The following is a 72,089-nucleotide window of genomic DNA, read 5'->3' on the forward strand; positions in this document are numbered from 1 at the left end:
CTATAAAAAATTTGATTAAAAATCTTTGAATTGTTGACTAAGGTTTATTAATCACAAAAGGTATTAAGGTTATTGTCTAAAAAAAAAAAAAAAAATAGGAGCTTGAAAAAGAAATAATAATATTCAGCATAAAAAGAAAAGAAAATTATGAAAATTGTTGAATTCTTTGTTAAAGAAAAGGCTACCTATTGAGATTTGGTCGAAAGCTCCCATTAGACTTTGAAGAGGAGCTAATTGAGTAAAAAAAAAAAAAAAGGTGGAGATAAGTTGAATTGGGGAATTGCTGTCTACTCTTTAGAGTGAAAGCCATCTTACTTAGAAAAATTGCTCAAAAATAATTTTATCTTGATGCTTTTCGATCCATATGGTTTAGACAATAATTATTTGAATTTGATTGAAAATTGATGGGATTGGATTTCACACATACACAAGAACTTGCTAGATTAATTTCCAAATTTTTATACAAAATTTGCAAATTAGAGTTCATGTTGTGATTACTTTCTGAGATTTGAATTATTTGAAAATTTTGAAAAGTTTTGAATAATGTGTTGACTGGAAGAATTAAATGATCAGTGATTTGTTGTTTAAAAAAAAAAAATTGAAAATTTTGAAAAACTCAAAAAGATTTTTGATTTTTAGTTTTTAGATTTTAGATTTTTTTTTTATGTGTTTATTTTAATTGGTTAGACTTTTTTTAAAAATATATATATATATTTGTAAAAGAAAAGAAATTTTTTCTCAAAAAGTCACTAAAGATTTCAATACTGCAAGTCTTGAACCAGTTCCAACAGTGGTTAACTGGTTCAAGAAGTCCATTGGTTCAACCAAAATGGATTAACAGTCTTGAACCGGTTCCACTTTGGTTGAACCGGTTCAAGGCTGCTGGGTTAGGCATTTTAAGGCTGCTTCATGGCACGCTACTGGGTACTCCCCCCACCCCCCCCCCCCCCCCTCCCCCCTTCTCTCTTTCCTCCTGTGCAAATTTTGCCTCTTCTCCCTTACAACTCACATCTCTCTCATACATATATATATATATATATATAGATAGATATACACATCATCTATATATATTTCACATCTTGTTCATCATTCCATGATATATAATTGTTCATTACATGCAAATCATTGAGGATTGAAGAACAAATTACTTGAAGTTGTGAAGATTGAAACTTGAAATTTGGGTTTGAATATGATTGGAGTGTGGGATTTGAAAACTAAGAGGATTGGTTAACTTGTTGAATTGTTGAAGAGAAATTGAAGCTTCTGAAGTGTAATTGGGATTGTAATACGCATACTTGTTGATTTTGTTGGTGGATTGAATATTGAAATCGAGCTAATTCTATAACACTTTTGGGGTTGCATACCAAGTTTTTGATAGAATTCCTTAAAAAGTTTGCAAGCTTTAAAACAAAAATTTTTGTGAATCAAGTGGCACCAAAAATATCCAAAGAAGCTAAAGGCAAAGGGGTTATACACCCAAAGCCTCCCAAAAGACCTAGAACAGGCATTGCCATTTGAGAACACTAAGGCGGTTCTAATGCTCTAAGAGACACTTCTTCAACTCCTATGGTGACTGACTCTCCTTCACGAGAGGTACCATCTGGGTATCCCTCTGTATCAGCCATGGGAAGGGTAAATTTGAAGAAGTCCACTTCTGCAATGAACTTGCATGGAAGGCTTATGTTGAAGTTTACAAGGGTGGTCCGATTAAAACTGAAAGGAATGTGAATTTGCAAAAGCTTCATGGCACTGCAGGACAGAAGCTTGTAACTTACATTGAGAAAAACAAATGGCTATTCTTTACCAAGCTCGATAAGAGCTATTTTTCTCTGAATATGGTACACTACTTTTATGCCAATATTCGAACAACCTATGATACGTACTTCATTGTATCACTTTTGGTACTGATTATATGGTTAATGAAGAAGCCATCCAAGCCATTCTGGATATTCCAGATAGGGATAAGATGATGGGACAGGTATTACCTTTGGAAGTCTCGAGTCCAGAATTGCCCCTAATTGCAACAAAAATATGTGTTTCTAATTCTCCAATGAATGATGATAGCATTCTAGCTCATTTTCTGACAGATGAGGCGGCATTTTTTAATTTGTTCGCCATGGCTAATTAGGGATATTTTGGGAAGAAAGACGAGATCACTCTCGAGTGAGCACAGGTTCTATATTTTCATGCTATAAATGAGCACATCCAGCTTACACCATCTATTGTGCAGTTGATGATGGCTCATTACAAAAGGAACTCACATCGCAATTCGTCACCCTTTCTAATGATTATTCTGAATTTCTACAGGCAAAAGAATATTATAATTCCTCCTAAGCATATCATCAGCGTATTGTGACTGAGTTAGACGCACGTGCTCTAAATAAGTCCAAATCAGCTAGGGAGAATGCTAGAAAGGCTCAGAGAGGCGCTGATGAGACTACCTCATAGGCTCCGGAGATTACACAGCTATTTCCTCCAAAGCGAAATTTTTCTAGAGTTGATGCCAATATGATGTACGTACTCTCTTTTTCTTCAGTATCAGACTATTATGGTTGATAAGATGATGGATAGGATACAAGATCTTAAGGTTCAAATGGGATAGCTTAGAGGATAGCATCCAGGAGGTTCTTCAGATGATGTTTACCAGCCTACACCTTCAGATCCATCTTTGAGGGCTGAGATGATGAGTATATATATGATGATGGTGATGAGGATGAAGATGATGATGAGGAGAGTGGTGGAGATAATTGATGACTTTCTGATATTATTTTTGGAGAGATTATGATGTTGATATTTTGTTTCTATTTCTCATGCATCATGACATCATACTTTTGCTTAACATTGTCATTATTTTTGGATATTATATTTTGACTGGTGACATGTTTAACTATTATACTATTTCTCTTTATTTCTCTTTAATTGACTTTCTATCTTTGCCAATTTGTTCCAAAAAGGGGGAGAACAATGTTATATTCAGGGAGAGAAAATTGAAAAAGAAAACTGGATATTTACTTAAGGGGGAGTTTTATGATATATTTTTTTATTAAACTTCACTAGTAGTTTTCCTTGATATTGTGCAGGAAATTAGGTACAATCTTTATCCAAGAAGTGAAGATAATAGAGAAGAAATTCCAAAAATTCCGTGCTGTCCTTTAAACAAAATTAAAATTTACTTTTCTACTTGGGTAAATTGCTTAATTGTTTTTAGGATTTTGTCATGAAATTTCCAAAAGGGAAGATTGTGAGATATAAATTCTGTAATTGGCAAATTTCGGTGTCAAAACAAATCCGATTGAGTTTTAATAGGACCATACATATTATTATCATTCATAAGTTCACCATTAACAATAGACTATGAACTTCATTTACATATATAATTGACATATAAAGTCATTGCTAAAGAATGAGTTAGTTCAAGCTTGTTTAAGCTTTGAAAGGACTCAACACTTGTGCTAGAATACTAGGACCATGCACATCAATCACATGATTCATATTGGTTAATAGAAATTAAAGGTTAAGGCATATGAAACCTTTCTTACCATGACTTGGTAACAGGACTTTAGGACCCTTATATGCGCCTCATGAAAAATTGAGTTTTTGGCTAAGTGTAAAAAATGGATTTTTGAAACAAACATTTCTTTGAGATAATTTTTCCCGATAATTGCTTCTTACACTTCAAATAACCTAATGTGATTTTATGAGAATTTATTATCCATTATACATTGGCATACGTGGAGAATTAATTTTTACTAAAACTGTCAAGAACCCAAATTTGTACTAAAACTGAGTTTCTACATTTTGATTTAGTTGGATTTCAATTTCCTTATATTTTTACAAATGGGGGGTACTTCCTTATTTACATTATAAACTTAAAGTAAATGGATATATAAAATAGTAAAATCTAAAGGTCAGGCGACTGGTGATAATGCCCAGTATGTGGCAGGCGACCGATAGGAAAATAGAGAGTTCGGATTCTAAGAGTCACCATTTCGGCCGACCGAAGAAGGCTATTAGCCGACCTACAAGGCATTTTCAGCCGATCGATACTGAGACATAATTTGAAATAATGGCTAGTTTAACCATTTAACCTCATAGAACTTTATCATAATGCCCCTAAACGGCTATATTCTTCAATGGGGCTATAAATACACAATGTTTGGACATTATGGGTATGCAAGAAAGCCATAGAGAGACCTCCCTTTCGGGATGGAACTTGACTATCATTTTTGATAGAAATCTCTTCTAGGAATCCCTATTAGAGCATCCATTTCATATGATTCATGTAATTCATCTTGCAAACTTAGAGTTGAGCTTTCATTTGATTATTTCATTTGTAACTCTAAGTATGAGAGCTTTGATTTGTATATTTGTCTATTTGAAATATATTCATTATAAGCTTCATCATATATCTATTCTTGAGAAAAGAAGACCAAGAGGTTCTCTTGGCAAGGGCAAGCTTGCTTAAGCTATTGTAAAGGGTTAGTTTGACCCACCGTATTAGTGTGATCCAAAAAAAGACTAAGATGATGTTGGTCTCTTAACAAGGAGAAGTATGGTTTTGCTTCTTGTGAAGGTTTGCTCTCTACCTGTAAGGAGGAGCTATAGTGGAATCCTTGAGAGGTTTTCTCAATGCAGGGACGTAGGCCGAGGTTGTCCCGAACCATGTACATCGTGTTTCGCTTGGTTTGCATTTTCTTTACTCTTTAATCTCTACTATCTTTACATTTGATTGCATCTTTATTTGCTCATTATTTATATATCAAATGTTTAGTTTATTTTGAGTATAATGAGTTTATATAAATCAATTAACTAGTATGTGAAGTTTAATTAATTATATGAGGAGGATTGGATGAATGCTTGGATTAAGTTGAATAAGTGATTGATTTTAGCTTAGACTATATGTTCTATATTTGATTCATATGTAGCTAAAATGATGTTGCATACCAAGTGTTTGACAAAATACATATTCAACACATCCTTCACATTTAGAATTTATATGCACACCAAGTGTTTGGTAAATTTGATATAAATTCTATGATAATGTGTTTCTTGACATTTGCACCTTGAATATTATTCACATCAATATTGTGCAAATGATAATTCTAAATGGTTAGTTGAATTGAATGCATTAAAGCTTAAAGGAATTCATTCATTTCAATCAATTATGATCCCACTTAGTTTCATGACTAATTAACATGCTTCAATTTATAAAATGAATTGGTCTTTTGCTAAAAGCGATCTACTCAAGTGTAGTAAGCTTATTATTTTACATTTCGAATATCAAATGATATCTACACTATAACTCATTAGAAGAACATTCATAACAATGAATCATATTTTACTCTAGGCAGAGTTAATATCTAATTATTGTCCATAGGTGTTATGGCTTGTACTCTTTTGATTGTGCTTATTGAAAGGAGTTATTATAAGACTAATGAATTGTTTTATTAGCAAGATAAAGAGATAAGTATAAGAAACTTAAAGAAACAAAATTGAAAATGTTTCATAGTTTGCCAATGACCCTATTCACCCCCCTCTAGGGTCATTATTTGGGTAACAACATCTATTTCCAAAAAGAAACTGTTTAAGTCATATCGTTATAATACTTAATCTCACACTCCCACAATTACTTCCTAAAAGAAACAATCTGGCCCTTGACCCGATAATCTATCTTAACAGAATTGCACTAAGAGAAATGGTTAATTAGGCCAGTCCCTTCTGTCAATTCAGTTTAAACAACCATGGCATTCTTGTCTTCAGGTCGTACTCCAAATATGAATCTCATACGAGAATCTCCACAAAATAAACACCTCAATTACTATAATCAAGTGTGCTAAGTTGTTTGATAAGGTTAATTCTTCTACAACCAAGTGGAAAGGTTTCAATATATCTTTGGCTGATAGAGTGAAGTTTTGTAAGGCTGTTATCACTCCTCTAATATATTACTGGACTTTAGTTTGCACATTGCCTACTGCTACAATTAATATCATAGAGAAAAGAATGTGATATTTTGTTTAGGGTTATGATGGCAACAAAATTAAGATGCATGGATTGAATTGGAAGAAATTGGCAGTTCCAAAGGAGGAAGGAGGTATAGGAATTAGAAGAATTTGAGATGTGGACAGAACATCTAAATGTGTGCTAGCCTAGGATTTATTGTTATCTAAAGACAGATTATGGGTAGCTTGGTATCAGAATACTTTTTTGAGGAATACATCACATTGGCAGGTGATCCTTAGAGATATATATTCTTCTATTTGGAAGAGTATTGTTGCTGTGAGAGATATCATTAAACTTAATTGTAAATTCAGAATTGTGGATGGCTGAAAGATTAAGTTCTTTCTCGATCCTTGGTGTGATGGGAAGCTGGTCTCAAAGGTTTTTAATCATAGGGTTTTATCTCATCTTAGTAGAAACAGGTAGAGATATATAGGACATTTTATTGAAGCAGGTTATTAGGATATGAGTAAATTTAATAATATTACGAATGGGCTTCTCCATTTTATTATGCAGTTCCAAATTATGGGTGGTGAGGATAAAATAATGTGGCAGTCCAAGGAGTTTACATTTAAGGATGCCTGGAATGCTTGTAGAAGATGAAAAAATGAAGTTTTTTGGGTTGGTTTGTGTCGGAATGGGGGAAGGTCATGACAGTCTTCTCCTTCAGTTTTAGGGTTGCAGAATGGTATTCTTACAATTGAGTATTTACAACAAAAAAAAAGGTGTGAGTCTAGCATCAATATGTGGGTTGTGCTGCAAGAAGAATAAAGATGTGGATCACCTGTTTTGCTGCTGTGAATTTATATGGCAGGTTTGGCTAGAGTTAGTTGCTATTTGTCATTAGAAGTTGCAGAGATATCAAACATTACAAGGATTGGCTGAAGATTTTTGTAATACCCTTAATTTTAAAAGGATAGTCTCGGTATTTATTTTATTATTTTATTTGCATTTTTAGATTATTTAATTGATTTAATTGATTATTTGTTTATGTGTTTAAATTATTTAATTGATTAAATGATTATTTGATTAAGTGTTTAAATGTGTTTTGTGAGCTTATTTGATTTGAAATGATTAACTGAATTATTTGTTACTTCATGATGTGTAATTTAATTGGTAGGATTTAAATATTTATTTTCTGTCTTATATTTAAAGGAGTTGAACTTGGATAGTAGTAATGGGCCAACCAATTGGGTCCCATGGATTACTTGGATAGGAGGAGTAATGGGTACGGATAATTACCCATGGATAGTATACATATATATATGGGTATATATGTACATATATATGGTTATTTTATTTATTAATTATTATTTGTAGTTAATGTTAATAAATAAATAAAGGCAATATATGTGATACATATATAGTTATAATATTACATAGTGTGTATATATATATATATATATATATACATTAGTTTATATTAGCAGACTTATATATATATATATATATATATATATATATATATATATATATATATCACGTTAGTTTATATTAGCAGACTTATATATATATATATATATATATATATATATTATATTTTTCTTTTTTCATTTAATTAAATTAAGGTAATTATAATTGTAAAAGGATTTGGATTATTAGGCTTTATATAAGTCCATTGTGGAGGCAGCAGTTCTAGAGAGAGAAAAAGAGAAGCAGAGGAAGAAAAACAAGGAAGGAGTTAAGGTTTTGAACCAAAAACCTTAGAGGCAAGTTCTAATTCTGTATCTTCTCCTTTGGCTTGTGATTTATACATGTTTAGTTAATTCCAGGGTCTTTAAATTGGATTAATAAACCAGTTATGCATATTTAAAATTTGACATTACAGTGTCTGTATATATGTATTGGCTTGTAAAATTTTTACTTGTTTTCAATTACTTGATGCGTGATATGTGTTTTAACTTGTTAAATGAATGTTTAAACACATTAAAATCATTATGGGATCACTTTGGGACGTAGTTCGTCAGAGAAGAAGAAGATGAACAGCTACGGAGGTTCTCGGTCGATCGAAGTGGTTCAGAGGAGTAGGACAAGTTGGTGTTTTGGCTGACTGAATTGGGTATTTTGGTCAACCGAAATAGCTATATCGGCTGACCGGTTTGGTACTTCGGTCGACCGAAATAGCTGTACTGTTTTTAGGATTTTTGCATACTGTATATGCTTGCATGTGTTGAATCTGTTTTAAATATCTTAAATCTGTTTAAATAGATTCATGGAGGATTGGAATGTATAATTTAAATTACTATGCTAATGATTTGAACAACATGAATTCTTTATAAATTTGCATGCTGGTAAATGATGGTTTAAGTTGTTTAAAATATAATCTAGCAATTTATGTGGATGCTATATGATCTTAATCATGAGTTTGCAGTATAATATAATCATGTATATTATAAGATTTTATCATTTTTATATTATGGAATTAATTGATGGATTGTTTAATTATTTCATCAACTATTAGATTTTTTGTGGATCGAATGCACCAGTATGGGATGGTGGCATTCTAGGGACAGATTAACTTATCAGTTAAGTCCTACCTATTTTTATATAAGGGAATGGATTAACTAAATTGTTAAGTTCTCCTTATATTTGATTCAGGTCAGCTAAACAAGTTGAATAACTTATAGAGGATTACTTATAAAGGATTAATTATAGTTGGATAGGATGGATTTTTTATATATAATTATATGCCATGATATGAACTTGAGTCTCAGGATCAGTGGTTAGGGCGCGTATATTGCCAGGGATGTGTAACTAGATATAGTGTAGTTGTGTATCCTAGTACATCTAGGTATTCATGCCCACTATATTTACGTTTTGTTTGTTGCCTTCTATTCAGGTTGAGACAACTCTATAGTCTGATGAGGTTCCTTTAGTGTGTATATATTTATATGGAGTATATAGTTATTGTTGGATTAACTAGGATGTATATGTGTATTAGGTCTCTATTTGGAATGTAGTAGATTAGAACTTGTTCGTGATCATGACCTACTGTTATTTTTTCAGGTGTTCGACAGTTCCAGTCTTAGAGGTTGATCGTGCTGAGCAGAGACAACCTATCATCACTCTTCTGATTTGAAGCAGGAGTCTTCTTTACGTTATAGTATTTGGATATTATTTAGTTCAGATGGATTTTGGATTAAGGGTCCACATGATGGATTCTCAAGTTGTAATATTTAGTTAATTACTGGTATCAGAGGATTTATTTATTGGAGGTTTATTATTTAGTTTTCTTTCAGCTTATTCTTAATTCATTTTTGTGACGGCCCAAGTTTTTCAACCCGGTTCGTTAGTGATGAACCGAAGGTTGACCCGATAATGGATCCAGATGCGAAAGCAAAAGACAAGACAATGGTCTCTCAAGGCACAACACACCTTTAAGACACTAAGATGACCTTCCATGAGGTCACGGAACTCAAAGAGAACGAAAGTGGAAACAAAAGTCAAAAAGGGTCAAATTTGTGAACCAAGGGGCAAAATGGTCAACTCATGATTAAAATGAGAAACTTGACTCTAAACAAGTCAAAGAAGGTGAATACAACCTAATCTAGTCATTTCACAACATTCCAAGAGGTTCTAAGAACATTGGACAAGAATCCCACAAAATACCCCTTCCTGGTTTAAGCAAGAACTGACACCCTCTCACTAAAGCATGAATAACTCTCATCACAGTTGGATTTTTAATGCATGGTTGGTGTCATTGGAAATCTGACTTCAAGCTCATGAATTTAGGCTCAACAATCACCCCCATTTTGGTTAGAAACGAAGAAGTTATGGTCATTTGAAGTCGGAAGAACAGTGCTGAAACTAGACTGAAGCTACTCTCGGGATCTACCTATTTCGGTCAACCAAAATGACCCATCGGATGACTGAAATGGACAAAATTTCAGCTGAAAACAAGTCTTCAAGGCTTAGTTGGTTTGATACACCAAAAGAAACCATCGGTCGACCAAAATGACCCTAAATGTTGACTTTGGCTACTGGAAAGTGAAGTTTCAAGGTTCAAACAAAACCCAAAAGGCTTCGGTCGACCAAAATGCAATTTCAGTTGACCGAAATGACTCAAGAAAGTGCAAAAATTTCATGTTATGCACTCAAGGCTGAAAGTCTAATTGGAATCCCCCATGGCATGATCAATTTGCATTATCTGCTAATGTGTGATGATGTGAACATGCACGCAAGTGTAATATGACATTTTAGACATGTTACAATGGCCCATGGCCTTATTACTACCCATTCACAAAATTTGACATACCAAACATCCAAAATTGATAAAGGTACATTTTCAAACAAAATGTGGTGTCAAATGAGTACAAGTGTAAAAATAGGCATGCTTGGCCCTTGGCCTCATGTCATACATGTTGGATACAATGAAAAGGGTGTACTTATGTACACTTTACATACACAGAATCAAGGAATACAAGTTTTCTCATGAGAAGCTACAAATCATCCAAGGCAATGAAATCTTCAAGTCTTGAGTCATGTACCTGAAATATACCCCAGTAACGTAGGGGTGAGCAACATAAAGCTACTCGTAGGAGATGAGCATGCATCGACCTAGCATTTTACAATTTTATCACCTTAAGGTGAAACATGTTAAAGGGGCTCATACCACCTAACATCTATGTCACAATGAGACTCAGGGAGCATCCTAAGCTACTCATGCAATTCAATTGAACAACGGTATATAAGTATACATGCTCAAGTATACTAAACAATGTCAAAACATGTCACACGACATACAAGCATACATTTCCAAGTATACTAAACTATATTGAGATAATTTATGCAATGTCTAAGCATCTCTACATAAGTATGCATTTAACATAAAAAAAAAAAAAAAAAAAAAAAAAAAAAAAAAAAAAACTCATAAACCAAGTACACAACACAAGTACACTAAATTAATAGGATTTTGCATATGACAAATATACATAGCACAAATATACCAAATGAAGTTTAACTCATGAAACAAGTGTACACGTTCAAGTATACTAAACCGGATTTAAATATCCGAAGCAAGCATCAATTCTCAAGCTACAAGTAATCCATGATTAACAACTTGAAATTAAATGTAAAAGCAAATAGTGGAAAGATTAGGACATGTGGTCGCTAGACCAAGCAAGTATTTTCGGGTAATTACGACCCACAAGGTACTACCTACTGCGCACTTATGACTTAGAAGACTCTTGTCTTCGTACTAGAACCAAACCCTAGCCATCACATAAAGTATGTCCTCACAAGCTTTCCAAAACCAATAAGTTCAAAACTTATACAAAATCAAATGCAAGTTACCACATTCCATGCACAAGTAAGATTGAATTCACACAACTCATGTCCTAGAATTCAAGTCTAAATAGCATATGACAAGTCACGTCCTCAATATGCAATTTATACACAAAGTAAGAATATTTTACAACAATTGAGCCACATTACCATCCTACGCCACAAGTACTAAATAGGTCACAATTTAGTATCAAGCTTTCAAGGTAAACAATTGTAATATTCTAACATGCTATATACACAAGATATATTTAACAAGTTATTCAAGACAATGATATCACATGTCATGCTAAGTCAAATTACCATCTTTAGAGATCACAAGTACTAATTCTACAACAAGTTAGTAGCATGCTCACAAGGTAATTAATTAAACTACATTTCATGAAATTATCACCTTAACATAAAAGTCCCTAGATTTCAATTCAATTCCAATTAGGCTCAAATTAACATATGTTAAAGCTCATGACATAGTCCTTACATATTTCACACCCAAAATCAATTTAAGTGACTACAACACTTAAAATTAAATTAATTAAGCTAATTAATTAATTTTTCCCTAGATTTCCAAACATATCCAAATGTCCTTAATTTAATATATGTTAAAGAACACATCAAGGCCTACTTTAATATCACATTACAAGTTGATTTCATGCTTGATACAATTATGTGAATTAATCTTTCACCAAAGATAAATATTAAATAAGTTTTGCAATTCTTACGCAAATGCTCCAAATTTAATATATGTTAACTATTATACCAAGGCCTAGTTTACTAGCATGCCATAATTTAATTCAAAACAACATACATCCATGTGAATTAAATCTTATACAAAGAAATAATTAGATTAAATCTCTAAAACTTTAACAAGGCACGCTAACAAGTTGTATATGCTCATAAAACATTCAATACAACATTAATATAAACCTAAGACATCTCCTACCTCAATTTGAGATGAAAACTCAAATCCCCACCAAAAGAAAAGTGCTCTTGATCCGACGATACTCCTAGGTTTTGTCGGGGACAACGCCGTGAACAAGAATCCCTAAGAAGCCCCATGAAAATCATAACTTGACCTCAAAACCAAACTCAAAATTTGGCTAAAAACGGGTTCTAATAAGGGCAAAAGATGCGCATCATCAAGACGAATAACAAATACTAAGGCACGACTATATTTTGACAAAGAAATGAAGCTCAAATGAGGAGAGAGAAGATAGTAGCCTCCCTTGGGCTGCCATGGAAGCTTCAGGTCTTGCATAGGGAGTGGGGAAGATGAAAATCAACATATCTCATCCCCCTTATATAGAAAATCTCAAAAAGTGCCCCGAAAGAGCCTCGCCGGGTCCAAAAAAGTGAAATTTAATCAGACGCGCTCAAATAGCAAAACTCTGTGAACAAAAAAGATTTAAAATAAGAAAATATGAATAACGGAAGAAACGGCGTCAAAAACTGAGTCCCGAGCAGAAAGTTATGCCCCAAACAAGTTTGGCGCAAACTGGGGCTAGAAACCCTGAAACTGGAAAACATCGACCAGAAGGGACTTCTAAGAGTTTGCGACTCGACAAAAAGTGAAAATGAATCCCGTATGAGGATCCAGGCTCAAAACAAGATAATTTGCAATAACTTTCATTAATTGCACAATGGCCCCCATAAAAAGGGTTAACTGCAAAACTGCCCCATAATGAAAATATCTTCCAAAAGATATTTTCTTAGATACCCCTGAAATAAAATATCTTCAAAAGATATTTATGAAAAATACCCCAAGAAAAGAAATTAATTTCAAAGAATTATGCATCCATGCCCCTATGGACACCGGGAGCAACCAGAGTACTTTCCTGCGAAAGTAAAGATATGTATTTCGTGGAAACCACTCACGATAAAGATACGTGAAGTCAAAAACCAACTCCGAGCACAAGAAGTGAGGTTTTGCCAACAAAGTGACAAACGGGAAAAAGACGAAATAGGGAAAAGGACGAATTAGGAATAAGGACAAAAAGTGAATAGTATCGAAAAACGAAAATTGTAGAAATGACTCGGTCCTTAAAGGAAGTTGTCAATCCAAAAGAAAGAGTCTCAGAAACCATTTCCGAGCACTCGAGATGACACTAAGTGATGAGAAAATGAACTTAGAAAAGGAATTTCAACGAAAAAAATTCATCCGTAAAATTCTAAGGAAAAAGGGAAGGAAGGAAATGACCGGGTCATTACAATTTTGTATTCCATGCTTGTTTATATATTAATTGTTTGATATCCCTTGTATTCTATACTTGAACTTGATCACCCGTGGCTCTAGAATTCGAGGGGTATCACAATTTTGTCCAAAGGTTTAAAGTGAGTAATATAAGAAATAAATTACGCAAGTTGGTTTTTACAACTAATTTGTACTTCATTTGGAAGGATAGGAATGACAAGTTACATATTGACAAGTTTTCTAGTCCAGAGGAGTTAGCTAAATGTATTGTTTGGGAGGTTTTTGATATTCTAGGCATATGTTTGCAAGATGTAATCTTAATGTTCTCCTAGTTTAGGTTTTTTACTTTAAGGTCTTCTTTTTTTTTCCCTAAGGGGATAATTAAAATAGGGGTATGCCCCTATGATGTTTTTGTACCATATTGTTTATATTAATGAAAAAATTCTTCCATTTAGGAAAAAAAATTACTATCATCAAGTCCACAAATCTCAACAAATACCTCAATTATATGTATCACGTCAAAACCTCAATAAGAATCTCTGTCACAAATCTCTCGACAAGATTAGAATAATACACCTCCATTCGACAACAATCACAAATCGAATCTCTCAAAACCATGATTGGCAACACCAAGTTGAAACAAAACTCCTCAAAATACCTCCCTTCTCGTATCAATCCTTATCATCATTCCATGGAACAACTATTGAGATCACGATTCCTCAAAACCATGCCTAGTCATAACTAAAATGAAAAGACTCCACAAATAAGCCATATATAAATGCGATCCTTTGAAACATCTCCTAAGAGTCAACCACATCCAAGACTCCAAAACTCAAAACAAGTCTCTAAAAGACATCCTTAAAGGAGCATCAAGCTCACTCAATGAATCAAACGAATCCTCAATGGTGTGGACACAAGTCCCTGTAAAATGACTTCACATCATAACCTACGCACACCATGCGCAAAAAACCCATAAACAACCATGACAAAAAACTCCGCAAGGGAAAACACGAAATGAAACCCACCAGTCCGTACAAGGACTATACTACCAACTTTATCTCTGAAACAAAAGACACATAGATCAAAGACTTCACCCCCTATGTGGAAGTAAGTCGACCAAAATCAATCAAATCATCCCCAAGGACTTAAAACAACTATGGTGATCCCCACAAATCAACTAACCCATAACCATGCATAATGCAATGAATAAATGAGACTCACTCCCTGTGAAGTCCCTAACATGAGCCAAGACAAGAGAAAAAGCCTTGCTCTCCCAAGAATGCCAACAACCCATATGATAAATGAACACATTCCCCCCCCCCCCCCCCCTTATGGGAGTGTACAAACCATGACAAAATAAAGTGTGACAACTCCTTCACAAGGAATTCCACAATGCAACCAACTACAAAAACTAGCTTGCACACCATACACAAATAAAAAGAACACAACACCCAACTCGTGCTCTCCCAAAATGAACCAAAAGGAAACCTCACCTCGACACCACATATCATGCGAAAAATAAAATACTCGTAACACTAAACATATCAATCAATGCATATAAGAAGGGAATGCAACTACCATAAGAAAAAATAAATCTACCTACTTATAGAGGTAATAAAAAAAATATATGGATATACTTCCATATTCATATACTTCATGCATCATGATATCATAATTATAACTACTAACATAGCAGTAAATGAAAATTGTAGGAATGAACATAACAAATGAACCCTAAGGACATCATGTCTTAAAGCTTCTAAGTGAAAGGAAGTCAATCCTAACCACAATCCAAACTCTAAAAACCATGAGATCATTAACTGTAAGTCCTTACCACAATGGCAGGATCTAAACAATCCATATCTAAACCTCAAAGTGACACTACAAGGTGATACTAAAGAATACAGTGCTCTCACTACCTGACTCACCAATCAATCAACTCAATCCCATAGCATCGTTATGCAAGAAAGACTCAAAAGAAATGGCAACCCTAGCCACACAATCAAACAATCAAATCCGTAATGACCCGGTCATTTTCCTTCCTTTCCTTTTTCTCAAATTTTCACGGATATTTTTTTTTCGTTGATCTTTTCCTTTCTGAGTTTAGTTTCTCATCACTTAGTGTTGTCTCGGGTGCTCTGGAATGATTTCTGAGACTCTTTTCTTTGGATTGACAACTTCCTTTGAGGACCGCGTCATTTCCACATTTTCATTTTTTCGATATTATTCACTTTCGTCCTTTTTCCTATTTTGTCTTTTCCCTGTTTGTCACTTTGTTGGCATAACCTCACTTTTTGTGTTTGGAGTTGGTTTTTGACTTCACATATCTTCATTCTAAGTAGTTTCCATGAAATACGTATCTTTATTTTTGCAGTAAAGTACTTTGGTTACTCCCGGTATCCATAGGGGCATGAATGTATAGTTTTTTAGAATCTTTTTCTTTTCTTGAGGTGTTTTTCGTAAATATCTTTTGAAGATATTTTATTTTAGGGGTTTCTAAGAAAATATTTTTGGAAGATATTTTTATTCTGGGTCATTAGTGTAATTTTCACTTTTTGGAGGGGCCATTGTGCAATTAAGAAAAGTTATTTAAAAAATGCCTCGTTTTGAGCCTGGATCCTTACACGGGATTCATTTTCACCTTTTGTCAAGTTGTGTACTCTTAGAATTTCCTTCTGGTCGTTTTCCCCCAGTTGCAGGGTTTCTGGCCCCAATTGCCGCCGAACTTGTTCGGGGCGTATCTCTCTGCTCGGGAATCGGTTTTCAACGCTATTTCTTCTATTGTTCATATTTTCTCATTTTGGTTCTTTTTCGTTCACGGAGTTTTGCTGTTTGAGCGTGTCTGCGCGAATTTCACTTTTCCGGACCTAGCGAGGCCATTTTGGGGCACTTTTAGGGTTTTACTATAAATAGAATGCTTTAAAGTGAAAAATTACTTTTTCACCTTCTTCCTCCCTTTGTTGGCTGGATTCCATGGCAGCCAAGGGGCTACCACCTTATCTCTCTTCTTTCGAGCTTCTTCCCCTTGTTAAAAAGTTGAAGTGTCTTTGTGTTTAATGCTTATCTTGATGACGCGTATCTTTCCCCCTTATTAGAATCCATTTTTAGCCATTTTATGAGTTCGGGTTTGAGGTTAAGTTAGGATTTTGGTATATCCTCTTTGGAGTTTATTGTTCACCATGTTGTCCTTGACAAAACCCTGAAGTTTCGTCGAATTCAGAGCGGTTTCATTTTGGTGGCATTTGAGATTCTCATCTCAAATTGAGGTGATAAGCGCCGAATATTACATATTCAAGCGCCTTATTTGCATTAGTTAAGTCCATTAGTTGATAATAATGTATAGTTTAACTTTATTTGGTTATTTTCGTCTACTTTCAGGTTGGTTCCTCCAAATATGGTTAAAGGAACAGTTTTGACAATCTCTTGAAGAAGCAAAGCACACCATTGCTGGGGACCATCATTTTTGGTCAAGCCTCTTGATTCATTAAACGTGTGAGTTTTATGGCATAGCGCTCAGGATGACAACTGCGTCAGCGGACCGGCTCAAAGTGGCTCAAGAAAGGAATGAAGGTTCTACAGCTAAGCTCCGCGGGCGCGCGCAGCAGCCCCGCGGGCACCCGCCAAAACCTCCAGTAAGATGCCTTCATCCGTGGGGCCCCGTAGTGTCTCGCGGGCCCCGCTGCCAAGCTCTGCGGGCACCCGCCGCAGCCCCACGGGAGCCCGCCAAACACCCCAGTGACCATCAGCGGATTGCAAGCACCCGCGGGCGCCCGTCGATCTACAAATAGTAGATCACCTACTCCTATTTTTGTGCTGAAGCTTGTCCCCTTGACCCTTTTGTGTGGTCCTGTTTTCTCCTAGGGTAGTTGGAACTTAAAAATGGAGGGAAAAGGGAGGATTTTGTGGCTAGATAAGGGCCTTGAGGGGTTAGTTGGATGATATCTCACATTTGGCTAAGTTTTAGAGAGAGAAATATTGAAGGTGAGGGATTTGGTAAGTCTTGAAGCTTTAGGTGCGAAAATGGAGGGTAAAGCCTTTTCTTCTCCTTCATTCCTTGCATCCATGGGTAACTAACTCCCTATCTAGGGAGGTGATGAAGCCCTCTTTAGTAAGCATGTTCTAGTTTTGATTTTGTTTTGGGGGAAATAATGTATATTTATGACTTTTTCACAATCTAGAGCATTCATTTTGATGTAATGAATTTTAATCTATATAAATGATTATGTTGAAGTTTTTGTCTTGTCTTAGATTCTAATTTCTCATGATCATATAGCTTGTTTTCCATAGTGACAATGTAATTGAGGTTGTGGAATGGTTTTAATGGCATGATGTTTAGGAAGTTTGATAATCTATATCTTAGGGCCTTCCTTTGATAGATTGTTCTTGATTTCTAATTTCATGTGCTTCTATTATGTGATTAAGGGCTTGATAATCTTTTGCTTAATGAACATGTCTAAGGTTGCATTTTAGTTTAGGTAGCCAAAACATGCAATGCTTTGATAGGTTATTCTTGCCTATTGATTTCATAAAATTCTTGAAGGTAATGTAGCAATTTTGTGTTGTTGCATTCCAAGGTCATATGTATATATTATTCTCCCAAGTGAATCATTCTCTAGCATGTTTATAGGATAGGTAGTGGATTCACTTCCCTAGTCCCCTTTACATTATCTTTATCTCTTTAATTCCTTGCCAACTATTGTTTTATGCAAATTTAAATTCCTAATTCTAGTGACAAACCAACAAAACTCTATACCCCCTTTCATCATTCTAAAAGAGATTTTAGATACCTTGGTTGCCATAAACTACCAATCCAGTGGTTCGACTTACCCAACTAATAGCCCTATTTTATAATGATTTGTGCGATTGCAAATGGTTGATTTATTATAGATCGAATACCAAACCAATCAATTTTTGGCGCCATTGTTGGGGATTGCAAACGGTTTTGCAACCGAGGTTAACTTTTGTTTGATTGTTAATATGTGTTTTGTGAATATTTCCTTGTGTGGTTTTGACTATTGTTATGCTTTAAGTTCTTGTGAGATTCTAGGGACTTAAGGCTCGCTGAGGGAACGCTAGCAAATTTGTAAGTCTAGAGGACTCCCAGTAAGTCTTTCGAGCTTCCAGTTTCAAAAATTGTTAATATCTTGCATGTGTTTAAAATTAGTGATAGTTAAGTTGTGAAGCCCTTGTCGAGGCTATTTATTGTTTCTTTTTTATTGCAAAGCATCGGTCCTTGTCGTGGCCATTTATTTTCTGTCTTGATAATTGAGGAGAAATGGAACATCGTATGTGGAGGTTATGGATGAATTGTTGTGTTGATTGTGTTATGTGTTGTTGATGTTTGGCCGCAGATCACTTTCTCTACCGACAATTGACTCGCCAATTGACATAAATTCACTTGAAAGGACTCTTAGAAGAAACCTTAGGGAATCTGCAAGCATAAGAGAAATTGAACTTGAATTTAATACAATGGCCGGTAATGAAGAAAATTTAGGGAATGAGGGAATTAATAATGATAGGGCCAAAATTCCAAACGTGGTTCCCATGACCCTTCGGTATCACTTCATCCCTACCACTTATGCTTCTCCTTCTTACATAGTGATGCCTAACATTGAAGCCACTCAATATGAAATCAAAGTTAGCACAATTCAAATGCTTCCATCCTTCCATGGCTTTGATAACGAGGATCCCTATAAACATCTTGATGAATTCCTTGAAATTTGCTCTACCATTAAAATGAGGGGTTTCCCTGATAATGCACTCCACCTGCGTCTATTTCCATTCTCCTTGAAAAATAGGGCAAAGTATTGGTTGAACTCCCTTGTTGCAAACTTCATCATTTGATGGGCCCAATTGCAACAAGAATTTCTTAAGAAATACTATCCAGTGAGTAAAACCAATCAAATGAGGTGTTCTAGTCTTAGTTTTTTTCAAATTGATGGAGAACAACTCCATGAAACTTGGGAAAGATTACAAGATCTCCTTAGGAAATGTCCGCACCATCTAAATCCAAAATGGCAATTAGTGCAAGCCTTCTATGATGGTTTAACCGAACCACATAGACTCATGGTTGACTCCTCATGTGAAGGGATGTTTATGTCTAAGAATGCGGATGAGGGTTGGACCTTACTTGAGAATTTGAGTGAAAATTCACTACAACATACTTCTCGTAGGGCTCCGACCTCAACCAATGCAAAGAACACCAACCCTTGTCAACCAAAGACAAGTAGGGAAGAATCTTCTCAAGTGGATGCCATAACTCACAAATTCTATCAATTGATGGCACCACATCTTTCTCCCTTTTTGTCTCAAAATTCAGCAAGTGCGGTGTGTGCATCATGCACTAGTCTGTTCCATCTCTCAATGATATGACTCACCGGGAGCAACCAGAGTACTTTCTTACAAAAGTAAAGATACGTATTTCGTGGAAACCACTTAGGATGAAGGTACGTGAAGTCGAAAACCAACTCCGAGCACGAAAAGTGAGGTTGTGCCAAAAAGTGACAAACGGGAAAAGACAAAATAGGGAAAATGACAAAATAGGGAAAATGACGAAAAATGAATAGTGTCAAAAAACAAAAAATGTGGGAATGACTCGGTCCTCAAAGGAAGTTGTCAATCCAAGGAAAAAAGTCTCGGAAATCATTCCAGAGCACTTAAGACGATACTAAGTGATGAAAAACTGAACTCAGAAAGGAAAAGAATGACGGGAAAAAAATATCCGTGAAAATCTGAGAAAAGGGAAAGGAAGGAAAATGACCGGGTCATTACACAACCCCCCATTCTTGGTCCAATATTCTTCATTTAAGAGGCATTGAGATTGCGTTTGGATGCAGCAATTATAAAAAAGTGAAAATCATTTTCACTCTCAAAATAAGGTATGCACATAATGCAGACTAAATAATGTCACGTATAAACATAACTCAATTCAACATATCATTTATGTTATTATTTGAGATTAAAGTATTTTAAAAACACTTTAACATGTTAATTTAAAGATTTAAACAAAAATTAAAGTCACTTGGATTGACTTTAGACAACAAACAAAACACTTAATGTTTCCAAAAATAATGAAAAGAGCCACATCTATTTTTTATTTTTATTTTTCCAAATATTAAAAAAACATACACTTAGGTATAAATTATTTGACATATCTTTCAAAAAATATTGGCAAAGTTTAATATTAATTGCCACACTCACCACTTTTACCATTAAAAAAAAAAATTTGACAAAATTTAATATTAATTGCCACGCTCATCACCTTCACCAAAAAAAAAAGTATTCACATAGTACTGAAAAACTAATAGTGATATATAAATCTCAACATATTATTTATATATTTTTTAAGTTAAATTTTATCATAAAAAATAGAATATCCAAAAAAAATAGTCACATGTTAATTTAAAGAGGATTTTGAAGGAGATTATGAAGTTTTTTGCTGTTAACAACTTTTACTTTTTAAGTGATGATGTTACCCTCTTATGGTGATATTACTTTTTTAGACTCTACTTATAAATGATGGTCAAATGGTGACATTTCACTTTTTTGTAATTGTCGAATGCGGTCTCATAGGAGCTCACTGCAGGGACTGTATGGGAATTCACTTCAGAGGATTCGCGCCCCCTGATTTTTTTCCTTTCCTTACTTATATATATATTCCTATAATATGTATATATTTTTTGGAAATGTATAAGATCAGCCCTTGAAATTTCTCATTCCCTTGTATACTTATATGTTTCCTTAAATTTTTTTTCTTATATTGTTTCATTATTATATTGTATATATGAAATTTATTAATTTACCATGTCCCAAAAATATCAATCTCTTTATATCCATTTGTGTCTCTCCCTTTATATATACTCCACAAAACCTAATATATATATATATATGCATTATTATATAAATATTTATTTAGTGTACAGCTTCCCAAAAAAAAAAAAAAATTCTATTTTCAAAAGATTAGTAACTTCTCACATATGGCGCCAACTATTGAACCGAAAGTTTTTCTTGCAAGAAAAGAGAAGAGGTGACCAAGATTGGTGCCCGGACGGAATACACTATGACCATCAAGTTAGTACCTAAATAATTACATATAAAAAAAATATTTTGTACTTAAAATAATTTTATTCCTTCAATTCTCGTGTGATTTTAACAATTTCATACCACATCCGCATGGTTATAATTTTTGAGTTTCCAATGTCGAAGCAGTTTATTTTAAATTCATTCACGACAAGGAAACCGAAGTTCCCTTTTGTTGTTTTAGAAGGATAACAAGAATTGTCCTTGTAATGTTGAAACCTAAAATGGAAAATTTTCATTTTAGGAAAAAATTGGTTGTGCCATGTTTGTCTCCCCTTAGAGAATAAACCATTACCCCATATTCAACTACAAAGAATGCCATATTTATGGAGCATAACAAAAAAAAGTTACAATCCCGAATTTGTCAACGAAGAAATAATTGTTACAGTATGACAAACTATACAATAAAGCAGATAAAACCATAAGGATGCCGAAAAAATGAAGAAAATATCAAATATATGGTAAGTGGGTGCCACAAAATTTAATATTTTTGTACATATTATTTAAGAAACATTGTTGACCATAAGAGTTTGGTTTTGCTGTCACATGCATGCTTGGGAAAATAGATGTCACTTATATTTATTTTTACATTTTCCTTTTTCCTTATTAATGTTGAAACTTGAAACATTTAGTAGGAACTATATTGGGGCTCTTTCTACTTTCTCTCTCCTCTCTCCTCTCTCCTCTCTCTATCCAGAAGGGCAAAAAAAACCCTAAAAGAGCCGTTTACCTACAAGTAAGTTTTCTCTCTCTGTATCTGTCTGTCTCTCTCTTGCTCCTCTCTTTAAAATCTCAAATTTTCATTTCTTTCTTTAGAAACTTGAATTTTTATCCATTTTACTGATATTCGCATGTCATTTATATTCTGATGTGTGATTGTCTTAAGGTTTAATTATCAGGATGAATCTGTTCTTTTTTTTTTTTCTATTTTATATGAGATCGAGGTTCAAAACCATAAAGTTTTGACCTTTTCGTTTGAAATGCATTTTCTTAAAATTGCAGCATTCGGCGATCGTGGGTACTGATTTTTTGTTTGTTCGTCTTGGTGGTGGTTTGGTTCTTCTTATCCTTGTGTTCTGTTGGGGCCTTTCTTTGATCTCTTTGGTTTTAATTGCCATTGCCAATAATGGGTCTATTGAAATTGGAACATTCATTTGATGCTGTTCTTTGTGCTTATTGCTCTGATTCATTCTTCAATTTCATGGCTGTTTGGATCTTCCCATCCCGTGTCTGATTTTACATTTTGAAGCTTGTGCTATGTCTATGGGTTTGGGTTTCCTGTTTTCAGTGTTTTTGTTGGTTATGATCCATGGTCCGTGTTGGTCTCATTTCCATTGTTATCAGGACTACAATGTCTCTAATGTTTAAATTAAAACATGGTAAAGGTTTAATATTTATGCTGTTGTTTGCCTCGATCTGTAGTTTTGATGGATGATGACGGATTGAATATGCGGAATTGGGGTTATTATGAACCCTCCTTCAAAGGGCATCTTGGTCTGCAGCTCATGTCATCTGTGGCAGATCGAGGCACAAAACCTTTCCTATCCGGGCGTGATCATGCAGTTATGCTAGGCGCCAATGGACCTTTTCACTCTCGGGATTGTGGGGTTTCAGAAGCACCTGTACACATGGACTATGTGAGGGACAGTTGGATAAACCAGAGAGATAAATTTCTTAATATGCTACCGGCAAACCCTAATTATGCGGTTCTTCCCGAACCTTCTGTAACTCATCCCATGCAGATTTTACAACCTCCCGAATCATCAAAGGATGTGAGGGCAGATGTGAGGGTTGGTGTGGAAATTCCAAGTGTGAGAAAGGAAGGAGGTGGTCCTTTGAAGAAGAGGACAAGTAGCAGCATCCCGAAGTCACCGAAACCAAAGAAAAGTAAGAAAGGCCCTTCTGTGCCAAAGGAGAATGGTAATTCTTCTGTTCAACGCGTGAAACCAGCAAAGAAGAATATGGATGTTGTTATAAATGGGATCAACATGGACATCTCAGGTATTCCCATACCAGTTTGCTCGTGCACTGGGACTCAGCAGCAGTGTTATCGATGGGGCTGTGGTGGTTGGCAATCGGCTTGTTGTACCACAACTATATCGATGTATCCCTTGCCAATGAGCACCAAAAGACGTGGCGCAAGGATAGCTGGAAGGAAGATGAGTCAGGGTGCGTTCAAGAAGGTATTGGAGAAACTTGCATCAGAAGGGTATAACTTCTCCAACCCAATTGATCTGAGGTCTCACTGGGCAAAACATGGTACCAACAAGTTTGTGACAATCAGGTAGATTTACTTTGGGGTTACTGTCACTGGACTCGCATCCATCTGGTCTGTTTTACCTGTACATATGTCTGTGACCTTTTTCAGTGTTCATTTGATGATTTTAGAGTCTGAATCTTCAGTCATGATACATGTTTTTGAACTCAGACATCTGGGATCGATCGGAAATGTTGTTTATTTCTCTTTCTGTTTTTGTTTTAAAGGCTCCAAATTCTGGCCTCCAGGATGTAGGACTGAGAATGAGTTTTTTTTAATTGAATCATTTTGAGATAATATCGTTTCTTCATCCATCTTTGTTGTCCAAGATTAGAAATTGAATGCTGCATTTGCCTCTTGTTCTCCAACTGGCACACTGGAATGGGCATGTATTGCGTGTTTTACGTATACCTGGATTTGGGCATTTAACTTCTATCTGTTACAGGAAAGTTCCTCAAGATGTAGCTGTGTTCATGATCTTGGAAATTTTTACATCTTTGTTTGTCTTCTTTACTTGTTATTGTGCGTTATATGAATTCTTAAATATGTGAAGCATTCACATTGGACACAAGTATCACCCGTAAATCAAATTGATTAGAATGTTGTGCATAAAACTTTCTTATCATGTTCTTATTACATAATATATATATAGCTAACATATATACATAAGCCATCGAAGTCCTACTTACCCAATCAAAAAGAAAAAAAGAATGATCCAGAGTTGGACAAGGAGTAAAGAAAAAGGCCATCATATAATACCTCCAACACAATCTCTACAAAGCCTATGACTTAACACGCACTATTTTAGTTTGCTTTGACGACAGTTTCTCTAACCACACCATTTTTCTTCTTCTTCCTCTTCCTTTTCCTCTTCATCTTCCTACCACTCTCAAGTTTTTTTCTATTTTAACACTTCCAGTCACACAAAGTAATTTTGGTTCCCCATAGGTCTGAACCCACAAACGATTTTAGTTTACTTTGACGACAGTTTCTCTAACCACACCATATTTCTTCCTCTTCCTCTTCCTCTTCCTCTTCCTTTTCCTCTTCATCTTCCTACCACTCTCAAGTCTTTTTCTTTTTTAACACTTCCAGTCACACAAAGTAATTTTGGTCCCCCATAGGTCTGAACCCACAAAACCAGAAAGTTCAAGTTGATGGGTTGTTGTTCCATTATCTTCTCATTTAAGTTGATAGGTTGTTGTTCCATTAACTTCTCATTTTTTTACTCATATGAGTGTCTCTCCCAATTGTGTCCAATGATACTTCTACTCTTTTCATGGCTTTTCTTGTTACCACAAGCGTGTTTGTCATCTTCCCCGGATTGGTTTTTGGTCAATGTCTCAACGTTCAGCAATTGCTGTTGGTCCAATTGAAGAACATACTGAAATGCAAGTCTCACTTCCCACTAAGCTGATAAACCAGGTAAGTACCCTTGTTGAACAGCGTGTGATACTTATAAACATCATTTTTCCATAAAAAATAGGAGAATAATATTAAAGAGTGAATATTTCGGTGTGACCCCATATCCTCGGGTTTGAGAATTTAATGCACAAGAGACTCATCTAAATTGTGTCTGGGGTCCACATAACATGGGTGATTATTGAATATGCATTTTGGCAAGTAAAAAGGAAAGAAATGAAAAGATAAAGTAATGCTTTCGTTGTTAGGAAAGAACTTTGTATTGGATGCCAATAAAGATGCATGCTAAACATGTTTCCATCTGATTTAAACATTTTGATGAGTGTTTAACCAATGGGAAGGTGTGCCACTTATGTCATATAAAAAGCCTTCAATTTTTTGGGTAATTTTTATCTCATACTTGACCTTTCCATAAGCTTACAAATTTTGTTGCTTATGGAAAGGTCAAGTATGAGATAAAAATTACCCAAAATGCACAAAATTTCGTAATTCGTGCATCACTTGTAATGTTTCTTATAAACTCCTTGTTTGGTTTGAGCATACGATTGTTTTACCCCTCATATGCATTATTCATTGTAAAACTTCTTATTTTATTTTTTTTGATAAGTCATTGTAAAACTTTTGCTTAATTTGCATATTTGGTCTCCAAGCTTAATTATTATATCTTGAATATATATCTATGTTCTTATTGTGCTGACTTTTTATTGGGTGAAATTCTAAAACTAACGCATATGAGGTTAGTGTTGGTGGGAGATTTATACATTCTTACAACACAAGTAGATCAAATTAATGTTTTACTGGCCTGATTATGGCTAAGAGGCATGGGTTTTTTGGCATAAGGCATATGAATCTGTGTTAATAATCATATTAATGCTTAATAGTAAATATGAGATACATACACATAAGAGAGACATATTGGAAAGAAGAAGAAATCTACAAAAGACATTTTGGAATTTTTTTAGCTGAATCAACATTAATTCACCTATTCTGAAGTTGAATTTTGAATTTAGATCTAAAATTGAGAAGCTGGCATTAATAACTGTTTGGACATTGAGTCATGTGTTGTTCAATTTCTACTGAAAACATGGATTGTATTGTGTGCCAAAATTATGATTCGTTTATTTAGTCACAAGAAGTTGATGGAGATGAAGATCAACAAAGAATCTACCGAAAATGTCTCAAGCTTAATCACATATCTAGGATAAGGTAAGTTAAGACCATAAAGAACAATTATAACCTAGGTATGATATTTAAAAGGCTCAAAGTTATGTTTTAATCTTGTTTATCGAAATTGGGATTTTTGATAAAATGATTTTCAAAATTAGTTTTTTCTTCTATATATATATATATCTATATATATATATATATATATATATTTTTTTTTTTTTTTCACAAAAGTGACATAGTCCACATTGAGGGTAATATTAGGAAAAGAGGAAGATCAAAGTTAACATGGATGGAACTAGTGAAGAAATATATGATAGCATGTGGATTGACTGAGGCCTTAAATAGACCAGAATGGAAAAATAGGATTCGTGTAGCTGACCCCAAGTAATTAGAAAAAGGCTTGTTTGTTGTTGCAGAGAGCGTCAATCAAATGATTGGTGAATCAAAATTTTGCAGGATTTTACTTTTTTTCTTTTTTCTTTTTATAATCCCGTTAAGCTTTGATCGAAAGCTTGATCAATCAAAGCAGTGACAGTGGTGTTCGATCGATGGAACCCTTCAGAATCCTGTTCTTGGAAACTCTTTTAAATTAGAGTTTAAAAAGATTAACTCTAGAGTTTTTCATAAATTACTATAATACAAGTGATTGAGAGAATTAAAAGCAAGGGGAAGAATAATATAATTAGACAAAGCATCAACTCAATGGTTCGTATTGATCAAGTTGAATGCGCATCACCAGTTGTGGAGATCAGAAGTCCATGGAGAAGCACATTGCATGAGTAGCAGGCTATATTACATGGACTCGGGTATGTGTGTCGGACACGGGTATGTATTCATGTGTCGGACATGTCAAATCTCCAAATAGGACACGAGGACACGGCTAAATATTTATTTTATTAATTATTTTATTCTATTTTGTAGAGTAAAGTAATGTTTTTATCTAATTCAATGTTCAATATAGGCATTTCACTCATTGTAAAGTAATAATATAATATAATTGAATGATTGGATATGCTTTTTAAGTACATATCTTACTAAAAGTGTCGGACACATATCCCATACCCATGTTCGAGTAATATGTGTCCGACACGGGTACTTCACCACTTTGAAGAGTCCATATAACATAGGTAGAGGTTTGTTGATGGATCCACGGCTGGAAGGATTGTAGTATATTTCGATCTTTCTGGTCTAGCTTATGTGGTTTTTCCCTTTCTAGGATTGTCCACGGAAGATAATGCATCTCTGCATTATTTTATTTATTCTTTATTTGTTTATGTGATTGTTAACTGATTCTGAGTTAATCAGTTATTTATTTGCAAATTTGGTATCCATAAAACCTATTCGACCCCCTTTTAGGGCTAATAGACTAAATGCAACTCTGACTTTCATAACCTTTGGTAATGGTTCCAATATTGCACAACTAGTATCAGAGCATATCGATTGCAGATTTCTCAATTAGTATTTAGAGCATATCGATTAGGTAGACCTTGCAATGTCATCAGAGTGGGTTACTCAACATAGAGGGTTGATCTATAGACCAATTATAGGTATTAGAAAATTAGACAGTTGACTTTATGTATTATGATAATTATGCTTTCTTTGATAATATAATCCCTAGTTACCTGGTAATGGTTCTGATGTGACTTTGAAAGGGAGATAAGTTTTCAGAAGAATGATTATCTTATTTGTGATGCCTTTCATTATGAGTTAATTTAGTTAGAACTCACAATAAATCTAATTTAATTATTATGAAGATGATAAATTTAGGCTTGTTTTTGCTAAATTGCATAATGATTTTCTCAACCTAAAATGGGAAAATTTTGAATTGCTAGATAGAATAAAAGTAATACTTGAATCTGAAAAATATATGTTAAATATTGCTAATTCCACAATTTTTTTTTTTTGATAAGTAACAATTGTATTTTCTAATTCCACAAATCTAGTTGCTAAACTTAAGGAAGAGAAAGATCTGTTATTAGAAAACAAAAGATTTAGAATTTGAGGTTGCACAAGTCCATGGTTACTTGACTATGTAATAGATGCATAGTCTACCAGGATTTATGTGATACTAAAATGCTTGGCTCTCAAGTATGAGATTGAGCATCCAATTTGTGCAAATAAGCCAATGGTTAAGTCTGAATCCACTCCACCGCTCTCAGTTCCCTAGATTAATGGGAACCACACTGGCAATAACCCTAATACTTTAATGACTTCCGCTGAATGTTGAAAGATGATTTAATATGGTAACATATTAACAATTATCCTTTTAGTATATAGTGACTTAATTAGTAAAAGTATATCGTATTTACTAATGATCTAATATACTAACTTACTATGCTATTTACACTAACTATAGTATATCTAATTATTATTAATCACTATAGTAAGGAAAAATAAATCATAATTATAAGATGAAAAAATATATTATAAAATAGAAGTTTAGCATAAATGAATAATTGGAATACAATTTAATTTTTAATAACAAAATAGACAAAACTAATATCTAGAATCTGTCTAATATGTAGATTACGAAACAGTATAATTTATAAGTTTGTAATATTGTAATTTGTATACTGTTTATCACTTGAACTTGAAATGTAGGCTTGGATCTTGTGTTTTAGAAGACTTGGAGGTTATTTTTTGTGTTTTAGAAGTGGGATTAGAGAGAAGTAAAAAAAAATTGGAAAGAAAATGAAAAAAGGATAAAAACAATCGAGTTTTCTTAATTTCATTGGCTGAATTGCCTATTTCGGCACAGTAATGGCTGTTACAATCTGTTACGACACCATTACAGGCTGTTATGGCTATGAATCTGAATCCTACTGATATAGCAGTCAGAAAGAGGAACGTCACTGGTCCTTACTGTTATGTAATGGCCGTAATTTAAGACATTGGTCAGATGCCCCTTCAAATTGAAATAGTTGCTTCAACTTTGGAAGCACAATTCTAGTCAGATATGCCTCGAAGCAGTGCCTCAAATGACTTTAGAAGCACTATTCTAGTCACTGTATCCCTGATACTGTTGGTGGTAATAGGGCGATTACATAGGAGTTTAGGAAATATCCTGCGGAATTGGGACTTCAGTTAATGTTTGTTTTTTGCTCTTAACGTTGTATGCTTTTTAATGAGGATTGTTATTTTTTTAAGGATCTTCATCTCTATCTCTGTTTATAGTTAATTTCTAGGTTGTTTTTCTATTAAGAATATGCACCGCTTTAAGTTTGATGGGGTGGTTTTCTGAGCTTGTTCTCAAGTATGAAACTTTCTAGGAGGAGTTCAAATATGTAGATTATCTGATTTGTAGATTTGGTGATGACATGCATATATATATATATATATATATTACTTCATTCAGTTGGATATGTTGCTCCATGTTTGAGCATTATATATGGCTTGCCTTGTATCTAGTATGTAAAAAGGGAACTTTTGTGTTTAGCTTTAGCATTTTATTTGTTAACTTGTCTTTCTGACTGATCTAAATGAGCTTTCCGCATTTCATCTTCTTCTGGAGTAAGTGCCTTCTGTCATTCTTGTTTCATTAGTGATATCTTATTAAATTTACTTTCAAGTTCGTTCTGAATGCGGAGGAGACAATAGATTTTCTGAGTTCCTTGGGGCCTTAGGGTCCCATGCGTCAAGCATGGAAAAGTAGTTACTCTTTGGTTTGGTAATTATATTATAAATTTGTTATTTTTTATTTGATAATGAACACTGTTGCATACATACCCTTCCACTTGTTTGATTTCTAAAATTCTGTGCTGCTTCTGTATTTGTTTACTTATTTCCAATTTCCATCACGTGGAAGGGGGTGGGTGAGAATATTTAATTTTTTTAGTGCTAGGTAATTTAGGAACTGCACATCAATTGGATTACTTTGATAGCAAAATTTCATCTGACTCAGGGCAGTATATGAATTTCAAATTGATTTTGTAACAATTTCGTTGAAAGATGCTTTTTCTTTTTGTCCAAGTTGTTCAAAAAGCATTAAATGATATTTAGAAGAAAGACAAAATAGCTTGGAAATATTAAGGACTGAGAGTGTAAAGTCTCTTTTAGTAAGTAACAGGTACATTGGATGGGGCTCGTGGAGAAGGCAACAGATTCTGGTTCATGTGATGATCAGTTTATTTTTTTATTTTATTTTATTTTATATTTTTGTTCTCTGCACTTCGTAGGAGTTGGAACAATGACAAATTTTATTTTCCCCTGATAAGAGTGTAAATTGGATTTCTTGAACTTTGTAGTTGTCATAGAAATTGTGTAAATTTTTTCCCTTGGGGAATTGAAGATTAAAAGTGAGATACATATGGTTTCATGATTAGTTTTAGTTTTATTAGAGGCAAGGTTTGTGGCTATAGTAAATTCTAGTGATTTGAGTCTCGTATTCTGTAGGGATCACTTGCTTAAAATTGTGGCAGTCGAGAATAAATATAGATTGATGGACATACATATAGAATTTTTACTACATGCTACCTGTGTTTCCTTTATCTTCATTTAGGATCTGTTACAAAAATATCATTGCGAGGTTTGACATTTTGTTCTTCAAATTATTCAATGTAGTTATGGAGTTGATTGTTTGCTTTGCTCTCGTCTACACTAACTTGTTGCTGGTGGACAAAAGTATTTAGTATTAGATTCTTGTGCATTTCTGTTATTCATTTCTGCTATTCAGTTGACTAATCCTTCTATAAATATATTCTTGTGCATATCTGTTATTATTATGCATTTCTGTTATTAGTTGCTTCAATTGCTCTGAAAGATTGTTCTAGCGTATCTGGCAACAATTTTTTCTTATTCTTTTGGCTGTATGTCACAACCCTTGAAATCTCTATGACCCCCTGCTGGTCCTTGAATTGTATAATTGTCTACCGGCTTGTTTTGGAGATACCAATAGCCATATATGTTGAGAGTAGATGTTTTGAAGTTTGAACTATTTTAGGATTGGGAATATTGCTTTCCAGAAGTACATGGGATCTCAAATGGAACTTATCTTGACAGCTTTTGTCTAGATTGTGAAGAGTGAGGTGCTTGCTACTCTATTTTGTTATCTGCGCACGACGTCCTTGAAACAGCAAACCCTAAAAGAGAACACGACCCATCCAGCAGAAAGCAGAAGAAAGTGGAAGTGAATGAAAGGAAAACAAATATTGTTCTGTGCTACTTTGATTTGAGCTTATTAGTTAGTGACCTTTGTGGAAAACAATTGTTTCTATCCTAGTTGATATGAGCGTAGCCACCGAACCTTTGTGAAATACCTTGAATATAGTCTTATTCAGGCCTAATAGTCTTAGTCTACGAGGATAGTAGATGTATCTTATCCAATGCGTCCAAGGGATAGAAATCCCTCTGCTACTCTTCTCGGTTAGACTATTAGGTTTAAGAGTTGTTATCCTATTATTAATTCAGTGAAATGGATGCATTTAAACTCGAACCTTCGTGCCCGTGCTTGAAACTGAGGTTTTATCATTGAAGCACATACAATCAAAACAAAGAAGCCAGTTATAGCATTCAGCAACCCTCTCTATGCTTCATGATCACATACCCTAAAGTGGGATTGGATTTTGCAAGTGCCTCTAACAAAAGGCTGCTGCTCTCCTCATATGGTCTCTAGTATTCAAAACTTGTGTAGTCACTATCTAGACATTGAATTGCTTGTGTTGGAGTCTCTCTGTGTGATTACTTGTATATGAAAGCATTACCAGTAAAAATAATTAGCAAATCTTAAAATTTTATAAACCAGAAACAGTGGGTATCATTCCTGATTATATAATTTTCTACGTATTTTTTAAATCAATGATGGTCAAGCCTCCCACAATATATCTCGATATGATCATATAGCGATGCCCTTGTTTCCTCTTCCCTTACTACATGTGAAGCCTAACATCTAAAGGAAAAAAAATAAATTAAAATATATAACATTAATATATTACCCCATATTTCTATCATATGAAGACGTTGATTTGCCGTTGCAATTAAGATAGAAGATATATGCGTGGAAATAACTTAATTCCGATTTTGATGTAAAGGGTATTAATTCTTTGAAATTAATTTTGGTTCATACACCATTCATCTCAAATATTAAGTGATGTTAAGAAACAAATATTATTAGAAGTTTATATTACGCTGTCTTCTTTTCAATTTTTATTTATTGATTTAAAAATTATGTTATTTTCTTTTCTTTTATTTATTCATTTATAAAATGCTATTATAATAGAATTAGGGAATGAATGACAAAAAAGAGTTAAGCTTGGTGTGGCTGAAATGCTGAGAGGTGGTACTCCCAAAAGTTAGGGTTAAATTGAATAAATGAGAGAAAAGAGAGACAATGATATAACCATTACAATTAGGAAAATACTAAACAGTATAAATTATTGTATCACAAAAATAACTTGAATTACTTGACAGGGAAAAAATGTATATATAAAAATAAAAAAAAAATAAAAAAAACAAGAAAAAATATGTAGAGTTTATAGAAAGGGTGAATCCCCTTTAACTTATAGCATTTTTCAGTAAGCCAAATTTTTATTGCCAAAAAATCCCCTCCAACTAACTAAAGGGGTTAATTTTACTAAAATATCCCCACCAAGTCAAGGAGAGTTTTATGCAATTGGACCAATTATGTGAATTTAGCTAAAAGATTTTTTATTTTTTTATTTTTTTTTTATTTTTTGAAAAATAATATTTGAACAAATACTTTTTGTTACATGCATCACCATACTTTTTATTAAAGAAAATTATAATAAAATTAAACATTAAATTTATATTTATGAGTGCAACTATATGTTATTATTATTATTCTTACGGTAAAGTGCAAAAAACCCCCCCTGAACTATGAGCATTTTGCAAATAACCCCCCTGAACTACAAGAAACCCTCTTGAACTATCAATTTGTTGCAATTGAGGACAATCCGACAGTTGGATTGATCGAAAAAATCAAAAGACAATTGTACCCTTCACTAAAACTACATTATTTTGGCACTAATACACTTACTTGTATGATGTGGCAGAGAGAAATCCACATATATATATATACAAGGTAATGGATTTGGGGAATAAAAGGACTTTTTAGTATTTTTGTATGACAAGGGTGAAATGGGTATTTAGAAAAAAAGTGGCATACACATGCCTAATTATGGTCAAAATTTTTCTGCCGGTGACCGGAGTAGGTAAATTGCAACGAAGTGTAATACCCCTAAATTCAAAAGGATAATTCTGATGTTTTTATTAATTATTTTATTGCATTTTTTAAATTGTTTAAGTGTGTATTTTCATTAATTGGTGTATTATTTGATTTTATCTAAATTTATTTGAACTACTTGATATTGTTTAATTTAATTGTTACTAAATTTATTCAAACATTTAATTATTTGAATTAAATGTTTTATTTTTAGTTTTAATTTAATTGTTTTAATTGTTTATTTATTTATTTATGTTAATTGGTTTAATGTGTTTTAAATGCATTAATTGTAACTTAGGGTTTTATGTTTTATCATAGCCGACATTGTTATAACCTAGGATTACCTATGGGCCGAGTGATATCTGTATGGACTTAGGGTTTCTGTAGAGTCTATATATATATTGTTTATACGTTGATTTAGGGTTACAAATAAAAACCATATTCACCATAATCACGTATACAGTGTGATAGAGAGAAAATAGAGAGAAAGATTGAGATGAAATACATAGTGAACTTGAGTGATTCAAGGAGGAGTTCGGGACTGAATTAGGAGCAGCAGAGGCTGTTTGATACAACCAAGGTAGCCAAAGAAGATAGAGACAACAGTTGGGGGTTTTTAAACCAAAGTCTCAAGGCAAGTTCTGTTTCCACTCTATCTCTTTAATCTGTGTTCTGTACAGGCTTAGAAAGACTCTAAGGATTAAACCAAGATTAAAAACAGGTTAATGATTAAATTTATCTTGTATGCATGTTCAAACGGAAATAAATCTCGTGAATCAAACTGTGCAAATTTTTAAAGAAACTGTGAACTGATGCATGCTGTGTCTTGGGTTCAAGCTTGGTTAATTGGGATTATTGATGCATGTTGGGGGGTTTCTCATATAATCTAGGATAGTGTATAAACACTGGAACAAGGTTTTAAAATACTAAATAGGTTTTGAACTTAGCCGGAGGCGAGGAAGACAACCGGAGAAGGAATTACGGCTCTCAAAGGAGGAGAGCCGGCTCACCAAAGGAGGGAGCCGGCTCTAGGGGGTGTGAGAGCCGGCTCCACAAGGGATTGGAGCTGGCTCCACAAGGGTAGAGCCGGCTCTAATAAGGGAGGAGCCGGCTCCACCAAGAAGGGAGGCGGCTCCAATATTCTGGAGGCGGCTCCAACTTTTTTTCTTGCTTCTGCGTGATTTGGGTTGTTTCTGGACCTATGGGAAGATGACTGGGTTGTTTCAGTGGGTAAAATTGTGTTGTATAATAGTTCCAGAGATGTAAAAATGGTTGGAAGTTTTGTTAATGGTATTGTGTTGAACCTTGAAGCAACCTAAGGTTAAACGAAGAAACTGCATATGTGAAGTTGTCTTTGAAATCTTTGTAAACTGTTTACTGCTTTGAGCAAAGTTTTGGGTTCTTTTGCATGTTTAAATTTATCAAGCATGTTCAACTATGTTATAAGCATATGTTTATCTATCTAGAAGATTAAGTATGCTTAAATGGAATTAATGGATGTTTTAAATTTATCAACTATTGCATCAGATATTGTTGTGCAGGAGGAGTGGTAGGTTTCAGTCTTACTTAATAAAATGGGACTGGAAAGGGATTTCTAAACCTTATGTAGGATGATTAATGTGTTGTACACATGTTAAACTATTTATATGCAAATCTTGAAGTATGGTGGATTGGTATCTATTACTATTCCGTCAACTATATTAACTGGAGGAACTACATGTACAGTCTTTTCATATATATATAAAGCACTGTAATGTGACATTTAAATGGTTTATTGGATGCATAAATTGGTTGTAAATATGTTAAACTATATTTATGTTTCTTTTGGAAATTAGTTGATACATGTTTATGCTGTGTTATTAACTATGGAGCTGGAGGAGTGTATGCACTGGTATGGGACGGTGGCATACTAGGTATGGATTAGTACAAACACTAAGTCCTACCTAATTTAGATTAAGGTATGGATTAATCCTATGAGTTAAGTCCATCACCTACTTGTGTCATATCAATCAAATAATTGAATGACTTAATATGGTTTCAGGATGGATTTGCTTTACATTTATCAAACCACTTTTCAGATGGTTGATATTTTGTAATAGGAGGACACGGACTTTATATATTTATTATATGTGCCATGGTATGAGCTTAAGTCTCAGGACCATGGTTAGGGTGCGTATATTGCCTAGGATGGATAGCTGGACAGAGGTGTTGTTCCCTGGTAGGTTTAGATACACATGACCACAGTAAGTGCGATTTGCATGGTATCTCTATTCAGGCTAAGACAGACCTTTTTGGACTAGTGAGCATCCTATAGTGTGTACTTATACATATATGGACTACTCTAGATATTGTTGAGTCTTTCTAGTATGTATCTGCGTATCGGATTCCTGTTTGGATTGTAGTAGATCAGGACTTGCATGTGGGCCTGACCCACCCTTATATTTTTCAGGTACTCGTCAGTTCCAGGGTTAGAGTTTGATCGTGCAGAGCAGATACAGACTTCTATTCTACCGACAACGTAGGACTTCTTTCCAGATATTAGATTTGGATTTTATCTTCAGTTTTCTTCCATGCAGTTTGGGCTTTTATTAGGGGTCCACTAGAGATGGATTCCCGAGTTGTTAAACTTATGGAGTTTGGATTATCAAGGTTTAAATATTTATATTTGAGGATTTATTTTAGTTTCTTTCAGCTTAAACTTTATCTCTTTAATCACTTTTGTATTCCGTGTTTGATTTAAAATATTAATTGTTTGATATCCCTCGGGTTTGGGCCTGGGCCTGATCAACCCGTGTCTCGGATCCGAGGGGTATCACACGAAGTACCATAATTCAGGGGGTTAATTGCATTTTTTGTAGTTTAGGGGGGTTTATTGCATTTTGGCCCATAGTTCAGGGGTTTTTTTTTGCACTTTTCCTTTATTATTATTATCTTCTTAGTTATGTTATTATTTTTACCTAATTTTGTGAATTTAGTGAAAACAATATATATATATATTTTTTTCCTTTTCCTTTTTTGAATAATAAGTGTCACGCCACAAGTCCTAAAGACTCGGTGCATGAACGGATAACCCATAATTCGACCCGAAACCCGAGTCCAAAATGTGGAAGCTAAGTGAAAATGTCCATTACGCGAAGTGATCAACAACACTACGTCATCAATATGGCCCCAAGTCATGATTCAAAATGTCATTAATGAATCATTTTTGAGCATAGGAACTTCAATGTAAATTTTCGTGAATGTATGAGAAAATTTGTATTAAAATGAAATAATTTCTATATGTAAAAATCATGCTTTTGGCTTTGAAAGATTCATTTTTAAAAAGGTAAAATGTCACTACTATGATTACCCAATCAATCCCATTTGATCCTTGAAATATACTTAAAATGATCATGAAGAAGTCCAATGAAAAACTAGGTTGAAATTGTGTTCCTTTTAAAGGTTCAGGAGAGTCCAACTAGTTGGGTTACTGGTTCAACTTTCCAGAGAGTCCCAACCGGTTGGGTTTGAAAACCCAACTTGTTCGACTTTTCCAGAGAGCTAAATTAGAGTATGTGTGAAGTCCCACCGGTTAGGTTTCAAAACCCAACTGGTTGGACTTGTGCTGAGTGTACAATGTCCCATTCTCTTACCCAACTTACGTCCATTTAATCCTAACATGGAAATGTACCTTTAAACTACAGCAATGCTAAAGTAACCATTTAAGTGTGTGCAAGTGAATATGAAAGTGTGCAAATGAAGGATGGAATCTATACATAGAAAATGAAATGGTCTTAAGGCCTCATTACATCATTTGTCATAGTATCAAATGAAGCAAAATAGAGTAGAAATGTCTCAGGAACTCAAAAAGATGCAATTGAATTTCCAACCCATTTCTCTTTTCAAAATAATATTACATAGCCCAAAGTAATCCCTAAAAGTGATACATAGACATTTGATTACACGACTGAGATACATGTCCAAAATAAATATAAATCAACATGCTATCAACATAGCATGGCAAGACACAAGACAACGGTCTCCCAAGGCACAACACACCTCTAAGACACTTTGATGACCTTTTATGAGGTCATAGAATTCAAAAGAATCAAATGCGGAAGCAAAAGATCAAAAAAAATAACAATTAAGCCCCCAGGGGCAAAATAGTCATTTCTAAAAAGTATAGATTCTAGTTCCACTGAGCACACCTCTGAGAAGACAACAAAAAAATAATCAAGATGGACTCAAGAATTGCATGATTCGGAGTCCGGACGAAGGAGAAACGGCAAGACAAATAAAAATGAGCACTTAAGGCTAAAAGGGTAAACTGGTAATTATTCAGGAAGATCCGGGTGCAACCGAGTACACCGTTGGAAAGATAGTAAAAAATTAGTTAAGTTTTAAAAAAAGTTCACTCGATTTAGAGTCCGGACGAAGGAGAATGAGCGAAAACAAAAGTCGACGTCATGACATCGAGACGAGCACCCCGACAAGCACCATGACATTCTAGCAAAACATGAAAAAGAAACCCCCCCTAGAATTGAGTTTTCTACCCGGCTACAGAAGGAAACGAAAAAACTCACTGTGAAACACCTAAAATGCCCCTAGATCAAAAGAGGTCAAGAGGGGCAAAAGCTGCTAAAGTAACTGTCCTGATTTGAGAGTAGAAACGGGCTATCAAATGAATTTTTCTGGAAAAACATGAAAAAGAAACCCCTCCCGAAATCAAATTTTCTACCCAGTGACATGAGAGAAAATGAAAAAAAAAATATTATGAAATGGCTAAAATGCCCCTATGGACACCGGGAGTAACCAGAGTACTTTCTTACAAAAGTAAAGATACGTATTTCATGGAAACTACTTAGAATGAAGATATATGAAGTCAAAAACCAACTCCAAACACAAAAAGTGAGGTTATGCCAACAAAGTGAGAAACGGGGAAAAGACAAAATAGGGAAAAGGACGAAAAATGAATAGTGTCGAAAAACGAAAAATGTGGAAATGACTCAGTCCTTAAAGGAAGTTGTCAATCCAAATGAAAGAGTCTCAGAAACCATTTTTGAGCACTCGAGACGACACTAATTGACAAGAAACTGAACTAAGAAAAGAAATTTCAATAAAAAAAATTCATCCGTAAAATTTTGAGGAAAAAGGAAAGGAAGGAAATGACCGGGTCATTATAACTTACTCTCCTTAAAGAGATTTCATCCCCAAAATCAGGAACACTCCCTTAAAGAGATTTCATCCCTGAAATCAGGTTATTATAACTTACTCTCCTTAAAGAGATTTCATCCCTGAAATTAAGAACACTCCCAGAAGAACCGAACAAGGACCGTACACAAGGTCACACCAAGGAACAGATCATAAAGAACCTAAGGACAACTCCAAAGGTCTCAAGATCAACGAAGAGACACGAAACTGTGAATAGTGAGACACCTCTCCAAACGAATTGACATACTAACCCAATGTCAACTACCCAAAAGAGACCAAGGCGACTACACGTCGAAACAAAGAACACCACCAGAAGTAACATGGCAGCATGAATAGTGACTAGAATCCGCCCATAACGTACCCAAGGTGTGGTAGCATCCACAGTGTCAAGTGCCCGCCCACACTCATATTACTAGCTAGGTAGTGCAAGGTAGCATCGACGGCAACTAGCACTCACCCACACACAACCTGTACGGTAACATAACAGTATAAAGCCCTAATTCGTCATCTGCCCCCAACAAGCTTACCCGTGAAACCTATCGATACAATTGACGTTAATGTCAAACAATCATTACCAAAAGCACCACAGGAACCAGGCATTCTGTGAGAGTTGTGATATGGTCCAAAATGTCTGGCCGGACCATTCTAGCCAATCCAAAACTCTGACAATAATGTCATAGGCACCGCTATGCTTAAGGTATTAAATCCTCAATACTGGAAAAACTGACAATCCCAAGTCTCAAAACACCGTTGTCAACCACACCAATCACGAATCCAAAGCTCAACAAGTCTATGCTCTCAAGTCAATGGATCAGACTTTACAAAATCAAACAATATCATCATTGCCCTAGCCATAACGACTCCCAACAAGACAATGCACCCAAAATCCTCCACATCATCCTAAAGCTGACTTACTACAAGGCTACGCCTAGGAATCAGGACATCGGATCAAGCTCACACACACAACCCCGACAACCAAGGTCATACAACCCCAAGCACAGTGCGGAATGATAAAAAGGAATAAACTAATAAAGCAATTAGTCATGAAACATATATATACATATGTAAGTATACATTCACAAGTATATGGTAGACAAGTATACAGGCTCAGGTATACTAAACCAAAATGAATTGAAATAAACAACGTGCAAGCATACTAGGTACAAGTATACTAAATGTAAATAAAGTCCACACACCATACAACTAAACACATAGTATACAAGGGCAATAAAATTTGCTACCTATCACATAGGGGTCAAGCATCAGAGAAACGCTACACATCACTTATGTCGCTAGCATGATGAACAGATATAGTAAATGAAAACATATCATGTATATCATCACATAACTACCAAATAGTCACATCCCCTAACATGTTTCTAAGGCATGCTCAAAATAATAGGGCATATAAATATGTAAGAACGACTATGCAAATAATAATCCCACAAAACATAAGCAAGAAGGGATGAAATGCCTCTCAAAAGGACAAACTCACTGAAAGGAAATCTCAAAAGCTCGGATGAGTCCAATCCCTCACCGCGAGGAAATGAATCATCTTCTAGAATGGGTACGATGGTCCCTGAAACAAAAGTCTACAAGTCTTTCCCAAGACTGGCTCAAACACAAGGTGGAATCCTAACGCCACACAAAACAAACAATGATGTAATGGATAGTTTTAACACTAAGTATTAAGAGACACCAATAAGAGAACTCAACTCAAGATGCCAATGATGTGACGGCCCAAGTTTTTCAACTCGGTGCGTCAGTGATGAACCGAAAGATGACTCGATAATGGATCCGAAATGCAGAAGCAAAAGGCAAACAACGGTCTCTAGAGATACAACATGACTCTAAGACGCCAATGTGACCCTCAACGAGGTCACGGAACCCAAAGGAAACAAATGTGGAAGCAACGTTTCAAAAACGAACAAGAATGAACCTAGGGGCAAAAACGTCATTTCCAGCTTAAAAGTGGGTGCCACTGAGCACATCATTGGAAAGGCAACGAAAAATTAATGAATTTAGACTCAAGAATCACTTGATTCGGAGTCCGAATGAAGAAGATATGGCTAACGGAAGAAACAGGGGCAAAACGGTCAAATAGTCAACCCAAGACTATCTAACCGGTTAGGAAACCCTTTCTAACCAGTTAGAAAGAAAAAATTAGTGACCAACTCACTTCCCATGCTCATCTAAATGGTTACGAGATTCATCACCCGTACACTTAACCCGTACACTTGTACTACAACTCAGCAAAAACCTGGCAGCAGGGGTTTTTTTGTAAAAAATGGGATTTTGAGGCTTTAGATGACATTTTTTGGAAAAACACAAAGAAGAAACCCCCATCAAAATTGAGTTTTCTATGTGAATTTTCAGAAAAATTGAAAAATAATCACTGTAAAATACCCAAAATGCCCTCCAAAGAAATTTGGTCCAGAGGGTCGAAAAAGCTGCTAAATGGAAAACAAAAAGCTGAACTTTGCGATCGATTTCCGATACCAAGATGGCATTTTCAGGAAAAACACGAAGAAGAAAACCCCCCCTAAAATCACATTTTCTAAGTAACCATGTAAAGAACGGAATTTATTTCCCAAAAAAAATTCCCAAAATTCCCTTAAGCAAGATTATGCAACAAAGATGCAAAATGAGTCCGTAGGAAGCTCAAATCACCAAGGATGGGGTTTTTCTTGAAAATGATCATGCACGCAAATGTAACTTACCTATTTGGACGCGCTACAATGGTCCATGGCTCAAAAATATAGCCAATACAAAATATGACCCCCCAACGGCCAAAATGACAAAAATGAAGTTTGAAATGAAAACTTGGAATTTAAAATCATGTAATGGTTTCAAAATGTTGTTTGGCCCTTGTCCACACTTCATACATGATGAATGAATGCTAATGGATGAGTTTCATACACAATACACACTTTGGTGCAAAATAGCATACTAAAACGCATAAATTTTCATATAATCTCATTAAAGGAAAAAATCAACATCCATGACATAAATGTGATTCTAAAAGAAGTTTGGTCCTTGGCCTCATGTCATATACATAAAATGAGAATCAAAAGTGTTCTTAGGCACACATTACAAGTTTAGAATCAAATATACACATTTGACAAATAAGACTACAATTGGCATTCCAAGCCAACCTTCACAAAAATGGAAGTCTCCAAGTCCACAACCATCCAAGCATAATGAAAACCTCAACTTTGATTATTGTACCTGAAAAATGTCCCCACTACGTGGGTGAGTAACATAAAGCTACTCGTAGGAAATGAGCATGCATCGACCTACGTTTTACAAGTTTGCATGATTTAATTATTGTGGTTCATTCCACCTAACCTCTATATCAAAGGTGAGACTCAGGGAGCATTCTAGCTACCTTAGATCATTTCTAGCATTAATCACCTCATTCATGCAATTTTAACAACATAGGGTCATGCTTACACAAAGCAACAACATAGGAGCATACTTACACAAAGCAACAACATATAGATTCTCAAGGTTATCAACTTGAAGTCTAAAATGCAACATCAACTAAATATAACAATTTTGCATAATTAGAATATCTAATACCACACATCAAGACATAGATTCTCTAGGTTATCAACTAGAAATCTAAAAGTGTGAAATCAACTAAATATATCAACTTAGTATGGATGTACTTAACAACATCAAATCGCCAATAACCAAAATCACAAGTCACAATTAAACAATGGTTGTCAACTTGGAATTGAATGTGAAAACAATTAGTGGAAGACTTGGACATCACGTCTCGGATTTCTGCCGAGAACAAAATGGTTGTTCCGGGCACTAACCCGCAGGGAAAACCACCCTAAGTGCGCACTATCTCAATTGGTGAGAACTCATACCTCCCGCACTAAAGTCGAACTTTAGCCATATCACATGTAACAATAATGTCCCAAGACTCCAAAATAAACAAAATAATTTCATAACTTATACATATTACTACTACATAGTAACAAGTTAGCAATATAACTCTCAATTGTGCATAATAAGCATTTCATATCCATAATGCTATGAATTCACAAGCCAACCATATATTCATATTAGAAACATACTCTCATGAATATAAATTTAGCAACAATGCTCTTCAATGCATATAACACAATCAAGTGAATACATCACAAGTCTAAATCCATGCTCTTAAAATAGAAACAATTTCTAAAACATGATTAGATCCATGGATAAACAAGATAGAATTTAATTACATCAAAAAAATTAAACTCTCTAGATTTCAAATTATTTCCAAATGGCCTCAATTTAATATATGATAAAAGACATATCATGGTCATTGCCTTTATTCACACAAAAGTTTAATTAGGCCCATGAAACCACAAAATAGATTTTAATTAATTCTCTTAATTAAAGTCTCTAGATTTCCAAACTCAACCAAATGCTCTCAAATTAAAGTATGTTAACAAGCATGTCAAAACTTAATTTAGAAGCATAATACAACTCAATTTCATGCAAGGTACGGCCATGAACTTTAATCTTTCACAAAAGATAAATATTAATTAAAAAGTGCAATTCTTATTTAATTAATCCAAATTTAATATATGTTTACTAACACATTAAAACAAGATTTTCTAGCATACCACAATTCAAATCCAAGTTACACATCATCATGAATTTTAAATCTTATGCAAAGAAATAAAATTTACTAACTTTCTAGATTTGATACAAGGCATACATATATGTTATATAATCATGGAAAACGCACGATACAACACACAAATAATCCAAAAACATTCCCTACCTCCATTTGAGATGAAGTCTCAAATCCCTACCAAAATAAATCGGCTCCAAATCCGACGAAACTCCTAGGTTTTGTCGGGGACAACACCACGAACATGAATCCCAAGGAAGCCCCATCGAAAACACAACTTGACTTCAAACCCAAACTCAAGAAATGGCCAAAACGAGATTCTAAACGGTTGGAATCGAAGGCCTCGCCGAGGGGAACAATAAACATAAAGGCATCACCACTTTTTAGTGAGGGGAGGAAGCTTAAAAGAAGAGAGAGAAGATGGCAGCCATGGCTGCCATGAGATCCAGCCAAGAGAGGGGAGAGAGAGAGTGAAATCTGATTTTTCACTTAAAGACCTCCTATTTATAGAAAAACTCAAAAAGTGCCCCAAACGGGCCCCACCCGGTCCGAAAAAGTGAAATTCAAGCAGACGCGCTCAAACGGAAAAACTCCGTGAATGAAAAAGATTCCAAATGAGAAAATATGAACAACGAAAGAAACGGCGTTGAAAACTGAGTCCCGAGCAGAAAGTTATGTCCAAAACAAGTTTGGCGCAAACCGGGGCCAGAAACCCTGAAATTGGAAAACATCGATCAGGAGGAAATTCTAAGAGTGCACGACTCGACGAAATGTGAAAATAAATCCCATACGAGGATCCATACTCAAAACAAGGCATTGAGCAATAACTTTCATTAATTGCACAATGGCCCCTCCAAAAAGTGAAAACTGCAAAACTGCCCCAGAATGAAAATATCTTTCAAAAGATATTTTCGTAGATACCCCTGAAATAAAATATCTTTAAAAGATATTTATGAAAAACACCCCAAGAAAAGGAAATGTTTCCAAAGAACAATGCATTCATGCCCTTATGGACACCGGGAGCAACTAGAGTACTTTCTCACGAAAGTAAAGATATGTATCTCATAGAAATCATTAAGAATGAAGATACGTGAAGTCAGAAACCAACTCCGCACACAAGAAGTGTGGTTACGCAAACAAAGTGCCAAACGGGGAAAGGACGAAATAGGGAAAAAGACAAAATAGGGAAAAGACAAGAAGTGAATAGTGTCAAAAAATGAAAAATGTGGAAATGACTTGGTCCTCAAAGTAAATTGTCAATCCACGGAAAAGAGTCTCGGATATCACTCCAGAGCACTCAAGATGACACTAAGCGACATGAAACTGAACTCAGAAAGGAAAAGACAATGGAAAAAAATTTATCCGAAAATCTGGGTTATTAGAAATGAGTTTAATGAGAACTCCACAGGATCCTATCGGGACCCTAAACACAAAATCCCAAGTCTCAAAGGACGAGGGAGAGTAATTAATTGCACCAATGTAATTAATTATACGAAACCACTCACACCCCAACCTTAGCTCGTAAGAGCTGTCCAAAGCAAGACAAGAAGATATCCTAGGTCACCGCACCTATCAAATCCCTAACCATCACTTTAAGAAGAAAAGACGCGAGGACCTCGCCATTGAGGCTCACGAAAATAAAAACTCCCAATCCCCAAGGAAGGACTCGAGTCAATCCGACTTATCGTCCCATGACGCTAGAAATAAGACCCCAATGATGTCATCACATCAAGTTCACCACGAAACTCCAAGAGATGATGCCCTAGCATTAATCTCAACCAACCAAGCTGGGACAACCTGCAATGAATTACATACTTGCACAACTAGTAAGGAATCACATAAGGCATGTCAATGTATGCATCATACTATTATGCTAAGAATAACAAGTATATGTAATACACTAAAGTAAACAAGCATAACCAACATGCTAAGCAGACAAGCGTAAATCAATATGCTAAAATAGGCAAGCATATACAATGTAATAAGGCCGACAAGCATATACAGTATGCTATATATCATGTTGAGATAGTTAAAGTAAACTTCTAAACATACGTCCACATAAGCACGTAAACATGTGATCACATTCAACATGTTATTAAGAAGCAAATAAAAAAATAGAGCATGGCAATACAAGCATGATATGCACCCAAAACCCGTTGTCCTAAGGTTTTCGATCCTAGGAGCTCTGATACCACCTGTGACAGCCCTGGTTTTTCAAGCCAGTGCGTCTTGTGATAAACCAAAGATTGATCCGATAGCGGATCAGCTGCGGAAGCAAGAAACAAGATAACGGTCTCCCAAGGCACAACACACCTTTACAACACTTTGATGACCTTCCATGAGGTCATGGAACTCAAAAAAATCAAATGCGGAAGCAAAAGATCAAAAAAAAAAAAAAAAAAAAAAAAACAATTAAGCCCCGAAGGGCAAAATAGTCATTTATAAAAGTATAGATTCTGGTGCCACTAAGTACACCACTGGGAAGACAACAAAAAAATAATCAAGATGGACTCAGGAATCACATGATTCGGAGTCCGGACGAAGGAGAAATGACATGACGAAGAAAAATGAGCACTTAAGGATAAAAGGGTAAACTGGTAATTATCAAGGAAGATTCGGGTATAACTGAGCACACCGTTAGAAAGATAGGGAAAAATTATTCAAGTTCAAAAAATATTTCTCTCAATTTGGAGTCCATACGAAAGAGAACGACCGAAAACAAAAGTCGACGTCACGACGTCGAGACGAGCACCCCGACAAGCACCATGACATGTTAGGGGAAGAAAAGTTCCAGTCAGAACTGAGAGCCGAAACGAGGTCCGAAACGACTTTTTCTGGAAAAAAATGAAGAAGAAACCCCCCCTAAAATCGAGTTTTCTACCCGACTACGTAAAAAGAAATGAAAAAAACTCACTATGAAATACCTAAAATGCCCCTAGATCAGAAGAGGTCAAGAGCGCCAAAAGCTGCTACAGTAACTATCCTGATTTGAGAGCAGAAACGGTCTATTAAACGAATTTTTCTAGAAAAACATGAAAAAGAAACCCCTCCCGAAATCAAAATTTCTACCCGGTAACATGAGAGAAAATGGAAAAAAAAAATACTGTGAAATTGCCAAAATGTCCCTATGGACACTAGGAGCAACCAGAGTACTTTCCTACAAAAGTAAAGATACGTATTTCGTGGAAACCACTTAGAATGAAGATGCATAAAGTCAAAAACCAACTCTGAACACAAAAAGTGAGGTTTTACCAATAAAGTGACAAACGGGGAAAAGACAAAATAGGGAAAAGGATGAAAAGTGAATAGTGTCAAAAAAAAAAAAAAGTGGAAATGACTCTATCCTTAAAGGAAGTTGTCAAACCAAAGGAAAGAGTCTCAGAAACCATTTCTGAGCACTCGAGATGATACTAAATGTTGAGAAACTGAACTAAGAAAAGAAATTTCAACGAAAAAAATTTATCCATAAAATTCTGAGGAAAAAGGAAAGGAAGGAAATGACCGGTCATTACATGAGATGACTTGAAGAAAGGATTATCATACATGTTATATGATTGATTAATTTGTGCCATCACAAAAGAGAGCAAGATTGAGAGAAAATTCTCCATTGTAATTCTTCATCTTTTTTATAGTGGAATTATTCGATGTGTTCCATGGACTGTGATGACCATGCCATATATATATATATATATATATGTATTGAGTTAATTTTTTATTATTATTTATAATTATAATTATTTTATTTTATTTCCTTTTCGTCGTTTACTTGTGTGGGCCTAAAACAAGGTCAAGTGTTCGGGATTGGCTCCCGACACTTTATTCATTCATCATTACATATTCTACTCTCATGACATTATAGAATTGCATACACTTGCATGCATTTTAATTTACATTTTGAGGGTGTATTTGTGCGATTATGTTGTGGGGACTTTTTCAGTTTTGGGGGTTTTTGTGCGAATATTTTTTGAAGATATTTTATTTTGGGGCATTAGTGCGATTAATTTTTGGAGATATTTCTTGGAGGGACCTTTGTGCAATTAAGGGAAAGTTGGGATAAGTGTCTCATTTTTATTGGACCATGTGTTAAGAGGGGATTGGTGACATGTGTAGGGATTGGATGATTCCAAGTGTGTGGTTGGATATGTGTTTTGTGTGGAGGATTGGGATTGTGACAAGTGGAGGGTTTAGATATTAGTGTGTGAGAGAGGTTGTGCTAGGGTATGTGAAGTTGGTTTATATCACCACCTTTATGCAGTTTTTCCTCTAATCTTCTTCTTCTTCCTCCTTGCTTTCTCTTTCTACCACCATTGTTGCTCCATGATAAGCACCGAATATTGCATATTCAAGCGCCGAATATTGCATATTCAAGCACCCTTATTTGCATTAGTTAATTATACTGTATAGTTTAGCTTTATCTATTTATTTCCGTCTTCTTTCAGGTTGATTCCCACGAAAATGGTTAAAAGAGTGGTCTTGACAGACTCTTGAAGAATCAAAGCATGCCGTTGCTGGGGACCTTTGTTTTGGTCAAGTCACTTGATTTAATCAAGCGTGTGAGTTTTGCTGCATAGCGAACATGATCAAGACCGCGTCAAACGGACCGATCCAAAGTGGCTCAAGAGAGGAGTGAAGGCTTTGAAGCCAAGCACAGCAGGCGCCCGCTGCAGATCTCGGGTGCCCGCCAAACACTCCAGTAGCATTCCTTCAACCATGGGGCCCCGCAGTGTCTCGCGGGCCCCAACCAGCAAGCACCGCGGGCACCCACTGAAGATCCGCAGGCACTCGCCAAACACTCCAGTCGCCATCCTCGGATTTCAAGCACCCGCGGGCGCCCACTAATCTACAGATAATAGATCAACTGCCAATGAATTTGTGCTGAAAGTTGTCTCCTTTACCCTTTTCTGTGGTCCTGATTTCTCCTAGGTTTGTTGGGGCACAAAAATGGAGGAGAAGGGAGATTATTTTGTGTTGATAAGGGGCTTGAGGCTTGGAAGGGGGGCAGGTGACATATTGGTAAGCTTCTAGAGAGAGAAATATTGTAAAAGAGAGGATTTTTGTTTCTTGGAGCTCTAAGCACAAAAATGGAGGGACTCTTCATCCTTTCTCCTTCCTTTTGTGCATCCATGGGCAACTAACTCCCTATCTAGGGAGGTGATGAAGCCCTCTCTAGTAAGCATGTTCTAGTCTTGCTTTATTTTGGGGAAAATGATGTATATATGTGATTACTTCACAATCTAGAGGTTACACTTGATGTAATGAATCTAATTTCTTATAAATGATTATGATGAATGCATTATCTTGTCTTAGATCATAATTTCTCATGATTATATGGCTTGCTTTTCATAGTGACAATGGAAATGAGATTGTGAAATGGGTTTTTTGTCATGTTGTATAAGAATCTTGATATTTCATAGCTTAGGACCCTCTTTGACGGACTATTCTTGACTCTTGACTTCATGTGCTCCTATCATGTGATTGAAGGCTTGATAATCTCTACCTTAGTAAACAAGGCTATACACTAGTTTAGGTAGTTCAAGCATGTGCAACTTTGATAGATTATTCGTATCATTGATTTCATGAATTTCTTGAAGGAATGTAGCAATCTTTGTGTTGTAGCATTCCATGGTCACATATTTACGTTGTTTCCCCAAGTTAATCTCAACTAGCATGTTAATAGGGTAGATAGTGGATTCACTTCCCTAGTCCTCTCTACCTAGAATTTCTTTTCTCTTAATTTCCCTGCAAATATTGTTTTATGCAATCTTTAATTCCTAAATTCTAAGTGACAAACCAATCAAAACTCTATACCCCTTTCATCAAACTAAAAGTGAATTTAAAGACCTTGGTTGCCATAAACTAGTAGTCTCAGTGGTTCGACTTACCCGTTCAATAGCCCTATTTTACAATGATTTGTGCTGCTGCAAATGGTTGATTTATTATAAATCGAGTCTTAAACCGATCAATTTTTGGCGCCGTTGCCGGGGACTGCAAACGGTTTTGTAACTGAGGTTTTAGGATTAACTTTGGTTTGATTGTGAATATTGTGTTCTTGTGGATATTTTTTTGTTGGTTTGGACTAATTTGTGTTTCAAGTATTCTAGTGAGATTCTAGGTACTCAAGGCTTATTGAGTGAAAGCTAGCAAATTTGTAAGTGTAGATGACTTCAGGTAAGTTTTCGAAGTTCTAGTTTTAAAGTTGTGAATATCTTGCATGTGTATAATTTAGAGATACTTAGCTTGTGGAGCCCTTGTCGAGGCTATTTTAGTGTTTATCTATATTGCAAAGCATCGGTCCTTGTCGTGGCCATTTACTTTTCTGTCTTGATTGATAATTTGAGGAGAATGGGAACATCGTATGTGGATGTGATGGTGAAGGGATATTATGTTTGTTGTGAATTGCGTAGTTGATGTTGGGTCGTCGGTCACTATCCTTGCCTACTCTTGAAGTGCCAATTGATATAAATTCACTTGAAAGAACTCTTAGAAGAAACCTTAGGGAATCAGAAAATTTAAGAGGACTTGATCTTGAAATTAATACAATGGCCAATAATGAGGGAAATGTCGGGAATGAGGGGATCCATAATGATAGGGCTGAATTTCCAAATGCTCCTATAACTCTCAGGGACCATTTCATCCCTACAACTTATGCCTCTCCCTCTTGCATAGTGATGCCAAACATTGAGGCAGCCCAATATGAGATTAAATCTAGCACCATCCAAATGATTCCATTTTTTCATAGCTTTGAAAATGAGGACCCCTATAAGCACCTTGATGAATTCCTTGAAATATGGTCTACCATCAAGTTGAGGTGCTTCCTTGACAATGCTCTCTATTTGCATCTCTTCCCATTCTCCTTAAAAGAAAGGGCAAAATATTGGTTAAACTCCCTTGCTGCAAATTCCATCACTGCATGGGCTCAATTGCAACAAGAATTCTTAAAAAAGTACTATCCAGTGAGCAAAACCAACCTAATAAGGCGTTCCATTCTTAGCTTTTCACAAAGCGAGGGGGAACAACTCCATGAGACTTGGGAAAGACTTTAAGACCTCCTTAGGAAATGCCCGCACCATCTAATTCCAAAATGGCAATTGGTGCAAGCTTTTTATGCTTGTTTAACTGATACCCATAGATTCATGGTTGACTTATCATATGGAAGGATGTTCATGTCCAAAAGTGCGGATGAGGCATGGACCCTACTTGAGAACTTGAGTGAAAACTCACTGCAACATAATTCTCGTAGTGCTCTGACCTCAACCAATATAAAGAACACTAACTCTTGTCAACCAAGAACAATGCGAGAAGAATCCTCTCAAGTGGATGCTATAGCTCACAAATTCTATCAATTGATGGCACCACACCTTTCTCCTTCATTGTCTCAAAATTTGGCAAGTGCGGTCTGTGCATCATGCACGAGTCCTTTCCATCTCTCCGAAGATTGCCCCACACTGGAGCAATTTCCTAATCCCAATCACGAGTAAGCAAATGCAATGTTTTCCAGGCCTGGAAACAACCCCTATTCAAATACCTATAATCCAGGATGGAGAGATCATCCGAATTTCTTGTGGAGGCAACAAGCCCCACAAAATTCACAATTTCAAAATCAAGGGCAACAAAACCAGCCCCCTTCTCAATTTCAAAATAGACCATTTCAGGCCTCTTTAAGCTACCGTCCCCCTTATAATCCTAATGTCTCCAATCAACCTCCTGCATTTCCAACTAATGAAATTCTTGCTATAAACAAGCAAATGATGGAATCTCTAAACAAGCAAATGATGGAATCCAACAAGCAACTGTTGATATTATTGCAGCCCACTCTCCAAATGGTTCATTCTCATACTCAGTCCATTACAAAACTTGAAAATCAAGTAGGAAAAATAACTACTTCAATGAACCAACTTCTTTAAAGAGATAAGGGGAAGCTTCCCGCTCAACCATTTGAGAATTCTAGAGGGATGCATATGATTGATGAAACCCCTCCTCCGAGTGGGCCTACTCATGAACAAGTCTAAGCAATCACCACCCTCCAGAGTGGCTGAGTTGTGGACAACAAGGTTGATGGAGGGAAAGAAACAATCCTTCCTTTCAAAAATCCAAATTTTTGCTCTTCTAATCCAAATCTCACTCTTGAAAATCCAAAGTCTAATGCTGAGAATTCCAAGCTTGTCAACCCAAATGTGGAGACGTCTTATGAGCCTAAGGCTCCGTTTCCTCAACGTCTCCAAGAGTCGACACATTTTGGGAACAAAAATTGTAAAATTCAGGACATGTGGGAAGTCTTTAGGCAAGTAAAAATCAACTTGCCTCTCTTGGATGCTATAAATCAAATCCCTCCCTATGCAAAATTTCTCAAGAATTTGTGCACTCAAAAGTGCACTTCCAAAAATCATTTGCAAAAGAAGGTAATATTAACTAAAAATGTGAGTGCAATCATTCAACACAGTACTCCTCCAAAGTATAAGGATCCAGACGCCCCAACTATCTCGTGTGTCATTGGTGACAACAAGATAGAGAGGGCCCTCCTTGATTTGGGAGCTAGTGTAAATTTGATTCCATATTCAGTTTATTTACAACTTGGGTTGGGAGATCTAAAGCGAACCTCTGTGGTCTTGCAGTTTGTCAACAGATCGGTCAAGCATCCATGGGGAATTCTTAAAGATGTCATCATCAAAGTGGACAAATTCTACTTCCTGGTAGACTTTGTGGTGCTTGACACCGAACCGGTCCGTGACCCAAAGAAGCATATTCCCGTAATCCTCAATAGGCCATTCTTAGCTATGGCTAACACTTTAATTAATTGCCAAACTGGGGTGATGGACATCGCCTTTAGAAATATGCAAGTTAAACTCCACATTTTCCATGCCACTCAACATCCTTCCGAAGAGGATAGTTGTTTTCTTATTGATGTGGTAGATGAAGTGGTTGAAGAATCTTTTCTTTTCATTCTAAGCAAAGATCCTTTGGAAACTTGCATGTCACACTTTGACTTCTCCAATTTTGATATTGACCAATCCATCCAAGAAGTAAACTCTTTGCTTGACATTAATGCTATCATCAATTGTACTCATTGGAAGGTGCCAAAAGAACCACTTCCTCAGCTTTCCACTACTCCTCCGGTCCCTTCCTTGAAATCTCCACCACAACTTGAGTTAAAGCCACTCCCAGCCCACCTCAAATATGTGTTTCTTAGTGCAAGTCAAACTCGTCCAGTCATCCTTGCTTCAGACCTTTTAAAGGATCAAGAAAATAGCCTTTTAGCAGTGCTACAAGAACACAAAGAAGCTATTGGCTGAGCAGTGGCTAATTTGAAAGGAATCGACCCTTCTATTTGTATTCCCCGTATTCATTTGGAGGATGACACCAAACCTTCTAGAGAGGTGCAGTGCCGATTGAATCCTAACATGAAGAAAGTGGTCATAAAAGAAGTGATCAAATTACTAGATGCGAGAATCATCTACCCCATCTCTGATAGCAAGTGGGTAAGTCTCACTCAAGTTGTTCCCAAGAAATCCAATCTCACTATTGTTAAAAATTCAGCGGGCGAGCTTGTGCCACAACGCACCACCACCAGGTGGCGTGTGTGGATTGATTATTGAAAACTTAACTCTACCACTAGGAAGGATCATTTCCCACTCCTATTCGTTGATCAAATCCTAGAGAGGTTAGCTGGCCAAAGTTACTATTGTTTCCTTGATGGTTATTCCGGCTATAACCAAGTGGTAATTGATCTGCAAGATCAAGAGAAGACCATATTCACATGTCCCTTTAGAACATTTTCCTATAGGCACATGCCCTTTGGGCTATGCAATGCACCGACAACTTTCCAAAGGTGCATGATGTCCATATTTTCTGATATGGTTGAAAAATTCTTGGAAGTGTTCATGGATGATTTTTCTGTCTTTGGATCTTTCTTTGACTCCTGTCTCCAAAATCTATCCCTTGTGTTTCAAAGATACAAGGAGACAAATTTGATTCTAAGTTGGGAAAAGAGCCATTTTATGGTCCAAGAAGGCATTGTCTTAGGACATGTCATTTCAAAGAGGGGAATTGAAGTCGATAAGGCTAAAGTTGAGTTAATCTCGAACCTTCCTCCTCCTAATTCCGTCTGTTAAATCCGTTACTTCCTTGGACATGCCGGCTTCTACCGCTACTTCATTAAAGATTTTAGCAAAGTCTCTCGGCCCTTGTGCAATCTTCTTGCCAAGGATGTTCCGTTCAATTTTGATGAAACCTGTTTGGAAGCTTTCAAGAAGGTCCGTTCTCTTCTCTCATCAGCCCCAATCATGAAACCACCCAATTGGTCTATTCCATTTGAGATCATGTGTGATGCATCCGATTATAGTGTGGTTTTGGGCCAGGGTGTGGACAAGCTTCGCATGCTATCTATTACGCTAGTAAGACTCTCTCTGATGCTTAGTTAAATTACACCACAACTGAAAAAGAATTGCTAGCTGTGGTATATGCCTTGGATAAATTCCGTTCTTACCTTCTTGGATCCAAGGTCATTGTCTTTTTGGATCATGCTGCTCTTAGGCATTTGCTCGCCAAAAAAGAGACCAAACCCTGCCTAATTAAATGGATACTCTTACTCCAAGAGTTTGACATTGAGATCGGGATAAAAAAGGGACAGACAATGTTGTCGCAGATCATCTCTCTCGCTTACTCATTGAGAAATCGTCTGAATTTGCTGCGGTTCGTGATTCCTTCCCTGATGAACAACTGTTTCAGATTTCTCATTTAAGTCTCCCTTGGTTTGCGGATATTGTCAACTATCTAATGGTAGGAAAAATTCCGTCTAATTGGTCCAAACCAGAGAAAGACCGGTTCTTTTCCCAAGTCAAGCATTTCTTTTGGGAAAATCTAGAGTTTTTCAAGTATTACCCGGACCAAATCATCCAGCGATGCATCCCTGAAACCGAAACCACAAGTGTCCTAAATTTTTTCAACACTCTTGCTTGTGGAGGACACTTCAGTGCCAAAAAGACCGCTAACAAAGTCCTTCAAAGCGGATTTTATTGGCTATCCTTATTTCGGGATGCTTACAACTTCTGCAAGTCATGTGAGAGGTGTCAAAGGCTCAGATCCATGTCCAGGAAAGACATGATGCCCCTCACTCCTATCCTAATTGTTAAAATTTTTGATGTGTGGGGGATTGACTTCATGGGGCCATTTCCATCTTCTTATGGCTATGAGTATATCCTTGTAGCGGTGGATTATGTTTTCAAATGGGTTGAGGCCGAGGCTACCAAAACTAATGATCATAAAGTCATGATCAAATTCATTCAATCCAACATTTTTAGCCATTTTGGTACACCCCGGGCACTCATCAGTGACGGTGGATTGCACTTTCGAAATCGTTATCTTAAATCCGTCCTTACTAAATACTTTATCATTCATAAGGTTGCCACACCTTACCACCCTCAAACGAGTGGTCAAGTGGAAGTTTCTAATCAGGAAAACAAGCATATTTTGGAAAAAATGGTTTGATCGGACCGCAAAGATTGGTCCTTAAGACTGAACGATGAGCTGTGGGCCTACCGGACAGCGTATAAGACGCCCATTGGCATGTCGCCATATCGACTTGTCTTTAGCAAAGCTTGTCATCTCCCAGTTGAACTAGAGCATCGTGCTTATTGGGCCATAAAAGGCTCAACTTTGATCTCAAGCAAGCCGGCTCTAGTCGTAAATTGCAGCTCAATGAGCTTAAGGAAATTCGGAATGATGCGTATAAAAGTGCCAAAATCTATAAGGCAAGGACTAAAGCTTTTCATGACAAGCACATTGTCAACAAGTCTTTTGCCCCTAGACAAAAAGTTTGGCGTTTCAATTCTCTCTTGAGACTCTTTCTCGGTAAACTCCGTTCACGGTGGGATGGTCCATATATCATCACTCCCGTCTTTCCTCATGGTGCAATAGAACTTCAAGATCCTACCGATGGATCTCTCTCTAAGGTTAATGGTCAACGGCTTAAGCCTTATGTTGACGGCATAGTCCCTATCCGTAAAGTAGAGAAAGTCCTATTAACAAACCCAATTTATGAGGACTAATGCGCGATCTTGGTTCGTCTAGCTATCGACGTTAAATTTAGCACTCATGGGAAACAATTCTTCCATCTTCCGAGCTTCCCTCTTCTAAGTGCCAATAAAAAAGAATTTTTCTGGGAATTCGTTAAGTTTAACCAAAATGTGCACTCTTCCAGAATTATCTCATCTAGCATTCCTGCGGTCACATTCAGTTTTCTTCATCGTTTTTAGGTCGCCGTACCACTTCTGGAATTATTCAAGCTCATTCTGGCATTTGTTTCGTCTAATCCAAAATTCAAATGACATTTAAATCTCTTGGCTTGTGCACTTGAGCACCGACTCCAGTTTCGGCGTTTCCGCATGATTACTAAGGCCCCTAAGAGCTTTAAAATTCATGTTAAGTCGCCTTAGATCCCGACCTGGCCTTGGTAGGCCAGGATTTACTGCAAAAAGTAGCTTTTACATAGGCTTGTGGGCGCCTGCCAGAATCTCGCGAGCGCCCGCCAAAGTAGGCAGTGGCTCGACATTCCTGTTGGCGCCCGCCGGAATCTTGCAGGCGCCCGCTGTTTAGGGCAGTAGGTTCATCAGCTCCCGCAGGCACCCGCCGCTTGTCGTTACTTATTCTAAAATGGGCTTGCAAGCCCATTTTGCCTCTTATAACCCTTCATTCTCTCCCTCTCAACCTACGACCCCCACATCTGTCCTTTCCCATCTCACTCTCATTTCAATCTCTTCATTCATCTTCATCCATCTTCATCTTTCATCAACCTTCTTCTTCCTCATTCCATCATTCCCCACCAAGTAAAGGGGTATTTCATTGTTAGGTAAGTCTCTTTTCTTTCTTTCTTTCAAATTTTGGATCAATGGAGGATGGGATTGATATTGTGGAAGATTTGTAATTGTTTGGGATTGTATATTGTTGATTGCAGGTCCAAAATTTTGGGTTTTTCTATCTCTAACCCACTTTTGTCTCTCTTCCTAATTTTTTATGCACACTAGGTGTCCGACAAAATTCCTAAACCAGCCTTTTCACTCAATTGGCGCCCAAACCATCTTTAAAGCATGCTCGCTCATCCGAGGGGCCTTCCAATGTGCCTCCCACACCAAATTGGGCTGATTGGCCAATTGAAACCGAAGCCAGATTTGACATCGAAAATGGTTTCAAAAATGATCCAGAGACGGCATGGGCAGTCCGTGAATTGAGGGAGCGTGGCCTCGAATCTCTTTTTTAGCCACGTACTAGTGCATACTATCTGCGTGTGGTCCGTCTGTTTTACTTAAACTTATTCTATTCCTGTGCGGAGTTGGAGATCATCAAGACCATCATTGATGGCAAGGCTTTCGAATTTACCCTTGATGATCTTGGTATAGCTTTAGCTTGCCCACTGGTATCGCCGGTGGATAATGCGGGCCTGCCCCTATATGTTGAAGCTCCGGCTTAGCTGTCATTGTCGGACATTGTGGGGGAGATTTGCCACAATTAATGCACCAGCAATCGAACCACAAGCACCAATAAATCATTCTTGCCGTGCCGACTGTGGTTTCTGGACTCGGTCCTGGCCAAAAACGTCCTTCCTGTGCCGGCCATTCCGAGCGTAAGGAGATTTTTTTGCAAGCCCTCTATGCCGCTGAAAAGGAGCATTGGTTTTGTGTCCCGCAGCTTGTTTGGGACCAAATCCTCAAGATTTATAATGAATTAATTTTGGTCAGGTCGAGCAGCGCCATCACTTGGGCATTTCCATTTCCATATCTTGTCACCCGGCTGCTAAAAAATGCAGGGTTCAGGCCCCCGCACCATGAGGAAAAAAAGAAGGACGTGTTTGATTTCAACCTTGGGGTCTGGAAGTTGAGCACTGTTTAGCTTAAAAGGTCCCTCAGGCCCCCATTGGGGATGTGATAAGCGCCGAATATTATATATTCAAGCGCCCTAAATTGCATTAGTAAAGTCCGTTGTATGTTAATTTATGTAGATTATCTTCATTTCTATGTTTTTATGCATTTTCAGGTCCATTTGCCAAAAAAGGAGCAAAATCAAGGCTTTGTGGAGTTTTGGCCATCAAAAGGCACAATTCTGAATTTCTGGCAGCAGTGGAGTCAGGACTTTGCTCACCATTTTGACCTTGCAAACTCAAGAACTGGACTTCCATTATAAAATGGCATATTTAGAGCTCTGAATCAGCTTTCCAAATCTTCAAGAAGTTCGTCATTCGGAGCTTGGACCAGAGAGTTATGGCCTTGTTACCAGAGGTGCGCAGAACTGCCTGGCAGCAATGAAATTCTGCCTTGATCTTCATTTTCGACCAATCATCCTTGAGAATTGGATCTCCACCAAAACATGAAGTTTTTAGAGCTCTGAATTAGCTTTCCAAATCTTCAAACGGTTCATCATTTGGAGTTTAGAGCACAAAGTTATGGCCATTTTACCAAAGTAGGTCCGGGATGAGCAAACCAAGCATAGGGCATTCTGGCCAATTTTCGAGTGCTCGAGGCCTAATTTCGAGTGCTCGAAATTAGGGCAGATTGCTTCACGAGATCAGCAGTGGAGTTAGGACTTTGCTCGCCATTTTGACCCAGAAAGCTCGAGAACTGGACTTCCATCATAATATGAAAGATTTAGAGCTCTGAATTAGCTTTCTAAATCTTCAAACGGTTCATCATTCGGAGCTCGGAGCAGAGAGTTATGGCCTTGTTACCAGAGGTGCGCAGAACTGCCTGGCAGCACTGAAGTACTGCCTTTCTCCCCATTTTCGACCAACCAGACTTGAGATTTGGGTCTTCATCAAAACATGAAGTTTTTAAAGCTCTGAATCAGCTCTCCAAATCTTTAAACGGTTCGTCATTCGGAGTTCGGAGCGCAAAGTTATGGCTGTTTAACCAAAGTAGGTCTGGGCGGAGCAAGTGAAGCATGGGCATTTTTACACTAAATTCGAGCGCTCGAGGCCTTGCTTAGAGTGATCGAATTTGGGGCAGAATTGCCTTCGGGAATTCTCATTTTGGCAGCCACTTGTGCATTGGTTTCCTCATTTTCTAGTTACTTCTTTATGAGGTGGTTGGGGATGTTTTTTGGAGGAGAGAGAGAGCTTTGTTGAAGGAGATAAGGCAAGGAAGGCCACACATTTCATTATCTCATATTCTACAAGATTAGAGGAGAGAGAAGGGAGCAAGAAAGAGAGTTCTCCAAGCTTGAAGAAGGGAGCACGAAAATGGAGGAGGTCTTTAAGCTTCTTCTTCATTCTAAGGCTCCAATGGGTAACTAACTCTTCTTCTAGGGAGGTGATGAAGTCCCTCCCTTGTAAGCATGTTCTAGTGTAGATTTTATTTTGGGATTTCAATGTATAACCTATGGTCTTTTCATGGTCTAGAGCATTTTGCTTCTTGTAATGGATCTTCATGTATTTTAATGATTATTGTTGAATTAATTATCTATCTTAGATGGTTTATTCTTTTAATCATAGTGCTTGCACTCTCATGGTGACAATGGTAGTGAGATCATGGAATAGTCTTAATGGCATGAAGTTAGAGAAATTTGATAGTCCATTGCTTAGGTTCCCCCTTTGATGGTCTATTCTTGATTCCTAACTTTATGTGCTCTTATCATTCAATTAAGGGCTTGATAATCTTTGGCTTAGGGAGCATGTTGAAGACTACACCCTAGTTTAGGTAGTTTAAGCATGTATTTCTTTGATGGATTATTCTTGTTTTTGATTCAATGACCCTCTTGAGGATATTATAGCAACCAAGGGTTGTTATGTATCATGACCATCGTTTATGTTGATTTCCCGAATTTAAATTTAGCCTAGCATGTGTATAGGGATGGAGACGGATTCACTTCCTTAGTTTCTCTTACTCGTATCTTATCTTGCTTCAATTATTGTAATTTTCTATTTCATGCACTTCACATATTCAATTTAGTGACAAACAAACAACTCCTTATTTCCCCTTCATCATTCTAAGAACGATTCTAGACATTTAGGTTGCCTTAGACTAGCGCAGTCCCAGTGGTTCGACTTACCCGACCAATAGCCCTATTTTACAATGATTCGTGCTATTGCGAAGGTTGATGTATGATTGACCAACCGATCAAATTTTTGGCGCCGTTGCCGGGGACTGCAAACGGTTTAGCAACCAAAGTTTAGGGTTAATTTTAGTTTGATTGTGAATATTGTGTCTTGTGAATATTCCTTGTGTGTTTTGACCATCTTTGTGTTTTAAGTGTTGTAAGATTCTAGCGACTCGAAGCTCGCCGTGGGAATACTAGCAAATTGTAAGTCTAGAGGACCCCAGGTAAGTCTCGTGACTTCTAGTTTCGAGTTGTGAATATTGTGCATGTGTTAAATTTAGTTTTAGTTTAGTTGTGAAGCCCTTGTTGAGGCTCTTATCCTGTTTAAATTTTGTGTTCAAGCATCGGTCCTTGTCGTGGCCATTTATTTCCTATCTTGTTGATAATTGAGGAGAAAGGGATCATTGTATGTAGAGTTGATGATAAAGAATTGTTGTGTTAATTGCTTTGTGTGTTGTTGAATTACTCCTAGATGGAGGATAATTATCTCCCAACTCAATTCTACACACCACATACGTTTTGTGCTTTTTGCTCTAGTAATTCACATCATACAAGAGATTGTCTTCCAACGAGACAATTCTCGGATTTTTACCTAGAGCAACCAAATGAAAATTTCTTTGAACTGGGTAGTAATCCATACTTCAATGGTTACAACTCGGGTTGGGGAGACCAACAAAACTTCTTGTGGCATGACATAGGAAATTCAACCCCACAATCTCATATGCAACCTTTTCAACCCAATGATCATTCTTTCCCGCCCTCTTCTCCTTTTCCACCGTCTCCATTGGATGAGCTAATTGTTGCTAACAAACAAATGATGGAGTCTATGCACACGCAAATGATGGACTCCAACAATCAACTATTGGCCTCCCTTGCTAGCATGCAATCCACAGTAGAGTCTATCAATCAAGTGGTACCATATCACCAGTCCCAAGTTAGTGCAATGATAGATGACCAAATATCTCAAATTCAATAAAGGATTAATGCTAAAAATCATGAAGAGGAGGAAACATTTTCATTTGAATTTATGGCCAATCCAAAAGAAAATTCTATGAATGATGAGATTACTCCTAGTAACTTTCATCATGAGAATGATCAAGTGGTCATCACATATGAAAATGATGAAATAGTGGTTGAAGATCAAATTGTTGCCACTCATAAAATGGAAGAATTTGTGGTTAAAAATGAGGAAAAAGATGATGAGATTGCATCCTTTAAAACTCTAGAACAACCCCTAAATAATCCTTTGCTTGATGCACCTCCTTCAATGGAGGATCCTCTAAAAGCTTGTTTGGCTCATTTCAATTGTGAGGATTTGAATGTTGACAATTCCATTTCAGAGGTGAATTCTTTGCTTAATATTCATCCACCTATTCATTCTCTTCCTTGGTCAACATCAAATGTATCTCTTTCTTGGGAGCTTGCATCTCATTTCATTCCTTCTCCTGAGTTATCTCAAGCTGTTGAGCCCGAACCACCGGATAAGTGTGGGGAGGATGTTGAAAGTTTGAAGGACAATTCTCCGGGCATTCCCGTGCTAAATATGATTTTTCAAAAACCTTTGCTAGGTGTGCCCTCACTTGATCCACCTTTCCCTTATCCAAATCAGCCCCTAAATAATCCAAAGTTCTTCATTGAAGATGAAGAGTGGATGAGGTCTTTCCATTACCTCTTTCCAACTTTTGTCTTCAAGCTCTTTTCCTTTCGCTTCCAAAAGAACTTTCTTACTTAGGGAAGCTTGAATCTCTAGAGAGACATGGTATAGGGTAAGGAGGACTAACTTGATCTCGGTGTGTCTAGCTATCGAGATTTTTGAGGATTAGTGCCTGCTCTAACTTCGTCTAGCTATCGACATTAAATTTAGCAAAGCAAGGGAAGAAATTCTTTCGATTTTCCAAGCTTCCCTACTTTCTCAAATTGCTCGTGCCTTGAAATTTTCTGGGAAATGGTTTCGAAAAGCCAAAAATTTGATTTTTCTGAAATGGTCTTCAATTGTGTTTCACAATTTTAGACCGGCTTATTAGACCTTCTCAACTCCTGTTTTCATTCCCGCAAGTTTCCGGCTCTATCAGACAATTTTCTCGGACTTTCGACATGGCACTCACATGCATAGCCTCTCATCTTCAATGCATTGTTGGATCATGGTTCCTCAAAATCATCCATGCATTTGTGTGATGTTGCGAAAGTTTGAAAAGTTTCTTAATTTCATTTATGCAGTAGAGAGTAGTTGCAAGGTCTCAAAATTTTCCCAAATTTCATCCATGCATTTGAGATGAAGTGCAAAGTTTAAATTTTTCCATGCATTGAATTAAAATGGAGTTGCTAAGTTTTAAAAAAAAAATTCCATGCATCAGAGAAAAGTTGCCAAGTTTAAAAATTTTCTACATTCATCCAAGCATTGGTGCACAATTGCAAAGTTTGAAGAATTTTCAAAAAATTAATCCATGCATTGGATTGACATTGCTAAGTTTTAAAAATTTTCCATGAATTGTGTGATGTTGCATTGAAGAGATATTCAAAAATTCCAAAATTTTCAAATTCATTCAAAGTCTAGAAATTTTCCAAAGATGATGCAATTTGAAAATTTTCTTCAGTTCATTCAAGCATTATGAGACAATTTGAAAATTTTCAGAAATTCTTCCATTCCATGGGAATGACATGCAAATTTTTTTTTGTTTCCAAGTCGCCAACTTGCAAAATTCCTGGAATGATGTTGCAAATGCATCAAAATGCATGAAAGTGCATGCAATAGTGCTCACTGTCTCCCATGGAATGAGATTGCAAATGCAAATGCATGGAATTTCCATGCATGGACTCCATTTTGAACAACTTCCATTTCCATGTTGCTCACATTCCATATTCCATTGCAACAAATTCAACTTCTATGGTGCTCACTGTCTTGCATGTTTTCCCTTTCACTCATTGCTTCAGTCCTCACAGCCGTGCTCACCCCCTAGCCTACTGAGCCAATTTCGTGCCCTCCAAATCCCATTCAGATTGCTCCAAATTACCACACCAATTTTGCATGCTCACTGCCCAAGTTTGGAGTGCTCTAGCTTCCATTTGGATTGCTCCAAACTTCTCCACCATCATTCCGAGGCTGCTGCTTGTCTTTAGAGCACTCTAATTCCATTTTAGAGTGCTCTAAATGTGAACCAATCTCATCCCAAGCTACTGCCTTCATTTAGAGCACTCTAGCTCCCATTTGGAGTGCTCTAAATGTGAGCCACCATCCCTCTCGGCCTCACACCATTCAACCACCATCAACCTCACTTCACCACCCTCATCTCATCCCACCATGCATGCAACCCATAACTCACCACCATCAACCCCCCAACCTTCCTCATCTCTCTCGGCAAACCTCAACCTATCAAACCCACCCTCTCGGCATCTCCATCCACCACCCCAACTCTCAATCAACCTCCTCTCCTCTCCTCGGCTACCAACCCCTCTCCTCCACCAACTTCACAACCCAACCACCCTCAACCTCACCACCCCATGCAAACCCACCTTCACCTCCTCCACCTTTTTCCCCACTCTCCTCTAACCCAAGCACCATCATCAACCTCTCATCCACATCTTCCATTAACCACAAATAATGGGCCTTGTGTTCTCCATTGTTGGGTAAGTGTCTACCCTCTTTTTCTTTCAATTTTTGATCAATGGAGGATGGGATTGCTTGTGTGAAGGATTTGTGATTGTTTGGGAGTTGTGTATTGCATTTGCAGGGCCAAATTTTTGGATTTTCTCATCTCTAATCAACCTTTGGCCCTCTTCCTTTTTGTCTTGCACACCACGTGTTTGACGAATTGCCTAAGCCAACTTTATCTCTCTAAATGCACGGCTTTTGGCATTGTTTTGTTTTCCATTTTACACTTATGACTCATGTGTGCCAATTTGTATTTTGTATGGATTTTTACCTTGCAATCACATTCGTCTTAGTGTTTTCATTTCTGTTTTGATTTTTTTTCTTAAGAGACCTATGCTTTCACCTGTGTACATTAGTTCTGTCTTGATAGGTCTTCATGTCCAAGTTTGGGGGACGCCGTTGCGCACTCACATGGCTGAACATCTACGTCGTCGTCACTCCACTTGGTATTATTGTTCTTTTACCCTCTTTGCGCTTATTTTAATTTACTTGTCTTCTCACATTGAGGACAATGTGACATTCAAGTTTGGGGGTGCATTTATGTATTTTTGGTTTTACATTTTTGCTAAGCAATGATAATGGAATTTGAAACCTGTTGGAGATGAAAGCATATGTTTAAAACTTTGTGTATAGAAGCAGCTGATATTTTTGAAAATAAAGAAAATTTGAGTTGAAATGATCATGTAGATTCAAATTAGTCTGTATAAATGTCTCAATTAAATTCTCGCTGGATTTGACACTCTTTTAAGCTTCACAATGCACAGATGCACATTGGAAACTTAACTGTGAGGCATGCAACTTGATTGACCTTGACCTTGCCCTAGTTAATCTGATTTGATGAACCTAATGGATGAATACTTTTGGCATGAATCTAAAAAAAAAAAAAAACTGAAAAGGAAAGAAAATAATGACCAGTTGACGTTCGTAGCCTTTCCAACTCGAGCTATTAAGCCCTAGGAGTGTCTCTACACTTAACACCCTAAAGCCATCTGGTTTGGGAGTTGTTGGCCTAACGCTTGCTACAAGGGTTGGTTAGAAAGCTTAAAGGACTTAAACATTGCACGGTTATTCAAAAAAAAATAAACTGGTAATAAACATGGTTCGTTGGAGTTCGTAGCCTTTCCAACTTGAGCTATTAAGCCCTATGGAGTGTCTCTACACTTAACACCCTAAAGCCATCTGGTTTGGGAGTTGTTGGCCTAACGCTTGCTACAAGGGTTGGTTAGAAAGCTTAAGGGACTTCAGCATTGCACAACCATTCTATGTTTCGCTTGAGTTACAATAAATTGTCAACAAGCAACAAAAGTTGTCTTGTAAATAAAATCATGCCTTAGGGACCTCATTTAAAGGGGAATTCAATGATTTGAAAACTTGCGCTTTGGAATTGGAAAAGAAAGTAAAAGCCGCATGTTGAGAATCTAATTCACTTTCACTGAAGCTAGAGTTGATTTCCATTCAAGAGATGATAATTGAGTTATTTATATAGACTTTGATGTTGATGCATGTATATGGAAATGTATTTAGCCAATTTTTGTATCAACGCTTCATATATGCAAGGTAGTCTTCCCAATGACCCCATCTCCAGCTCTTTTTCTATTTCAAGTTATTTTTTGAGCAATGTATATATCTTATTTTACCATGGATGATATTTTTGCAGTAGCAAGCCCATGGTTGTCTTTTCATTAAATTTTTCATTCTAGTTTTGCTAAGGGACTAGCAAAATGTAAGTTTGGGGGTGTGATAAGCGCCGAATATTATATATTCAAGCGCCCTAAATTGCATTAGTAAAGTCCGTTGTATGTTAATTTATGTAGATTATCTTCATTTCTATGTTTTTATGCATTTTCAGGTCCATTTGCCAAAAAAGGAGCAAAATCAAGGCTTTGTGGAGTTTTGGCCATCAAAAGGCACAATTCTGAATTTCTGGCAGCAGTGGAGTTAGGACTTTGCTCACCATTTTGACCTTGCAAACTCGAGAACTGGACTTCCATTATAAAATGGCATATTTAGAGCTCTGAATCAGCTTTCCAAATCTTCAAGAAGTTTGTCATTCGGAGCTCGGACCAGAGAGTTATGGCCTTGTTACCAGAGGTGCGCAGAACTGCCTGGCAGCAATGAAATTCTGCCTTGATCTTCATTTTCGACCAATCATCCTTGAGAATTGGATCTCCACCAAAACATGAAGTTTTTAGAGCTCTGAATTAGCTTTCCAAATCTTCAAACGGTTCATCATTTGGAGTTTAGAGCACAAAGTTATGGCCATTTTACCAAAGTAGGTCCGGGATGAGCAAACCAAGCATAGGGCATTCTGGCCAATTTTCGAGTGCTCGAGGCCTAATTTCGAGTGCTCGAAATTAGGGCAGATTGCTTCACGAGATCAGCAGTGGAGTTAGGACTTTGCTCGCCATTTTGACCCAGAAAGCTCGAGAACTGGAATTCCATCATAACATGAAAGATTTAGAGCTCTGAATTAGCTTTCTAAATCTTCAAACGGTTCATCATTCGGAGCTCGGAGCAGAGAGTTATGGCCTTGTTACCAGAGGTGCGCAGAACTGCCTGGCAGCACTGAAGTACTGCCTTTCTCCCCATTTTCGACCAACCAGACTTGAGATTTGGGTCTTCATCAAAACATGAAGTTTTTAAAGCTCTGAATCAGCTCTCCAAATCTTTAAACGGTTCGTCATTCGGAGTTCGGAGCGCAAAGTTATGGCTGTTTAACCAAAGTAGGTCTGGGCGGAGCAAGTGAAGCATGGGCATTTTTACACTAAATTCGAGCGCTCGAGGCCTTGCTTAGAGTGCTCGAATTTGGGGCAGAATTGCCTTCGGGAATTCTCATTTTGGCAGCCACTTGTGCATTGGTTTCCTCATTTTCTACTTACTTCTTTATGAGGTGGTTGGGGATGTTTTTTGGAGGAGAGAGAGAGCTTTGTTGAAGGAGATAAGGCAAGGAAGGCCACACATTTCATTATCCCATATTCTACAAGATTAGAGGAGAGAGAAGGGAGCAAGAAAGAGAGTTCTCCAAGCTTGAAGAAGGGAGCACGAAAATGGAGGATGTCTTCAAGCTTCTTCTTCATTCTAAGGCTCCAATGGGTAACTAACTCTTCTTCTAGGGAGGTGATGAAGTCCCTCCCTTGTAAGCATGTTCTAGTGTAGATTTTATTTTGGGATTTCAATGTATAACCTATGGTCTTTTCATGGTCTAGAGCATTTTGCTTCTTGTAATGGATCTTCATGTATTTTAATGATTATTGTTGAATTAATTATCTATCTTAGATGGTTTATTCTTTTAATCATAGTGCTTGCACTCTCATGGTGACAATGGTAGTGAGATCATGGAATAGTCTTAATGGCATGAAGTTAGAGAAATTTGATAGTCCATTGCTTAGGTTCCCCCTTTGATGGTCTATTCTTGATTCCTAACTTTATGTGCTCTTATCATTCAATTAAGGGCTTGATAATCTTTGGCTTAGGGAGCATGTTGAAGACTACACCCTAGTTTAGGTAGTTTAAGCATGTATTTCTTTGATGGATTATTCTTGTTTTTGATTCAATGACCCTCTTGAGGATATTATAGCAACCAAGGGTTGTTATGTATCATGACCATCGTTTATGTTGATTTCCCGAATTTAAATTTAGCCTAGCATGTGTATAGGGATGGAGACGGATTCACTTCCTTAGTTTCTCTTACTCGTATCTTATCTTGCTTCAATTATTGTAATTTTCTATTTCATGCACTTCACATATTCAATTTAGTGACAAACAAACAACTCCTTATTTCCCCTTCATCATTCTAAGAACGATTCTAGACATTTAGGTTGCCTTAGACTAGCGCAGTCCCAGTGGTTCGACTTACCCGACCAATAGCCCTATTTTACAATGATTCGTGCTATTGCGAAGGTTGATGTATGATTGACCAACCGATCAGGATGCGTTGGATTGGGGTGCGCAGGCTCCCCCTGTAGCTCCTGCTTCCCCTATTCATGATGCCCCCGCTGCTCCGGCTACCCCGGTTGTGCCGCCGCCGCCTGTCATGACCCAAGCTCATTATTATAATCTTAGTGCTCGCCTTGATGCGTTTCACATGCGCCTCAAAAGCATAGAGAGCACTGTTAAGGCGACTTAGGAGAGTCAGCAGGTTCTGAAAGGCATACTCCAGATATTACTTGACCGTGCTCCCGGTGCACTTGGTGGATCATCCTCTACTCCGATGATGGAGTGATTATATGATTTTAGTATCTATTTCCCTTTTCAGTAGTACTTTTTTGACTTATATTTGGGTCATTTTTGGCATTTATTTTCCAGTTCCTATTTTGAACTTATAACTGCAAATCTTTTGCTACTTTTTATGGATTTTAGTTTCTAGATAAATAAATTGCAGTTATTTCTACTCATTTTTGTTTGGATTCATATGATATTTGCCATGTATAGATGTCTTTTGACAGGTTTTTGAAATCAAGTTTGGGGGCATGCTTTTGGAATTCATAAAGTGGTTTCTTTTTGCACCGCCACTGAATTTCCTCCTTCACTTGGTATTATTGTTCTATGTACCCTCTTTTCCATTCCTTTTCCTTCTTTATCTTCTCACATTGAGGAAAATGTGACATTTAAGTTTGGGGGTGCATTGTAAGCATTTTTGATATTACATTTTTGCTCGCATGACCTTAACTTGATTCATGTAAGTTAATAAAATCATTGTGTTGGAAGTAATGATAGTGTAATCATGGAACTCATTGGAAATTGAACATGTGTTTAATACTTTGTGTATAGAAGCCAAGATAGTTTTAAAAATTAAAAAAAATATGAAATGATCATGTTAATTCACGATGGTTTGTATAAATGCTTCAATTAGATTTTCGTCGGATTTCTTACTCTTCTATGCTTCACACTGCACAGATGCACATCAGAAACCTAATTGTGAGATATGTAACCTAATTGACCTTGACCTTGACACAGTTGATGTGAATTGATGACCCTAATGAATGGATACCTTTGGCATGTTAAAAAAAAAAAGAAGCTATTTTGTAATGAAATAAATAATGATAATGACCAGTTTGAGTTCATAACCTTGCCAACTCAAGTTATTAAGCCCTCTACACTTAGCACCCTAAACTCGTCCGGTTTGGGAGTTGCTGGCCTAACGCTTGCTACATGGGTTGGTTAGAAAGCTTAAGGGACTTAGACATTGCACAGTCAATCACAAAAATAATAAAAAAAAATAAATATGGTTCGTTGGAGTTTGTAACCTGGCCAACTCAAGTTATTAAGCCCTAGGAGTGTCTTTACACTTAGCACCCTAAAGCCATCCGGTTTGGGAGTTGCTGGCCTAACGCTTGCTACATGGGTTGGTTACAAAGCTTAAGGGACTTCGGCATTGCATGACCATAATACGTATCATGTTAAAAAAAAAAAAAAAAAAAATTCAGTAAGCAACAAAAGTTGTATTGTGAATAAAGTCATGCCTTAGAGACCTCATTCAAAAGGTAATTTAATGAATTGAAGGCTTGTGCTCCTGAGATTGGAAAAAGAGGGTAAAAGTCACATATTGGGAATTCGGTTCACTTTCAATGAAGCTAGAGTTCATTTCTATTCAAGAAATGACAATTGAAGTATTTATATAGACTATGATGTTGATGCATGAGAGTTGAAGCATGTTTAGCCATTTTGTTATATCAAGGCTTCATATATGCAAGGTAGTTTGATTAATGAGTCTGTTTCCAATTTTCTATTGTTCCAAGTTACATTTGAGCTTTGTAGGTATTTTCTTGCTCTATGATTGATGCATGTTCATAGCATTTCAAATGTTGTCATGTTTGTTAGGTTCTGTATTTTGGTTTTGCTATGGGACTAGCAAAATGTAAGTTTTGGGGTGTGATAAATGCCGAATATTGCATAATCAAGCGCCCTTATTTGCATTAGTTAAGTACATTAGTTAATTATAATATATAGTTTAGCTTTATCTGCTTATTTTCGTCTTTTTTCAGGTTGGTTCCCCTGAAAATGGTTAAAAAAGCGGTCTTGACAAACTCTTGAAGAATCAAAGCATGCCATTGCTAGAGACCGTCGTTTTGGTCAAGTCGCTTGATTCAATCAAGTGTGTGAGTTTTGTGGCACAGCGCTCAGGATCAAGACCGCGTCAAATGGACCGATCCAAAGTGGCTCAAGAGAGGAGTGAAGGCTTGGAAGCCAAGCACAGCGGGTGCCCGCCGTAGATCCGCAAGTGCCAGCTAAACACTCCAGTAGCATTCCTTCAACCACGGGGCCCCACCGTGTCTCGCGGGCCCCGGCCAACAGGCACCACTGGCGCCCACCGCAGATCCGCAGGCGCCCGCCAAACACTCCAGTGGCCATCCTCGGATTTCAAGCACTCGCGGGCGCCCGCCGATCTGCAGATAGCAGATCAACTGCCCCTGAATTTGTGCTGAAAGTTGTCCCCTTGACCCTTTTCTATGGTCCTGACTTCTCCTAGGGTTGTTGGGGCATGAAAATAGAGGAGAAGGGAGATTATTTTGTGTTAATAAGGGGCTTGAGGCTTGGAAGTGGGGGAGGTGACATATTGGCAAGCTTCTAGAGAGAGAAATATTGTAAAAGAGAGGATTTTTGTTTCTTGGAGCTCTAAGCACAAAAATGGAGGGACTCTTCATCCTTTCTCCTTCCTCTTGTGCATCTATGGGCAACTAACTCCCTATCTAGGGAGGTGATGAAGCGCTCTCTAGTAAGCATGTTCTAGTCTTGCTTTATTTTGGGGAAAATGATGTATATATGTGATTACTTCACAATCTAGAGGTTACACTTGATGTAATGAATCTAATTTCTTATAAATGATTATGATGAATGTATTATCTTGTCTTAGATCATAATTTCTCATGATTGTATGGCTTGCATTTTCATAGTGACAATGGAAATGAGATTGTGAAATGGGTTTTTTGGCATGTTGTATAAGAATCTTGATATTCCATAGTTTAGGACCCTCTTTGACAGACTATTCTTGACTCTTGACTTCATGTGCTCCTATCATGTGATTGAAGGCTTGATAATCTCTACCTTAGTAAACATGTCCAAGGCTATACACTAATTTAGGTAGTTCAAGCATGTGCAACTTTGATAGATTATTCGTACCATTGATTTCATGAATTTCTTGAAGGAATGTAGCAATCTCTGTGTTGTAGCATTCCATGGTCACATATTTATGTTGTTTCCTCAAGTTAATCTCAACTAGTATGTTAATAGGGTAGGTAGTGGATTCACTTCCCTAGTCATCTCTACCTAGAATTTCTTTTCTCTTAATTTCCTTGCAAATATTGTTTTATGCAATCTTTAATTCCTAAATTCTAAGTGACAAACTAATCAAAACTCTATACCCCTTTCATCAAACTAAAAGTGAATTTAAAGACCTTGGTTGCCATAAACTAGCAGTCTCAGTGGTTCGACTTACCCGTTCAGCAGCCCTATTTTACAATGATTTGTGCTATTGCAAAGGGTTGATTTATTATAGATCGAGTCTTAAACCGATCACTCCACCTTATACTTTCATTTCTTCCACTTTCCACTCACTTTTTGGACACACCATAGAAGGGTAAATGTAATGACCCCGTCATTTTACTTCCTTTCTTTTTTTCAGTAATTTTCTTTTTTCGTCTTTTTCCCAATTTCGTTATCTTCTCATTTTTCATTTTTTCTTGCATAACCTCACTTTTCGTGTTTGGATTTGATTTTGACTTTGCATACGCCCATGATATTTAAATTCCATGATGTCTACATTTTTACTTTTATAGAAAAGCATATCAAATGTTTACTTTTCTTGTAAAGGGCATGAATGCATGACTTTTGGTAATTATTCCTAACTTGAGGGGTTTTGTGTAATTAAATAAAGTAGTTATTTTTCGTCTTAGGGACCATTTTGCAATTAAATTTGGAAGTTATTTTTAAAAAGGACCTTTTTGTAATTTACGAAAAGTGTGACAAGTGTTACATTCTCATTGGCTCACTTGTAGCCCCCACATTGGTTATCCTTAGGAGCCTTAGATGATGACCATGGAGGGTGGAGATTCACCTATTTGTTGGCCTAGGATTGGAGCACTTGTTGCCTTAGATGAATGACAAGTGTAGGCTTAGGATTAAGCATAGGAAAAAGCCTTAGATGAATGACAAGTGTAGGTCTCACATTTAGTCTTGCAAGTGTGTGTGTGAGAGGTAGTGCAAGAGCACCTAGTGAGTGGAGAACCCCATCAAATATTACTTAGGGTTTCATCTCATTTTACTCATTTCATCTCTTTCCTCTTAAGAACCTAACTTGGCCACCATTGGAGCAAAGCTAGATCCAAGGTTTTAAGCTCCATTTTGGTGCCTTTCCACTCACCTTAGACCTATAAGCTTGGAATACTTTATATTCCTCTCACTCTCCTCTATAAAACCCTAGCTTGGTTTCTCATTTAGAGCTTGGTTGCTTTGGTTTATAGAGATACAATTCTCTATTGAGGTAGGGGGTGTTATAATTTATTTTCCAAGTGATTTAATTAGTTCTTGTAGTAATATCCAAGTTATATGCATGTTTTGTATTGAAATAAGAAATAAATAATTAATTGTAGCTTGTATATAATTCACTTTAGACTTGATATATGGCATGGCCATGACTTAATCTTTATTGTGTAGTAATTTGGTAGGATTTAAATGAGCTTTTAAGTCTAGAGGATTAATTGATTTAAGTTGATTTAAATTCTAATTAATTGTACCATGCTTGTATTTCATTTTTTACTTGATACATGGCATGGCCATGAATTACTTCTTGTCATATATTAAATTGGAATCATTTGGATAACTCTTAAAATCTAGAGAAATTACTTAGTTGGTCTACTTAATTTCCATCATGTTAATCTAATGATTTAGTCATGTAATCCATTGAACTTGTTGTGTTTTATCACATATCATGACTTATTACTCTACTTATTGATTTTGGAAACTTGGGAT

General features: G+C 36.5%; 1 protein-coding gene across 1 annotated transcript; it reads left to right on the forward strand.

Moving 5' to 3' along the window:
- The first annotated feature begins 22,147 nt into the window (after positions 1-22,147).
- LOC132295485 (protein BASIC PENTACYSTEINE2-like) lies at positions 22,148-24,098 on the forward strand. Its single transcript, XM_059793771.1, has 2 exons — positions 22,148-22,280; positions 22,967-24,098. Exon 2 carries the CDS (start codon positions 22,972-22,974, stop codon positions 23,830-23,832), a length of 861 nt encoding a protein of 286 aa, XP_059649754.1. The 5' UTR covers positions 22,148-22,280; positions 22,967-22,971; the 3' UTR covers positions 23,833-24,098.
- The last annotated feature ends 47,991 nt before the right edge of the window (positions 24,099-72,089 follow it).

Source organism: Cornus florida, unplaced genomic scaffold (genome assembly GCF_030987335.1).
Source record: "Cornus florida cultivar Cherokee Brave unplaced genomic scaffold, ASM3098733v1 CherokeeBrave_3.0.0_Hap2_Chr02, whole genome shotgun sequence".
Lineage (NCBI taxonomy): Eukaryota > Viridiplantae > Streptophyta > Magnoliopsida > Cornales > Cornaceae > Cornus > Cornus florida.

Coding starts and splice junctions, on each gene's coding strand:
- LOC132295485 (XM_059793771.1), top strand. CDS start 22,972: ATGGATGATGACGGATTGAATATGCGGAATTGGGGTTATTATGAACCC.